General features: G+C 30.6%; 6 protein-coding genes across 9 annotated transcripts; 4 read left to right on the top strand and 2 right to left on the bottom strand.

Annotated features, from left to right (window-relative positions):
* The first annotated feature begins 4,361 nt into the window (after positions 1 to 4,361).
* LOC130797920 (pachytene checkpoint protein 2 homolog) lies at positions 4,362 to 10,840 on the top strand. Of its 3 annotated transcripts, XM_057660711.1 has the most exons (15): positions 4,362 to 4,744; positions 4,855 to 4,918; positions 5,615 to 5,680; positions 6,235 to 6,341; positions 6,445 to 6,512; positions 6,621 to 6,724; positions 6,797 to 6,901; positions 8,380 to 8,469; positions 8,577 to 8,652; positions 8,932 to 9,001; positions 9,097 to 9,167; positions 9,285 to 9,375; positions 10,050 to 10,177; positions 10,301 to 10,426; positions 10,524 to 10,840. In XM_057660711.1, exons 4-15 carry the CDS (start codon positions 6,236 to 6,238, stop codon positions 10,662 to 10,664), a joined length of 1,176 nt encoding a protein of 391 aa, XP_057516694.1. In that variant the 5' UTR covers positions 4,362 to 4,744; positions 4,855 to 4,918; positions 5,615 to 5,680; position 6,235; the 3' UTR covers positions 10,665 to 10,840. The 3 variants fall into 3 exon arrangements, with proteins under 3 accessions (XP_057516694.1, XP_057516692.1, XP_057516693.1); XM_057660709.1 differs by lacking the exon at positions 5,615 to 5,680 and having other exon boundaries at positions 10,301 to 10,417; XM_057660710.1 differs by lacking the exon at positions 5,615 to 5,680.
* Positions 10,841 to 11,078: 238 nt separating this feature from the next.
* On the bottom strand, positions 11,079 to 13,185 carry LOC130797919 (pentatricopeptide repeat-containing protein At3g48250, chloroplastic). Its single transcript, XM_057660708.1, has one exon. It carries the CDS (start codon positions 13,058 to 13,060, stop codon positions 11,174 to 11,176), a length of 1,887 nt encoding a protein of 628 aa, XP_057516691.1. The 5' UTR covers positions 13,061 to 13,185; the 3' UTR covers positions 11,079 to 11,173.
* Positions 13,186 to 26,294: 13,109 nt separating this feature from the next.
* Positions 26,295 to 28,661, top strand: LOC130797943 (F-box protein CPR1-like). The gene has a single exon (XM_057660742.1). The coding sequence runs from the start codon at positions 26,487 to 26,489 to the stop codon at positions 28,044 to 28,046; it is 1,560 nt and encodes a 519-aa protein (XP_057516725.1). The 5' UTR covers positions 26,295 to 26,486; the 3' UTR covers positions 28,047 to 28,661.
* Positions 28,662 to 31,335: 2,674 nt separating this feature from the next.
* Positions 31,336 to 35,788, top strand: LOC130798206 (protein MAINTENANCE OF MERISTEMS-like). Its single transcript, XM_057661096.1, has 5 exons — positions 31,336 to 31,420; positions 33,795 to 33,899; positions 34,752 to 34,864; positions 34,943 to 35,365; positions 35,446 to 35,788. The coding sequence occupies exons 1-5, from the start codon at positions 31,336 to 31,338 to the stop codon at positions 35,605 to 35,607; spliced, it is 888 nt and encodes a 295-aa protein (XP_057517079.1). The 3' UTR covers positions 35,608 to 35,788.
* Positions 35,655 to 37,220, bottom strand: LOC130798205 (uncharacterized). The gene is made up of 2 exons (XM_057661095.1): positions 36,593 to 37,220; positions 35,655 to 36,513 (listed from the first exon to the last, which is right to left on the bottom strand). Exons 1-2 carry the CDS (start codon positions 37,218 to 37,220, stop codon positions 35,837 to 35,839), a joined length of 1,305 nt encoding a protein of 434 aa, XP_057517078.1. The 3' UTR covers positions 35,655 to 35,836.
* Positions 37,221 to 43,431: 6,211 nt separating this feature from the next.
* Positions 43,432 to 47,356, top strand: LOC130798614 (protein DEHYDRATION-INDUCED 19 homolog 5-like). Of its 2 annotated transcripts, XR_009039080.1 has the most exons (7): positions 43,480 to 43,620; positions 43,737 to 43,814; positions 44,381 to 44,523; positions 45,428 to 45,505; positions 45,591 to 45,811; positions 46,180 to 46,303; positions 47,006 to 47,356. XR_009039080.1 is itself a non-coding variant. In XM_057661671.1 (6 exons), exons 2-6 carry the CDS (start codon positions 43,748 to 43,750, stop codon positions 47,109 to 47,111), a joined length of 615 nt encoding a protein of 204 aa, XP_057517654.1. In that variant the 5' UTR covers positions 43,432 to 43,620; positions 43,737 to 43,747; the 3' UTR covers positions 47,112 to 47,356. The 2 variants fall into 2 exon arrangements, 1 of the variants encoding a protein (XP_057517654.1); XM_057661671.1 differs by lacking the exon at positions 46,180 to 46,303 and having other exon boundaries at positions 43,432 to 43,620.
* Positions 47,357 to 50,780: the final 3,424 nt, after the last annotated feature.

Raw genomic sequence — 50,780 nt, 5'->3', positions numbered from 1 at the left:
ACCAATCAATGCAAGTTGTAAAACACTTTACAGTCTACTCTATTGGTTAGCTTTACTTTTACCAAGTTGATTGGGCAATGGTCATGCGTTACTTTTAAATAATGTTTTTACCAAAAAAAAAATATTTTCGCTCTTTTAAGTTCTTCTACTTTGGGTTTTTCACACATATTAAGAAAAAGAGAATCTTTGGTTATAGTGAGTATTATTTTAATTAAATAGTAATATGAAGTAATGATTGTATTGAAAGTATGAGAGAAAAAATAATTATAAATAAAAGAAAATGGGTACATTAAAAGAAAAGGGGAGTTTTAAGGGGTAAAAGTGGGATAAAAACTTTTTAAAAATAGAAAGTATTATAAAGTGAAAAAACTTATAAAACTACCCGTTATAGTAAGGTGGAAGAACTTAAAAGAACGGATGGAGTATCTTTTATGGATATGGAATATATAGATTTGAATAAAATTATGCTCTATCATGTGAAATTGTACTTTTTTCACCTTATGGACTACAATAAAGAGCATTGGATGCACAACTTTTTTTCACCTTATCACCAATCTAGAATAATTTTAATATGCTCCTTTTCTAACCTTATAAAACCCTTAGTTTTAAGTCTATTAATCATACAAAAATTACAATTTCCAACATATATACATATATATAGAATGGCCTTTCATCAATATTTTTACAAACAACCCTCTAATGTAATTAGGGACACCTCCTTTAGAGGTGATTCTTACACCAACCTTTCCCGATCAAACTTTGAAGATGTACAAAGTCACCCAAGTATTCATTTCCCTATTACCCATAGAAACGTCGGGTTTGGTTGCGAGGACGAGGACGAGGACGATGGAATGTTATTAATTCATATTGAGCATCACAACCACAATGTTCTCCATGATCCTCACCACCGTCACCACCAACCAAGGACTCGTTTTGTGGAGCCCCCTGTTGAAGAGAAAAAGTCTATCATCAAATCAAGGGAGGTAAGAGCCAATAAAAGCATTGACGATGAGGCAGATGGTTTCATAAACGAGAAACATAGGAACTTTGAACTTAACCGGTGGAACACTTATAGGATATAACCATTATAATCTTGTTCATGTATGCGACTTATATATATATATATATATATATATATATATATATATATATATATATATATATATATATATATATATATTATATTCTATAATGGAACATTAGCATATGCTTTATGTATTAGTAACTATACGGACATTCTGTTTCAATAAGTTTGCTATCGACATAATATTTTCTTTAATGATATATGTTTCGATAGTAATTTTTTTTTAGACAAAATATTATATACGACTTGTTCAACACATGCAAAACATTATGGTCAGCTTCGGTAAGAAAAACGTATCATGAAGACAAAATATTATATACGACTTGTTCAACACATACAAAACATTATGGTCAACTTCGGTAAGAAAAACGTATTGGATATATGATAGCAAGTAGCTAGCAATCCAACTAAATAAAATATTTTAGTTATTATATGTCTTTATAATTTTAACCTTTTAGGTGTAATGTTACATTGAATATTGTGTATTAGTTTGAATCAATTGATTTACTCCTATCTCATCATCATTCATATCACTTCATACTTATCATTTAACGTTTATAGTACAACATTAGGATAAATGCAAGTATATATATATATATATGTAACATGAGAAATATTTTTTAAATAATCATTTTAAAATCATAATTATGAACTTTAAGTCAGTTATAAATTATAATCGCAGAGTTTAATATTTACAAGTCATACTCATAGCCACTATAAATCATAAATTATAAGCATCGTAACAATCTCAATAGATTTCGGTGAAGATGATCTATTGGAGTTCAAAATGACATTGACTGTTTAAAATTACATTTGATCGAACTAATCACTAACCTATCTTTTTCTCATTACCTGCTACCTTTATTTCTTCTCCGATCTTCAAGCTTCAACGATGTTAAATCAAAATTTACCTTTTCATTTATATTTTTCCTAACCAATGTTCTTCTCATTACTTCCCCTATCCATATTTTTCTCCAAACTAACTTTTAAGCTTCAACCATTTAAAAGTAAATATTCTAGATGTTGGGTTAAGTTGAAACTTAGGTTGAGTTGGAGAAAAAATGTAGATAAAAAAGTGTTGAGAAAAAGATGACTTAGAAAATTAGAGACAAAAAGGTGAAACTTGATTTAATATAATTATTATAACTTTGAACGTTGGAGAAAAAGTGGAGTTAAGAAAGTGATAGGAAGATAGATTAGATTATAGTTTGGCTAAAATTAATTTTGGAAAGTCAAAAGATTATTTTAAACTATAATAGTAATAGATCATCTTCATCAAAAATCTAATAAGATGACAATGACTTCAACTCATAAGTATTAAATTTTACACATATAATTTTTAAATAATCAAATTTCAAGACTATAATTTACAAATAATTATTTTTTAAATAACCTCACTTCACTAATTCACTAAACATAAAAAATTTAATAGAATATAATATGAAAAATCTAGAATAAAGTAGACTAAATTGAGCCTAAAAACAAGACAATGATAGAAAAATCTTGAAGAGTAAATATATAAAAATACTCTAGAAAAATATAAGTTTGTGTAATAAACTTCGCAAACTTCCTACACTTTAGTATAAATAGATTGTTTGGCTTACTAGGGTGGGTATCCACCAATGATATACACAAAAGATGTACACCTTATAATAAAAGGTGTGAGAGATTAAGTGAGACATAAATTCACATGAAAACATAAATGAAGAGTACATAGGTGTGGAATAAGTGTGCCACCAAAAATATTCTTATATAAATTATATAATAAAATATTTATATTCACTTAATAAAATATAACATTTATTTAGGTCCAACTACAAATTACGCGTGCTTCAAAAACTTTTATCAAAATTCACCAGCATGAACTTGTAAATTGTAAGGGAAATTTGCAAAGAATCACCTTTTAAAACCCCTTTTTTGTAAAGAAACACCTTTTATAATTTTTTTTGTAAAAAAACACCTTTTAAGAGACTTTTTTAAAAAAAAACACCTTAAATCAGTTTCCGGTGACTTTTGTCAACTTTCCGACGTTGACTATGCCAGTCAACGCCGGAAAGTTGACAAAAGTCACCGGAAACTGATTTAAGGTGTTTTTTTTTTAAAAAAAGTCTCTTAAAAGGTGTTTTTTTACAAAAAAAATTATAAAAGGTGTTTCTTTACAAAATAAAATTTTTAAAAAAATTATTATTTTTTTTATTTTGTTTTTATTATTATTATTATTATTATTATTATTATTATTATTATTATTATTGTTAATTTTTTTTAAAATTTTTTTAAAATTTTTTTTATATAATAATAAAAATAAAATTTTTTTAAAAAAATAATGTTGATAATAAAAATAAAAATAAAAATAAAAACAAAAATTTTAAAAATAGTTAAAAAAAACTAAAAAAAAATTAATAATAATAAAAAAAATAAAAAGTATAAAAAAATATAAAATAACAATAATAATAATTAAAAAAAAAAAATAATAATAATAAAATTAAAAATAAATATAAAATTTAAAAAATAATTTTTTTTAAAAAAAAGAATAATAATATTTATTATTATTATTATTATTATTTATTATTATTATTATTATTATTATTATTATTATTATTATTATTATTATTATTATTATTATTCTTTTTTTTAAAAATTTTTTTTTTTAATTTTATTTTTATTTTTAATTTTATTATTATTATTATTTTTTTAATTATTATTATTGTTATTTTATATTTTTTTATACTTTTTATTTTTTCTTTATTATTATTAATTTTTTTTAAATTTTTTTTAGCTTTTAAAAAAATTTTTGTTTTTATTTTTATTTTTATTTTTATTATTAATATTATTTTTTGAAAAAAATTTTTATTTTTATTATTATATAAAAAAAATTTTTTTAAAAAAATTAATAATAATAATAATAATAATAAAAATAAAAATAAAAAAAATAATAATTGAAATTTGCAAAGAAACACCTTTAAAAACCCCTTTTTTGTAAAGAAACACCTTTTATAATTTTTTTTGTAAAAAAACACCTTTTAAGAGACTTTTTTAAAAAAAAAAACACCTTAAATCAGTTTCCGGTGGTCAACGCCGGAAAGTTGACAAAAGTCACCGGAAACTGATTTAAGGTGTTTTTTTTAAAAAAAGTCTCTTAAAAGGTGTTTTTTTACAAAAAAAAATTATAAAAGGTGTTTCTTTACAAAAAAAGGGTTTTAAAAGGTGTTTCCTTGCAAATTTCCCAAATTGTAATATATAGTACATACACTCAAGCTAACAAATTCCCGCTCAATTTCAAACCCCAAAACCCCTTCGAAACTCTTTTAGGGTTTTCTTCCCCAAATTCCTAAATTCAATCTATGTGAATCCTCGTTCTCATGCCATTTCACTCCTTCATCTCTCTCCGATACGCTGCATAATCACGTAGATTTCAATTTCGTCATTTTCATCATCAAAGAAAATCATCATTTTCTTCTTGTAAAAACTCTTTATCCAAGAAAATGAGCATTCCAATGGAGATTTCAGTTTCAGAAGCTCAGTCAACAACTCAACAGGGATTAATTGATAACTCTAAAGAGCAAAACGGTTTAGATTTAGCGTCTGCAGTTCCTTCGACGATTGTTCAAGAACAAGTATCAGCTTCTCCTGTTATTGCCGATGATAAATTCCTAGTTTCAGGTTCCTTTACTTTCTCTACTTTGTAGTTGTTAATTATAGGTTTTGTTTAGCTAAAATATGATTTCTTGAGATTTTGATTTTTTCCCCCCATATTTTGCCCTAATTTTCAGTTGAAGTGTGCTTGAAACCCTCAAGTACTGCTCGCTTGGATGAAGTTCGCAAATCCGTTGAAAGGTTAAATAATTATTTTCTCAATCATTTGCGATTTTTTTGACTGGGTTATTCAATAAAGTTTTAATGGTTTTCATTTGTCCAATTCACTACCAATTTAATGCTCATTAATTTAAAACATGTAATTTAGTTGCTGTAGCCTCTAAGCTAGAAAGCTCTGTAACATCATACATGAACCAGGATGGTATGAAATTCTCAACATATGGAATGTTGTTAACCTGAGCCCATGTATCTCAAATCTGAAAGCTCAAGAGTCAAGACCCAAACCACTTGCAACAAGGATCTCAGGCAAACAAGTCAAGAATACATAATGTACTTGAGTGCTTGAAGATATGTGTGGTGGAGAGAGAAAACACTAAAGAGAGTATGAGAGTTAAGAGAGTGTTTCTAATCTATTAGCTTGAGGCAAACACATTGTATGTATGATGGTTTGTATTTAAGATTGTAATTGTTGAATTACATATAAGCTAATAAGAGATACATATCTTTTTATTGGTTGAGAAAGTGTATTGAAGATAACCATTATACTCGTAATATGTTGTGTTGTTGTTCTTGTTGCTCTTGACATTTTGTTACACTTGATTGTTCTTGTAGGTTCCTTTCAGACTATAGTTTGTTTCTCCCTATATTTCACAACAAAATACATTTAATATTTGTACTTAGTTGTTATGTTTAACGACATTGTTATTTGATGGCAAGGTACTTCGTGATGCGTAAATGAGTCAAAGGGAGAGTTGGTAGTAATTTTTAGTTTTCTACTAGTCGGTAAGAACTTTGCTTATGAATACTCCTGCTTTTATTGCTGGTTTCAAGTCCAAATAAAAGCAAAGGATTGTAGTGAATTAGTGACATTGACAACTAACATAATATCTCGTCACATCTTATGTCATGAACTGACCCATATTGTTGGAATTAAGGTTTTGATTTTTTTGTTAAGTACTAGCTTGTGAGAATGTTGGATTGAGATGGATATGACTTTGTAGGGAACTTGTTTGTTGTGATTGACTCGTGATCTACTATCTTTTAGAAAAGCTTTGGATTTTCATTTACATTTATTGATCGAGATCGGCACCTAAAGCCTTTGGCTTCTTGTTGTCTATTGACAAACCTGGATCAATGATGGGTGGCTATGTCATTTGGTATCATAGCATGGAACTCATCATCAAGACTCCTTCCATGAAGTTTTGCTTCTTGACGTCTTGTGGTTGAATTCCAAACAAGGCCATGGAAAAAATTGTACTGAACGGATTATAGTTTTCAACATGAATTTTTATACGGATGTTTAGTGATTGTCCCTCATAGTTATTTGTTCACGGCAGTATGCTAGAAAAGAGAAGCCTGAGTTACACAAATGGTTCTGTTCCTGTCCCTAATGATGAGCAATATTTAATAGACAATGTGCAGAGGATTTGTATTTGTGACACAGGTAAGCATTTTAGTTCTTTTTTGGTTTAAAATGTTTTATAACCATCATGTTGGTACTTCGTGTTTGGTATTGATACTCTAAAATATTTCACAACTGTTTTTAGATGAATGGGTGAAGAGTGGCGAGGTTCTTTTATTCTGGCAGGTCAAACCACTTGTGCATGTGTATCAGGTATTTCTATTATAGCCAACATGGCCTAGTCTTTTTGCTTGCTTTTAATGGTTTCTTTTACATTGGAACACTGTTTTGATATGGTTTTGTGTATTTCTTTAAAACCAGCTTAGTGAGGAAGGACCTTGTGAGGAGTTAGGAGGAGACGGTCAAAGTTCTAGCTTTAATGAATGGACTCTTCCAGCCAAGGAATTCGATGGAATGTGGGAAAGGTGAGTATGTGTCCTTCCACCTCTTTTAAAGAATTTAATTGTATTGTAACATTATGAATGTTCCATCTGCAGCTTGATTTTTGAATCTGGGCTGAAGGAAAGATTGCTGCGCTATGCAGCAAGTGCGTTGCTTTTTAGTGAAAAGGGTGTTAATTCGTTCTTGGTGTCCTGGAACCGGTAATGGAGAACCCATCTCACCATTATATTCTTATAATATTACTTTGTTTATGCTTTCTACAATCTACTAGCCCTTATGCTTTCTGTTCCACTTTACTGCCAGATTTTTTAAAATTAATTAGTTTGTTAGTATTATCATTATATTGCATGATTTCATTTGATGAGAGCTTGATCCTCAGATACGTGTTCATTTCATCGTTTATGTTCAGCTGCATATCAATATATTCCTACCATGTTTCTCTTGATCAAGGCTTAAATTTTTTCCTTGTGGGTACTAAGTGGTATTTTACTATTGCTTTTTATTCTTGAAACCAACATATTCATTTTCAGAACCTGTTACTCATTCTCTGTCTAAATTGAAATAAATGTCTCTTTACAAAGAAAAGATGAAAAGCTCTCTAATTTACAGTTCCTTTCTAGGATCAGATGCCCTTCAGAACTGACAATTGTTAACCACAATTTGCGTATTTATCTTTTGTTACTTGTCAGTCTTATCATTAGCTTGGACACACATAGGTAAAATGATGCTAGGCTTCTTTCTTTACAGGTCTCTCATACGTGCAACGGCACTTTATTTTCTTTTTGTTTTCAAGAATAAAATTTTAGCCTTTTCCCATTCTCCTCTCATCCCGTGGGCCCCTCTTTTCAACTCTCTACTTTGAGTAGAAGGAATGAGTGAAGTTTCTACTCTCTTGTATTTTAGATATTTTATACATTAACAAACATATGATTGGCACTGGATACAGAGGATACTGGCTCAATGTTACAAGTTCGCTAATTGCGATAGGTGAGCTGATTAGCAAGTGTTCTTTTTATAGAATATGGAGTATGGTGTCCATCACCAGACACGATGGTTGGTTATGATCACAGCTCTAAGTTGGAATGTGTATAGGTCACCGGGTAGCAAATGAACGGACTGTTGATTGCGTGCGTATTTTACAACATGACATGTTATAAGCTAGCTTGTGACCAGATTTCACAAATTGAATTTGCAGTAGAGCCTTCGGTGAATGTGGACTTTAATCTTACTGTGTATAACTTTTGTATTTAGATATTTAGAGAAGGGGGTGTAATCTTAAGCTTTGGAAGGAAGGCTGGACAACATGCTACTTATGCTCCCGATATTTCTAGTGTAACAAAACCATTGAGACTGTCTGTCTATGTTCACTACTACATTATATTTTTTAATGACATTTATCTCTGAATTAGAAATAAATATCTGTAATATGCTTTGAAAATGACAGTTTGGCAGTCTATTGTTACTAATTTTGCTACCTGTTCAAATACTGATTTGGTTTGAGGTCACTTTGTGGTTGGTTCTTGGATATTATTCAATTCAATAAATCAAGCAATTTATCTGGATTTCTTTTTGTTCTGGAATCTGAATTAGTCCACTGAGTTTTCTCTATGAAAGAACTCCTATTTGGTCCTTTTCTTACTGTTTTTCCTTTTATTTTCTTGAACTAAATGTATGGCAGAATCATTCTCCTGCATGGACCTCCAGGTACAGGAAAAACATCATTATGTAAGGCATTGGCTCAGAAACTATCAATACGGTTCAGCTCCAGGTTTGTTAATTTTCTTTTAATTTGAATTTCCTAACTTCAGAAATTGTATTTATTGAATATGCGACTAACTTATTTACTGACGTGATGTGTTTTTCTTACAAAATTAGATATCCACAGTCCCTGTTGATCGAAGTTAATGCCCATTCTTTGTTCAGCAAATGGTTTTCAGAAAGTGGCAAGTTGGTAAGTACTTCTCAGCGGACTTGATGGTAGTCTAGTCAGGCATTTCTGTTTAACTTTTATAGCAAAAATTTGAAATATTTGAAGGTAGTGTCTCATAGCTTAGCAATACAATATGTGCGGATTTGTTCCTTCCTACTTTTGTCGACAAGTGATGTTTTAGATTCAGTTACTGCAACTATTTTTACTGGCTTCTCATTTTCTATTTTCACTACGGTTGACTTTTAAACTATGCATAGTTTATCTTCAAATCTTCACTGAGTGGGATCCCTGTTATGTTAGGTTGCGAAACTTTTTCAAAATATTCAAGAAATGGTTGAGGATGAAAACAACCTGGTGTTTGTCTTGATTGGTGAGTTGTACTTTTTCAAAGGAAAGGAAGTACAAAAAACATTTTTTACTTTGATCTCAAATCTTTCGATTAATGAATTGGGTATGATCTTGCAGATGAAGTTGAAAGTCTTGCAGCTGCTAGAAAAGCTGCCTTGTCTGGTTCCGAGCCCTCTGATTCTATTAGGGTATCTAGCATCTGTTGCTCAATATTAGTTTCCTTAAAGTATACAGAATGTCATTATGGAATGTATTAAATGTCTTATTCTGTCCTGAAGTGCTACTAATTATGTCTGGCTTTTCAGGTAGTGAATGCGCTACTCACTCAGTTGGACAAATTGAAAGCTTCATCAAATGTGATAATCATGACGACCTCCAATATTACTGCGGCTATAGGTATGTGTTTACTGTTGTTCCAGATCCTGTACATTTTTTAGGGATGGTTCCCAACTTCCAGGTCTTGTATCTTAGATTTCAGAATATTGTAGGTATAGCATCACAGCATCTGGCGGCTTGATTAGAAGTTTTTTGGTCAAACTTCAAAAAAGAACCAAGCATATAAGAACTCAACTCCCTCTTTGGGTTGCCTCTGTTATACCAGTGGTGCTATACAAGCTATTAGAAATTTAGAATACTGAAAAAATCACTTCTAAAACATACAACCTATTTTTACAAGGTCATAATAGACGTAATGACAATGGCTTGTGTAAATGTTGAAAACTAATATGAATCTGATCTGATTTCAGTAAGGTCTATTTTCTGTGCTGATTTCATTTTAAAGATAGTAGATAAAATCAATGAAAAGATAGGAGAATGGGAGATACATTGCCATGGCACTCAGCCACTTGTACATAATCTCATGAACAGTCCCTCATTCATGACTTTATACTAAACAAAAACGCTTAGGCTGTAGGAGTCTCATGGGGATTTTTATGAATCTGTAAGTTTTGGCAGCCATTACTGGAGCTAATTATTTGTTTGTTCAACTGTGTATATTAGCAAATTGTGCCCTTCACCTCATTAAGGTATTTGAACATCCAGTTCAATGTACTTGCTCTTTTGCTTTGTAGACATTGCATTTGTTGATAGGGCAGATATTAAAGCATATGTGGGTCCTCCACCCTTGCAAGCACGTTATGAAATACTTCGATCCTGCGTGCAAGAGCTTCTAAGAACCAGAATATTGAATATTCTCGAGGTCAGATGTTCTCTCTGTCTGGTACTGCCATCCGGTTTCCTAGTGCTTTCCATCTCCTTTGCTCGGTGATAGTTCGGATAAATTAGCTTTGTAATTTGTATACTGACTATTTAGGCGATGTAGGATAATCCCGTTGATGTCCTGACTTTTCCCAGTCTCAAGGAAAAGTTGCTGCCATCTGAAATGCTAGAAACTCAGGCTTCATTGACATTGTCTAGAAAACTGCTTGAAGTTGCAGAAGTATGTGAGGTTAGAAGCATTAGTATTAGTATTTCTGCGGGTATCTCATGCTTTATAATGTGACGTATTAGTCAATAAAGCATAATATAATCTTCTCCCGTTGCAGGGTTTGAGCGGAAGATCGCTACGAAAGCTTCCATTTTTGACGCACGCAGCTGTAGCTCACTCCTTTAACTATGATCCTGTCAAATTTTTGTGCACAATGATTGATACAGCAAAAAGAGAGCGTTCTGAGCTACCCGACTAAATTTTGGTGTATTATTTGTAGTGGAATCTTTTGTTGTACAAGGTGAAATTTTAGGAATATACGTAGGGTTCTGTTTTATCTATTAAATATCACATTCATTGTAGTTTCACCGTTCTCTATGTGAATGAGTTTATGATTATCTATAATAGATTCTTTAAATCAAAGACGGTTGAAACTCCGATTTATGTGGTGCTAATAAGTTATTTTTGTAATTTTCACGACCGAGAATTTTTGGATTTGTGAGTAGGGTAGAGAATCTTTATAGACAAGGTGAAAAAAAATTAAATACTAATCCTTCACGTAGGTGGTTAGAATCAAACGAATCTTAAAAAAAGAAAAAAGAAGAGCTGAAAATTGAACAATCTTTCCAAGGTTAACCAGGCATTGTAAGTTTGTAACTTTGTTGCTAGCCTGTTACCAATCAAATCTAAAAATATGACCATTAAATTGAATAAGGGGACGAGAACATTTGTTCCACACACAAAACAACTAGCATCATTCTAGCTGCCTCAGCTAGGATGAATTTTCGGAGCGACACCAAACATTTCTTGAATCGTCTTTTGATTGCGCACTTGACTAGGGCTATCATAAAGCAGATCCTTGGCCTCAGAATGTCGACCTGCTTCAAAGAAAGACGAGATTATCTTTACATAAGCCGCGGTGGATGGGGAACCTTGCTTTGGCAAGGCTCCTAATAGATGCTTAGCATCTTGTATAGTTCCAGATTTGGAAATATATTCAACGAATGGCTCGGGATAAGGTGGATAGTTCTGTTGCTTCATCATACTCAGAAGGTCGAAAGCTTCTTCGAGTTTTCCATCACGCAGTAGCATCTCAATCATTGTTTTGTACGTAGCTTGCCAAGGTTTTAGATGAGCCTTGTGGACTGTCTCAACAAGAAATTTATATGCATCGAGTGTCTTACCACACAAGATGAAACCCTTTATTAAGACATCCAATGTATCACCATCGGGTTCATGGTTTTCTTCGAGCATCTGTTCAAACCACGACAATGCCTGATCCACTTGACCCGCAGCACAAAACCCTTGGAGTAATATAGTCCAAGTTTTTAAATCAGGAACACATCCTTCATCTACCATTTGTTTGAACAATGCACAGGCATCGTCAAATCTTTTTAGTTTACAAAGGCCGAACACTTCTTGGCTGTAAGTAATGTTATCAGGCTTATATCCCGCATTCCTCATGTCCTCCACGATCTTCTTCGCTTCATCAAATATTCCAAGTTTGCACAAACATCTATTTATTATATCATATGTTGCTTTCGTATGGTTATTTCCCGCCTCCAAGTACTTGTTAACAACCCGCATAACCAAAACCATATCTGGCTCAAAATCATGAGAAAGCTTTTTCAAAAGCATAACACATTCGTGTTCTAACAACTTGTATGGACCATCCATCATAAACTCGAACAACTTAACAGCATCTTCATTGCCGACACATCTCATCAATGCTACATACGACTCAATCTCAAATCCCTCGCTTCTCATTCGCGTCAATAGCTCCCAAAACTCACTCATGAATCCACGACGAGCTAAGACTCTAGCCATTCCACTATAAGTTATACTATTATGCTCAAACTTCCGGGAACTCGAAAGCCATTCAAAGAATTTCAAAGCTCTCAATGGTTCATTCTTCAATTTCCATATAACCTTAAACAAGAAATCATCATTTAATGGAAACTTAATATTCTCCAACTTCCTCTTCACTTCTGTACTCCAATCACACTCTAAAATCAATTTGACTATATCCTTAACAACATCATCTTCACCATTACCTACCTTCATTGATTGGAGAAATTCATTCCATTTTCCCACAATATCATCCAATTTTTCATTTTTAAGAGCCTTAATTATACCACCAGAGACCAGTAAATCAATTTTGAATCCTTTCTCTTTCATTTCAGAAGCAAGTTTCCAGAATTCTTCCATGAATTCTCTACAAGCTAAAGTCCTAAGCAACAAGTGAAAAGGAAGATAACTAGGCTCAAATTCTTTTTTATCACGTACCCAATTGAAAAAACCTAAAGATTTTTGTGGGTTTGTATTCAATTTCCTCAATACATAAACTACAGATTCATGGGTAAGTTTAGGGTTTAATACTTCTAATTCTTTCTCTACATTTTCTGACCAATCATTGGAAGACAATATTAATTCAATAACAGATTCCACCTTTGAAGAAAAGTATAAATTTTGATGAATTGTGATGGAAGTACAGTAAGAAGGCGAGCATTTGGAATGGAAAAATGGAAAAGATTGAATGAAGGAAGATAAGTGAGTCACCTGAGTAAATCTAAGCGAGTGAAAACCTGGTTGCCGAGTCGAGGAAAGCGAGTTGGCGAGTCTAGTAGATAAACGAAGAAGCTTGATTCTGTTCATGGCTATAGTTAAAAGCTGTAAAGAACTGTAAATTTGGGGTTTTGTTAGGGTTTATGAGTTCCAAATCGGAAATGTATAGTACACGATGATCATAATTCAAAATTAGACCCGTTTAGTTACAAAATCAACCGTGAGTCTGTATACGGGCTAAAAACCCGACTTATTCAAAATGCTCCTTTGTCCCTCTTTTAATACTAGCAAAGAGAAATATAATAGTGTTAAAAGAAAAAGGTGGATATTTAATAGTTAAAATTAAAAGAGTGTTAAATGTATGAATGAGATTAAAACAAGAAATTATTATTTAAAAATAAAAATAATGCAAAATGAAAAAGATATCTTAAAATGAAAAATAATGCAAAACGACTGGGATATGGGGAGCACTACATATTTAAATCAAAATTTTATTTTCTTATTTAGCATATTTATATCAAATGTCTCATTTTATATCAATAAACTTTTTTCCTTACTTAAACAAATCTCATGAGAATCAACTATTTACACAATTATCATTGAATGGATCATATTATTTAGACAATTATCATTATATATAATTTTTTTTCTTACTCACTCCTCTTATATAGTCTCTCCTCTTTTACTTAAAATTAGTGTATTATTCAATAAAATATTTAATTAAATAAGGATTAAACTATGATCAAGTCTAAAGGGATGCCAAAATAGCCTCACCTATTCACAAAATTTACCATGGATTTAGCTACATATAAATTGAGCCTATGACTTTTAACTTTAACTGAGAAATTTGTATGCAGACTTAATTGTATAAACGATTGTATGTATCAACTTTATCATCAACTTTAATGAATTATAAAAAGCCCGGTCAATTTATAAAATTTATAGATTTAGATATATATATTTTATTGAGTCTACCTTTTACTAAAAATTTCTTGTGTACCTTTTACTGAAAATTTCTTGTGTAGATTTAATAATAATATTAAATATTATATGAATCAACTTTAATTTGTTAATTGACTAGTGATGATAACTGAGAAAGGAGTGTGATTTAGTGAAGTAAAAGGTAAGAAATGTGTGAGATTGAAGAGTGATAAATAACGTAATTAATTAATATTTTAATAATTTTTAAAGATTTTACAATTATATTAAATTATTTCTGAATTAGTTTTAATAAATTTCTTTCATATACAAATTTAAATATATATATATATATATATATATATATATATATATATATATATATATTTTATAAATATAGTTACAATTTCTTAAATAAAGAGGTTCGAATCAAAATGATTATTTTATTATAAAGTGTGTGAGCCCTCGAAGGTGAGTCTTTTAGTCGGGTCTCGCAAGAAAATGAATTGAGATAAAAGTAAATAAATAAATAAACATAATGATAATAATAATAATAATAATAAGGATAGTAATAACAATAAGGATAAAAAGTCATAAAATCCTAAAGTTTCAAGCATAGCCGTCATTCTCAATCCCTACTCTTCCCTCTCCTCTTCTCTCAATCCCTTCTTCCTCACGCCTCCTTTCCTCATCAACTGCCGCCTATGTGACCACCAGCAAGTAGCCTTCAGGCTTCAGCCCTCCTCGCAACCAGCAGCAGGGACTGCGATTTTTCCCCCCAAACAGCAGCTAGCGCCACCCCCTGCTGTGCGTCTGCTGGAACCACGATCCTCGTTAGAGTTGATTTGAGAAGTCGACGATGATTCATTTCGTCGTGACATATTTTTAAAAGGCATTAAAGGCCTTAGATTAGTTTAGTTATGTTATCCATTTATATATCCTTGTTACATCTTCAGTTTTTAGCAGAGATGCTGCCAAAATTTTCACTTACCCACTTTTTCAACAGATCTTTAGCGTTATTTAAATTATTTTTCATAAAATTAATGTGTGGCTACTGGCTAAGCCACCAAGTCTATATAAGACTGAATAGTTTAGGCCTTAGGCTTGGTTTTTAAACATAGTTTTAGTTCATTTACTATAAATAAATGAAGTTTAGTTTAGTTCGCTCTAATGAAAGAGGATTTGAACTGAACTTATTAGTACGCTACAATTCACTTTGTAATTTAGATATTCAATTTGTATATGAAAATAAGTGTGTATAAATCAAATGAATTATAAGTTTTAAAAGTGGAGATATAGGAAATCTGTATAATCGACTTTTCAAGTTTGCGCTCAATGAAAGCGCTTAATAAATTTATAATTTGTTGTATGAGACGTACTTATTGTTATTTGACACGCTTCATGTATAAATTAAATAACCCAATTAATATAAACTATAAATAAATAAACTTTTAATTTTAAGACATTTTATTGAGAGACTTTTAAAAAATATATAGATTTAAACATATTTTTATGTCAAAAGAGATAAATCAATTACCTAATAAAAAACTAATAAAAAATAATGCGGTTTATAAGTTCATTTGATCTTGGTGGCAAACGTATTATCTCAATGTTTAATTTGCACCAACTTTAACCAACAATTGTGATAATCTCTTCTCTATTACGTCTAATAAATGAACTCTGGCCCATTTGACGATGAGTCAAGTTTTACTATGATTATGAATTTATGATTTACTCAAAAGTCATAATGACTTTCAAACTTTAGCTAATTGTCGTCAAATGAAGGCGTCATATGCTTATTATTTCCTATAGTTGACAAAAAGTCTTTTAGTAGATACTCTTTTTTATTTTGATTAAATGTCCAATTTAATCTGGCACCAATTATTTTTTTTTTTTAGAAAAAAGATCACAAAATAGTGAGTAAGTAAAAGAAGTGATAGCTTAATAATAAGTACTTCCTCCGTTTCATTATACTTGCTACATTTGACTTTTTACGCAATTCAATGTGTTATTTTGTTCATTTTTTATGTTGACTTATGCACTTCTAAAAATAATAAAAAGTTAATATTATGAAAGTATACGATTAGACAATTCGAACAAGATCCCACTTGATTATATTTTTACTTACATATTAGCTACAATATACAAAATAAGCTTGAATGATGAATAATGCCCAAAACGAAACGTAGCAAGTATTTCAGAACGGAGGAAATATGTAAATAGTTGAATCACATATTTAGAAGAATTCTAGTGCAAATAGAGAAGTTGCAAAACCCCTTGGAAGGGTTGCTCAACGCCTAACTCCTATCACTTGGTGCAACAAACTGCTGTCTCGCTTTGTGATGCTCCCACCTCAATCAAGGCAGCTTTTAGCCCTCAAATTCATGCTTTCCAATGCTCTAATATCCAATTTTTAGGGTAATAGAGACCTTCCAACATCTTCCACCAAAAAACCTTTATATTCATCCGCATGCAAAGAAATTTCACTTTTTTCAATGGGAAAAGAGAATTACAAATTTATTTGAAAGGGATGCATGTATATAGTGGAGAGGCCTATTCTTTTCCTTCTTGTTTAAAGGATGGTGCCCCAAAGCTGAAACTTTTAAAGATAAAGGGACTTTTTTGCAATTGGGTTTATATATAATCTTAGATTCTTGTATCCCTTTGCTTTTGGTCGGTTGATGGTTGTTAAAAAATTGTTCTACTTTTCCATGTTATGTTAATTTTGCTTAGCTTGGACCATTTTTTGTGTTTTCTATATATATGTCAATTAATTAAAATATGTTTAATTTGAGTTCGGGCATGAGCTTGAACAACATAAATAATATATTTGATGAGTATATTTGTGAAATATGTAAAATAGTATTGGTTTATATAATTGTATTTAGTGTAAATGTGTAATAATGACAATTCAAGATACTCTAGTAATATATTGTGCTTCGAAGAGAAAATAAAGTATTTTTACAAAAAAAAATAATATTTGTTAATAAATAAAGAGAGAAATAAAAAAAAAAAGTTAAAATGTATGGATAAAATTAAAAGCTAATAGTGGGTTATTTTCAAATATAGAAATAATACAAAATAAATAAGACGATCCAAAATAAAAAAAATAAGGCAAATTAAAGGAATAATCTAGCAAATTGGAAATCCACTTGCTATTGAAAGTGTTAATGCAAGAGTCAAACTACCCATATTTGAAGATGACTTCAATCACTCATTGGGAGACTCACCAGCGTGCCTTGATGAAGGATGTGTAGGGAATGCAAGGGAGGATATAAAGATTGAAGAAGAAGCTTCAGAGATTTTAGGTAAAAGAATAAAAAAAATCAAATTATATACTAATTGAAAGTAGGCTAGTTTAATCATAGGATTATATCTTAATCAAATAGCATATTGCATCAATTTTACATATAAAAAATTAATTCACAATAAAGAGTTAATTTGATCATCTATACTTCATGTCATCCTTAGAACTGACTCTGACCTTAATCACGAGCCTAATTTGTAGAATATTTATTATTACAAACAAGCAGCTAAGATAACATGTTTTGGAATTAATGTGATCAAAAACTTAAGTCTATGACTGAAATCCTAAAATGTGTTATACTCTCAGTCTCCCACCATTCATCGTAATGTCTTATTTTTTATTCTATATCGTTTCACTCATTTTGACTAATTTTTTTATTTGAAATCTTATGATAAACGTAAATGTAAAAGTTTCCTCTTGAAAATTTTAAATCTAAACATGCGTGTTCCACAATATGTATATTGCATGCTTAAGACAAACCCTACATTTCTTTTCTCCTAACATGTCATTTTGTGTGTATATAAATACCCAAACATATGCACCATTCTATTCCACATTTGCATCCATTCAATTCATTTGAACTTTCACATTCTTTTACCCAACTCTTTTTTATTCCAATTTTGTTTTGTGATAAAATGGTTGATTTTAATTATCCTAATTATTACCACATAATTGAAACAAATAATCCCATGTTTGTCATGCATGTTACTCCTCAAACAAAGCATTCTTATTTTGAGAGATTATTGATCATGATCAAGGTTCTTTCATGATACATTCCAAGTCATGAAGATCGATCGATGATGCTATATGCAAGGGGAATTAAGCACTCTTGGTCCGTAATCCAATCCGAATCTAATTGGTTACCACTAGCTAATTTGATAGAATATATAACATATTTAAGGTTTCAGCCAAAAATTTAAACCAATGGTTGAAATTAGAGGATATGTTATATTATATACTATCATATTTAGTAATAATTACTCATCTTTTTGTTTTTATAATTTTTTGATTTAATTGGATTCGTGGGTTTGGATTTAATATATAGTTGAGGTTTTGATTACCCTCTTTTCATGGTGAGGTACAATGTGAGATATTTGGAGTTCATAACTATGTAAATAATGGAATGGCGTTGAAAATTTAGCCCAGCTAACTTTAGCTAGGTTATATTTTTACTATAACTATGGAAATAAGTCTCATTTAATTTTTGAAATATGATTAAAGATTTAATGACAGACTAGACCACAAAGTACATTATTATTATATTTGAATATTGTTTTGCCTTACTGAAATAAACATAACATAAAATTAAATATTTATGTTAGAATAATTAATAGGAGTAGTAATTTCAAAATACAAAAATACAACTCTTATTATTACCTTTATTATTTTAATTGAGTTAATTAGTTAAATGTAAATTATTATTTGCTAAATTTCCTCTTCTTATTTGATAGTAATTAGTTGGAGACTAAATATATTAAGGAAAGTATATTTTTTTCTCAATAGTGTAAGTTTTTAAAAGAGTCATAGTAATAGGTTATTGTTTTTTCTTTGTGAAATCCTATGAATTAGGATGTTATATGTTTCCTTTAAAAAAAAGTTATGTGTTGCTCTTACTCATATTTGCATACCTAAATTTCAGAGAGCGCCTTGTGTGATTAGTGAGAGTTTTCATTTAAGATAGAGGAAGAATTTAAGAGTTCTCAAACAGAGTCTTGTATTATTCTTCGTTGATACTTAATAATAATGTAATGGTGAAATAGTTCTTTCACTAAAAGGTAAATGAAAGTAACATGTTGAATATGAGGAAGTAAATCTGCGTTTGCGTGCTATCTTGTTGTGGGTATTCCAATTAAAGTATTTGTTTTTCCTAACAATTCAAGATATTGAAGAATTAAAAAAGTAATGACAAACATATTAATAATTCAACTCCAAATTAGTACGAGGTCTTTTGGGAAGATGTCTATAACAAATTCATGCGAACTCGACCCAAAATAAAATGAATAATATCATACTAATATGGATCATTCACGGCTAATGTGTCCAACCATTAGGACCCATGAAACAACACTCTTTGGAAAAATATACGTTGACGTATTTGGTTGAAGATACCACTTTGTGTAGGTGTGCGTAAGAATTTGATTCTCATTTTTCATAAATTCTATCTTTTCTGCCCTTCTGTCTATATGGATTATTAATTATTAATCAAAATAGTTCCACATTACTTTAGGTTTTGTTTGAAAATGAATAACTTATTTTAAATATTAAATTTTAATTATAAAAAAAATAAAGAATCGAAGAATGACAACTTTTAGAAAGTCATTTTAAAATTCTTAACTTTAACTTTTTAAAAAAAGTGGTGAAATTAACTCAAATTTAAATTTATTTATTTTATTTGTCAAACGCTAAATTTAATTTGGCAAAATAACTTATTGGGTAATTTTAATTTATTTTGAAACAAATAAAGTGTTGGTGTTCAAACCAATCAATACTAATGTTTGGTAAACCAGCTGGTTGAAACAACTTATTGTTATGAATAAGTTGTTTTTGAACAAATGGCTCATAGCAGCGGGTTCAAAATTAACTGGTCAAACCAGTTAATAAAATCAACTGGTCAAATCAATTATTATAATGAGCTATTAGCGATTTGTCAAAAATCTAATGGTGATTAGTTGTCTTACTTACTAATTGGATTTGGAAGTGATGTTTGCTTATTTGTGACACACTAGTCCGTTTTTTAAGATCATATCAGGAAGGTATTATTACAAACAAAACATAGTTAGGTGTAAGAATCTTACTTTTCTTTCTCCTTTTACCTTTTGGATTGGTTGCTTTAGACAAACATTTACATCTACTAATGGCTAAGTAGCTACATATTGCGCTATGGGCCCAGGAAATTTAGATTGAACTATAAGTTTAATTATGCTAATTAGTTGACCTCTGGATTTTCTGCTGCAATGAAATCATGACATGTGCTTCTTTGAATAGCAAAATATTTGAGATTTTAATTTGGGTTACAGCATTTGGGATTGGGATAGACTCAACTAATCAAGCCAATCAAAAGGTTAAGTTATTGTTTGAGCATCGAATTTTTATTATGTATTCTATACCTCCTTTACATTGCACTAGAGCTCTTTGAAATAAAAACTTGTATGTAAATTTCACTTGATTTGAACTTGTGATCTAAATTTCTGATATTATGTCAAAATCCCAACTAAATGAAAGCTTAAGCTAATGGTTGATGTCTAATATTATAAATACTCTATTACAAAAGCACAAATTGTTGTGAGAGATGGTCTCTTTGAGAGACGTATTAGATATATGAGCTAAATAACCCAATTGAGACAAATTAAAGAGAAAATCAAAATGTGGACTTCTAGTTTTGAGGCCGTCTCTTAGAGAGACAGTCTCTCACAAGAGTAGTTGTTTGTGTCAATTGAAAGCCAAATATTATTTTTTTTGAGATAAAATATTAATTAAATTCAATCTTTCACGGTTAACTCTGTAATTAAAAAAAAAAAACTAGTCTTTTGAGAGACCGTCTCTTTGAGAGACGTATCTCAGACCCAACCCATTACAGATTAATGTCTACTTACCGTATTCTTAATGCCTACTTATATTATCCTTAATACTTATTTGTCATATCCTTAATGCCTACTTACAATATTTTAAAAAATATACAATGGGTCGGTTCAATTAGAGATTGTCTCTCAAAGAGACCGTCTCTCACGAGAATTTGTGAAACAAAAAAACGGTTTAAGAACTAAGGAATATTGGCGTCGGCCCATTCATACTACTGCCCAGTGCACCTTGTGGCTGGCCTGCTTAATAAATCCTGCTCGTAAGCAAAGTCAGGTTTTCGATTACCAATACATCTACTGATACTACATTGCTTCTCTTTTCATTTTTTCTTCAGCGTTTTATCAATCATTTTCCCAAAAATTCTTAGGCTCGTTTCATTGTTGGTACTAAAAATTCTTACGAAGTGTATCATAGCATTTTCTTGGTAATAAAACTTTGATTATTATTTATAATTTTCAATTACCACGGTATACCTAATACTATATTTTCATATGATAATGCATTAAAATAAATTTTATAAAAGAAAATTAGATGATTGAAGTAGAACAAGTATGAATTGATAAAAAAACTTGATTGAGAAATTTTAGCTAATTTAATACCTACAAGCATGCTTTTGAGTCGATTGGAACAATTTATAATGTAAATAAGCTAATTTTTAACAGGCTAAGAAAAATAGCCTAGTTTTCTAATTCAGCAGATTTATCAATTTAAACGAAAACATTACCTTCATTTATATTTCTCTCATTTTCGTTTCTCATTTGCATTGTGTCAATATATGTCTCATACCTATCAACTTTAAGGTGCTAGTTTTATTAATGAATTTAATTGGTCGAATTAGTTGGTCAAATAAGCTATCAACTGTTAGCCATTAGTCAAACAACCAATAATTATTACATTAAAGTATTGTTATATGCCACTATAGACTATAATAACAATTACATATGCCACTAAAGACCCAATAAAGTGTCACTAAATCACTTTATGGTGGAACTTTAAATAAAAACCAATAATTATTACATTAAAAATGTGAATTAGTGATATTTTTTAAATATCACTAAATTTAATGTCACAAAAAGTTAAATTTGTTGTAGTGTTAATTAATCTAATTAGACATTTTGAGAATAGGCAAAGAAAGCAAGCAAGAGAAGGATATGAGTTCATTCTCGATTGGAGTAGTTGATATTCGTTCGAGCAGGACTGCTTGATAAAAGCACGCTTTGCTTGATCGAGCACAAGAGCGTGTTAATTCGGTTGGAGTAGTTTTCATATTTGATCGTTTTCTATGTTCTATAGAAAATTGATCAACTTGTTGGTCAAAATGTAAAATCATTTTCCATTATACATAATAAGTTTTTATATTCAATTATCATTTTAATTCAATTAATTATGATGAGTTTTTAACAACCTTATACATAATTTATCTAGTATTTTTGGTATACCAATACATAGAGATAAAATAACGCAATTTCGTATGCTCATTATTATTTAATCTGAGTTTTAGAAATTTTGGAAAAAATGTACAAAGCAAATTAAAACGGATGAAATATTGATTAAAAATGCGTAAAAATGCCTTTGTAATTTGATCTATTGCTTGGATTAGAATTCAAAATTCGTTACTTAAGAATTTTTTATCAATAATAAAAATTATTAGTAATTCGTGAATTAGTCATGGATAATAATATATACATATTTTAAGAAAAAATATGTAAATATCAAAAAACAAATTCAAAATCATAAGCATATATATATTTTTTTTGAAGATAATTAAAAGCATATAAAACTATAACTATAATAATATTGTATCAATAATATAAATAACTAAATAAGATAAGCACAATCGAATGCCAATACATGAAACTGAAATGCACTTTACTTCTTCCTCATTATTATCTTCTTTGTTAAGAAAATTGTTTCATGACTTAGGAAAAGGCAATGAAAAGGTAGTCTTGTTGGAGACACTTACTTCCTAGTAATAAAAGCTATAAAGAATTCCGTACCAAGCATATAATTTCACAAGAATTTTCTTTTTAGATGTAATTAGAGATAAGAAATTAAGATCAACAATATAAATTAAATATAAATTAAATGACAGTATGTAACCTGTGGATTTAAGATTTTTAAATTAAGATAAAACATAGAAAAGTGAAATGTCATAATAATAAATTATTATAAAAGTTTAAAAAAATTGTTAAAATTACAACATTTTATTAAAATAAAAGTTATATAAATTATTACAATTGTTATTTTCTTGTTCTCACTTATTAAAAATATTCTTCACCTATATACAACGCTTCTATACATTCAACCATTGATCCCTTATACTATTGTGCATATTATTTTGATGTCCCTTAGATTAGGTTGATTTAGGCTAGTTTTGCTGTCGCTTATGTATAGCTTATTGTTTTATTTTTGGAGTTTCTCTTATATGTACATAAAAAATGTGGGTAGGAAAACCCTTCCTAGAAAATGTGGCTTACTCCTATGCTGATGCAAATTAAGAGTTATGGGTTTTGTTCTGGATTAATGAAACAATTTCATTTTCCAAAAAAAAAAACACTTAGTTTTAATAAGCTAATAAATTTATATTATAATTTCATTAATCTTTATCTTTCATAATTTCACATGTTTATATTTTTGCTATCTTAATTTTAATAATGGTTTTTTGGAAACTTATTAGATAAATATATGGAGTCAAAAACACTTAGTTTTTCCAAAAGGGGTAATTATAGGGAAGCTTTAACTCCATTTGTTACAAATAATTTTCAATATGTTCAAGTTCATTTCAATATTATTTCAAAAAAAAAATCATTTCAATATATATGTTTTTAAAATTTTCATAGTTTAACTAATTTTTATATAATAAATAATTTACTAGTGTATCGACAATTTGGCTCCCCTTAACTCAAAATCCTGTCTTCGCCCCTGATGACGTAAATTTATAAACCTATATATTTGCAAATCCATTCTTATCTATAGTTTTTCTTGAAGACAAACCTTAAATAAGTAGTCTCAACTTTAGAAATTTGTAACACTTATTTGTCCTCTTTGAATTGCATCAAAGAGAATTGTGTAAGTTTTAAAAAAATGGTCTTAAATGAAGAGAGAATGAATTGTGTGAATGAAATTAAAAGATAGATAAAATGTATGGATGAAAATAAAATTAAGTGTAGGCCATTAGCCAAAAATAGAAATAATGCAAATTAAGTGAGATGAATCAAAATGTATGAATGAGAATAAAAGTTAAAGTAATTTAAAAAGATTACCCTAAATATTTTTTTTTCTTATTTACATTGATTAGTATAATTAAACTATCACTATGTCTAAGAGTATAATTAACATAAGACTCTTAAATAAAGTTGCTTAAATGAGATAATTATTTATCTTAACCTATGTATTATGGCATAGGTTAGACAAACACCGCTCAGAGTATATAATATATTATGGGCCTTTAATTATAAATTTAAGTGTTTAGTTGAGTAGATTTTTTGACATAGTATCAGAAGTCAGTATGATAAGAGGTTACTGACTCGAAACTCAAACACCACTCATTTAAAATGAAATATTCAGCATCAGGTATAAAAAGAGCTTATGTTGCATTTAACTCAATAACATATCATGATACCTCCATTATAAACTTGACTTTTAATTGAATTGTCATTATAGTACTTGCTATAATTGACTTTTCATATAATTTAATGTGCTATTTTGATTATTTATATATTAAATCATGTTTAACTAAAATTTATAAAAATTAATAATATAAAAATATGAGATTACAAGATTCAAATAAAATCCTATTTAACTACATTTTTTACATATTAGCAGTAATATATAAAATAAAATAAATATTATTAATAATCATAATATTTGCAACAGAATTAGTAATAAATTTACATTCATTGAAAAAACGCGTCTTCTTTAACTTAGGTCTTGGGAGATGTGAGATCAGAGTTTATGTCTTAGGAGATGTAAGATCTTTTACATTATAGGCGAGAGGATGAAATACTCTCTCTTATTAATAGAGAATGAAATATTTGAGTTTTGCATTAAAATTAAAAAAAATGGAAAACATTTTTCATAAAGGTATTGATATTTATGTGTTATTATTGTTGTAGTAAGGGAAAAAGGTGAAAAAAATGACAAAAATAGAAATGAGACATTTTTAATGAATTGACTCAATAAAAAATATCTCATTCTCTATAAATAGAAGGGATTATTAATCTTCCGCAATAAAAATCACAAAAATGAAGGAGTATTAATCTTCCGCAATAAAAATCACAAAAATGAATGAGTATTAATCTTCCGCAATAAGAATCACAAAAATAAAAAAAAATAAAAAATCAACCACTAAATCAATATATAATTCTCAAAATCACATACATTATATATAATTATATATTTTGCCGTTTTATTATACTAGTTTTATTTTTTATGCAATTTAATGCATAATTTTGATTATTTATATCGTAAACTAGGTATGGCTAAAAATTATAAAAAATTAATATTATAAAAATATACGATTAATTAGACGATTTAAATAAGATCTCACTTGACTATATTTTTCTTACATATTATTCGTAAACTCGTATTATATAAAATAAACTTGAAAAATAAATACTACCCATAAGACTAATATAACATGTAATTCAGAACATAAGAAGTATTATTACCCTATTAGAAAAAAGATATACACAGCCCTTAGGGCTGTATATGAGAAGTAATCTTATATTTTATTTTTTTAATTTAATATTATTTTTACTTTGAAAACATAAAAATTTAATTATACTTAATAATATAAAAAATAAAAAATGTTACATAATTTTTAAATTAAATTTTCTTAAAAAATTAAAATTATTAAAAATATAAAGAACTTCTTAATTTTTATATAAAACCCTAAGAGTCGTGTATATATATATATATATATATATATATATATATATATATATATATATATATATATATATATTAACCATAATATTATTTCTTGCTTTTGAAGGAGTTTATATTACGTCAACGACTAATGCCGCCAAAGTGGTATTTTAATTCCCAATTAGATACCTACTAGAAGTAACCATTAATTCACCACCATACATTATCCTCCATTATCAACGACTAAGTAAACAACTTAATCTCTAAATAAAAAAAAATAACTTATATCAAAAAAATACTCCATCGTATTCATCTTAGGTGACTTATCTACTTTTGGGACATTATTCATTTATTACTCTTAAATTATATTTTATTTTTAATTTATAAGTTAAAATATAGTCATGTAAAATCTTATTTAATTAGTTTTAATGTAAAATTTATTTATATCAACTTTTTATTATTTTTAATTATACATAATTAAGTATATTAAAGATTAAACAATTGTATTAGACAGAGTGTATAAAATAAAAAAGACACTTAAAATGAATGAGATCGAGTATAATTCTAAATGAACATAGTCAAATATGACGTCTATTTTTGACATTTTACTTTCCCAATCAAAAATCATTACTTACCTCTTTAATCCAAGATTTGCCATAGTTACATTCCACTAGTCTGATCACTTCCATTCCCTTTGCTTCTTTTGATTCCCCATAAATCCAAACCTTCTACCCTTCTGATCAGATCATCATATTCAGTATATCCCGCTTGTAAAAATCTTTCATTCTCTCATCATCCTTCATTCCAAAACAAAAAAAGTCTTTGCTTATTCTTTCAAAGATCATGAATAATCCAAGAAATGTTGAAGATGTTATCAATGATTTTAAAGCTAGAAGATTAGGAATAATCAAAGCTTTAACCAAAGATTTTGAAGAACTCTACCAATTATGTGATCCTAATCAACCAAATTTATGTTTATATGGGTTCCCTAATCAACAATGGGAAGTCAACTTACCTCCACCATCGGACCTACCCGAACCAAGATTAGGCATCAATTTTGTACGTGATACCATGTCCAAACAAGATTGGTTGGCCATGGTAGCGTTACATAGTGATGCATGGTTGTACTCCCTAGCGTTATATTTTTGTACTAAGTTTAATTTCGATAAGACTGATAAAAAACGTCTTTTTAGTAAATTGAGCGATTTTAACTCGATAACTAAGATTATAGATGGATCATCGAGGAAAAGGGGGAAATCCGAAGATGGTGGATTACCTCAAGAAATACTTTTTGATGAAATACTCGTAAGGCTTCCTGTTCGAGATCTTCTCAAGTATAGAAGTGTTTGTAAGACATGGAGGTCTTTAATTGATGGTCTAGAGTTTGTTTATGCCCATCTAAAGAATTATAAGAACAATTATAAAGGAAATCATTTGTTGGTCATTTCTGGTCCTAAGAGTATGTGGTATATGCCTAGGGACCAAATTATGGTACGTCGAGGTGATACGTTTAGAAAGGTAATGGAACTTGATTTTTTGGTTGCTCTTGATGGAACTTATGATTTGAGTTATGTTAATGGGTTAATTTTGGTTAAGAAGAGAAATTATAGGGGTTTTACTGGTATTAGTTTGTGGAATCCATCCATAAAAAGGTATTTATGTGTCCCTAATTTTAATTCTATGGTTGATACTATGAATGATGCAACTTATTTTGAACTTGGTTTAGGGTTTTATTCTAATTCTTGTCTAAAAGATTATAAGATTATTGTTATTGTTTATCCTAGTGCCGAGGTTAAGTATAATTTTGGTCAGCGTTATCGTGCTACAGTTCCTGGTGTAGTACATGTTTATACATTAAGTAGCAATTCTTGGTGTAGTATCCTTGGAGTTGGTCCTCCTTATTGGAGTGTTGGGAAGCAAGTTTTATACGACGGCGCGATACATTGGATTAATTTCGGACCAAATATCGTAGAGGATGATTTATGGTATAAGGAAAAAGATTCATACATAGTATCTTTTGATGTTGAAAACGAAGTTTTCAAATATTTTGAGCTGCCTAGTGGTATGAAAGATGGCGATGAGCCTAAAAAAAAGTTTCCAACCATTTTGAGAGGATCACTTGCGATATTTTGTGCTTATTCGAATTATCGAAACGACATATGGGTGATGAAAGAGTATGGTGTACCGGGTTCATGGAGTAAATGTTACTCGTTTAAGCTTGTTTTGGATGATCTCTTGCATTTCAACAATAACGGAGAGTTGTTCTTTGTGGTGGATAGGAAGGGAATAAAATCATATGATGTGAAGAGTGATAAGGTGAGAGATCTTGCAAAAACTTATTCTAGGTCTTGCACCTATACTGTTTTTACTTATGTGGAAAGCTTAGTTTTTTTTAAGAATTAAATATAATTTATAATCACATATGAGCCCTCTAATCAAGGATTATTATTATTATTATTATTATTATTATTATTATTTTATCTTTTGAAATGTATTTTTTTTTCTTGATTTAAAAAAAAAATAATGGATCATTTCATAGCATATAAACTTATAAAGTACTACTTCTATAAGTATATGATAATTTTGCTTGTTTGACCAAGAATAATTTATGAATATTTTGTATGATAGTTTATTAGAGCAATATTGGTGATCAATTGTTGCAATCATTTAGAGCATGTTAGAATATTCATTGTAATTTTAATAATATAATGGGATAAAATAAGTATTAAAATTTAATGTTTTAAGTTGTCAAAACATAAAAGTAAGAACGAAATGAAGCAAAACATGACCAAAACAAGTTGTACTCGTACAAACACGTTTGTTTGCGTTGTTGTTTCACTTTTAACTGATCTTTTCGTCAGTTATTAGGAATGAAATCAAGAATAAAGTTTATAAATATATACACGAGGATTAAAACACACTTACATACTTAGAAATTCTGAATTCTTGTATATTTTTCTCCATTACTTAATCGTATAAAGTATTTAATTAACTCTTCATATTGTTTCTGATTTTATCAAATTCCTAATTAAACACATAGTTATTTAGCTAGATTACTCACTTTGTACCGGGTACTTAATGTGATTAATTATTTCTCATTATAAATTTGTATATTATAATCTAAGTACTTTTGTAGGGGTAGTATCATAAAAGAAATTTTAGCAATCGCCTTCAATTAATTATCAGAAATTCCATATGACTTAAGGGTTGCAAAACAATCCTCAAATTTTGTCCAATTGATGTTCATCAAGCAAGGAGTCCTTTGTCATACACAAAATATAAGCTTGTACATTGTAGTATACTTATTTGCATTATTATTTCTAATATTTTTTACTTTCAAATTAATCAAAAAAATCTTATATTACCCACACTATGATAAAATGACTTAGTAAATAATATTTATTTTATTTTTTTAAATTGTTGGTGATATTTGCTATCAAAACAGTGTTAATTGAAAATAATCACTAATAAGAATATGGTTTCGTATATCCCTACCCTTCAAAGCTTGTCAAGGTAGGAGTCATTTAATTATAGAAATATTAGAGTAATCAATGGAATGTTTGCAAATGTCACAATGTATAAGTATCAAGATTAGGGATGGTTATGGGTCCAAGATCATGTTGGATCTGTCTCGGACTCGTCTTTTTTTAAGGGTCTGGGTCTTATTTTTTGAGACCCATAGGATCCGAGTCGGATCTAGATCCAGAAAATATTTATGGCAAGACCCACCATGACCATCCCTAATCAAGATGGAGGATAAGTTTATGGCAAAAGTAGCTAGGCAAGCGCACTTTTAAGTTTTAAGCTTAGGGCATGCACATGAGATTTTTATTGTGGTGCTTTGAAAATTGTGTCTTATTTTAATTGGAATAAATATTATTTTTTGTGTAAGATTATGAATTTGATCCTTACTAAACTCTCTAAAAAAAATATGCAAAGTTTCTCCAAAGTCTTGGACCTAACTTATGTAACAAAATCATTTAAAAAGAAAAAAACTTATATAACAAAATTGTTGTATATAGGTTATCATTGTATGATATTGTAATATTCGTATCCAAGTTATAGAGAGTGATGAACTAGAGTGGCTTGAAATTGAAATTAAAAGTAAGAGTAGTTATGTTTAGAAATTTAATTAAATTACAATTGGCTTGAATCTTAGTATTTAAGAATAATTTATTTTTGAAAATAAAAAATACTTGTCTGATGAGGTTGAAATTTGTATATCAACTAAAAAGAATTATTCTTGTGAAATATTTACATATAGATTAGTATAACTTATTATGAATTAAACACATATTAAACATATGTAAATAAAAATATAAAATTGAGTCAGATCACACTATACTAAGTAGGGTAAATTAAATTAATATTTTAAAATTTATCAATCCTTCTTTAGCCGAATAATGTTATTATAGAAATAATATTGATGAGATAAATACTACTATGACCAAGACCATGGAGTAGATAATAGTCAAAGATAGCATCTAAGTTTATTAGAGTTGTTTGGCCAATTAAATTGAATTGCTTGTAGCACAACAACCACTTCCAAAAAATAAAATTAAATAAAATGCACAACAACAATATTTAACTCGTCAAACAAAAATGAGCTACGATTTAAATCTCTTGTAACACTATTTAATTTGAGCTGAGTTTAATTCATTTTGAAGATTAGAAATAGGGATTAATTTTAGTTACTATCTAACGTTTACAGAAATAATTTTATAAAATTGTGTATTTTTTTTACTAATAATAATATTTAGAAGACTCATATGAATGTAATTTAATTTGCTTTATGATATTTAATTATGAATAATAATATTTACAACTCAAAGGGTTGTATACTTGTATATAAAGATCAACAAAATCTCTTTATTATCAAAGTTTTTAGTTTTTTAAGAGAATCTAACATGAAAATTAGAAATAATTAATGTTTTATGTAATTATTTAAAATTTTAAAAAAATAACATTAAATTAATAAAATATAATAGAATATATAACACGTATGAGAGTTTTAAATATAAATTTAATCTTTTAGTTGAAATTCCAAAACATATCATATTATTATATATTCTAGCATGCAACACAAACTTATTTAAAATTAAAACTAGATAAAATTTAAATTTATAATTTTCTACTATTATATTAACTTTTATGGCCTTGTCAGACAACCAAGTATATTAAATCAAAGGATGAGGGAAAGGTGAAGTCCAAAGTTGTATACTCTAACGAGGCTTTGGAATTTGGATGCTTGCAATGGCTAGTTGGCCTCCAATTTCCTATTATTTTAGTGTTTTTTAGATGTAGTCTTTCCTTTTATTACGTTGTTGGCCACACTATAGTTGATTTTTTAATTACATTTTTTATTCACAAATCCTTGAAAATTGACCTAATATACAGTTACAATAATAAAGTTAACTTACAGTTTAAAATAAACATACAATTTAAAGTGATAACTTTTGCAATAAAAGTAATTATTTAAAATAATTATTTAAAATTTTAAAGTGTGTAATTTTAACTGATTATTTTTTATCATCTTAAATCCATTATTTATAAATTATAACCTAAAATAATTACTTACTAATTTTAAAGTAATTAACTGTAAAAATAAGTTAATTGTATAAACTCGTCTCATGATGAAATGGTCATCATTATCATCTAACCCATTATTTCCCGCTCATAGAAAAAAAAAACTATGGACATGGTCTGGGAGGAAAGGGCGGCAGCAACTCATACCCTTAAAGGAGAGCGCGGCCAAATGAGCCCCCGACTCGAAAAAGGTACGTAGACATAGTTACACGGAAAAGATAAAAGACCTATAAATAAAAATAAGTAGACCCAGTCACCCACCTACAAAATAAAATAAAAAGGGACAAAAAAAAATTAAAAAGAAAAAGAAAGAGGTAATCTACCAAATGGTCTATACTTATTATTTGTTTCCTTGTTACTTGTGTCCAATAATATTATTTGTTTAAATCAACGACCAAACTTTCAGTTATAAAATAAGTTAAATTTTGACTATTAAATACCTTGCTTTTTGTCTGTCTTAAAGGGCAGATGAGTTATAGCCATGATTAATATAATAAGCGTTTGGTTTAAACAATATAAAATTTTAAATCTTGCTATCTGACGCCTTGCGACATTCGTTTATAAAATAAAATTAAATCTATATAATAAACTAAAATATATTAAAAAATTTCAATTATACTAGTATTTATTTATAATATTATTTAATATAGAAAAATTTAAAATCTTAAATATATTATTCTAACTGTTAAGAAAACTCTTGATGTTCATTAGCTATTGCCCAAAATTTATTTACATCTTTTCATCATTAAAGTTAGTAATTAAATTAATCATTAATTTAAGGCTCATTCGTTATTATTTTTGTTTTTAGTTTAAAATTTTTTAAAAACATCAAAAACCAAAATCCCTTCAAAAAAATTACTTTCACTTTTTAATTGTTAGTTTTCAAAATCATCATGTACATAATAATTTGACTATTTTTTTATTTATCATAGGAGACTTATAATATGATTTTAAAATAAAAAAACATAAAAAAAAACGAGTAATACCAAATGCGCCCTTAATAATTAGATTAATTGTACATCACTTCCAAAAAAAAGTGTATATGATGGACCGTGTAAATATGTAATAATACATGTTAGAGGTTTTAGCCATCAATTTGGGTAATTTTTTTTTTTAGTGGACAACTTGGGTACTTAAGATATCCTTGACATAAATTAAGCTCATGTGCTTAAATGTTTTTTTTTTCTTCCAAAAAAATTGGTCAGTCATTATTTTTTCATCACATGTTAATATAGGCATAAAAATGATTAGAGTCAGATATAAACATAGAAAAAATTAGAATTAGGTGAAAATTGAATTCAAAATCTTTCTAAAAAAACTAATAATATACCAGTCTTTTTGTATGATTAATTAACTTTGCTTGAATTTATATTAATTAAAGGGAATTACTCCTATACGCTTCAAACATGGTGTTAATTTATTATTGACCATTTGAAAATAATTAATTAATAAATACTGCTACTTGCTTTATGAGAAAGTGATGAGTCAGCAGTTGGGGGATTGAAATACCCAATCCTTATAATTCGCCACCCTTTTCATTTTTTCGCCACCCCCCCACCTAGTAAATTACCATATTGCCCTTGGTTTTTGAAAAAATTACAATTATGCCATTAAAGATAAAATTTTCTATATAAACCACAATCACACTAAAAATACTCTCACTACAACTAAAAACCAACATACAAAAGCAAAATTTGGGAGCAAAAATTAAGTTCAATCCGGAATTTATCAATCGAGGTAAGTTATTTGTAATTAAATTTAATCACGAAAAAAAAAAATAAAAAAAAAATTATAGGAGTCGCCCAGATCTGGGCGACTGGACCCCGGTTCAGTCGACTAATTTTAGGCGACTGAACCGGGGTCGAGCCGCCCAGATCTGGGCGACTCCTATAATTTTTTTTTTTTTTATTTTTTCCGTATGTATTTTATTAATTTTATTATTATTAATTTAATTATTATTATTATTGTATTGTTATTTTTGTTAATATTAAATATATGTTAATGTTATTATTATTAATATTATTATTATTATTGTGATTGTTAATTTTGTATTATTAAATATATGTTAATGTTGTTATTATTAATTTTATTATTATTATTGTTATTGTTATTTTTATTTATTATTAAATATATGTTTATGTTTTGTATATATTTTTTTTAATTAAATGTTAATAATTTTTTGTTTTTTTTTTGATATTTTTTTCCATATTTTATTTATGATTATTATGTATTTAGAAATATTATTATTTATAATATTGAATGAAACCGTAAAAAATTGTAGAAAATGGCTGGTAATCAAGGAAAAGGAAAGGGTTTTTTTAGGCAATTGTTGAGAGGTAATAGTTCTAGGCCTACCTTACTCAGAGGGGACCCGCATGAGAGAGGGGTCACGGGTTCTGCTAGGAGGGCTAGGCAGGAAGAGGCGGCCAGACACAGTGAGGCCCAAAGGTCGAGTACGCTGAACCAAGTGCGTACTCATTTTGATGACCAGGCTGATAGCCTCCAGAGTAGTTGGGGGGGTTTATAGTGATGATGATAATGATGCTGATGATGTTCAGTTCCAAGGTCCTGAGCCTGCCCCATTGGACTGGACTATAGTTCGTGGCCCCGAAGGCAGATTTGCCCGTGGCGGCCCTAGTTCTTCCGCCGCATCTGAGCGTGCAGGAGGAAGTTTTGTCGATAATGAGCCGCCACGGGGCAGGCCCTCACAGTCCACTAACACAGACTGGTTAGTGACATCACCCCAGCCCGGGGGGCCAACAGATACGCGACTGATCCCTAGCTATGGCGGGCACATAGCTAAACTTATTTATGACGGCTCCGAGCGTACGCCTCCGATTCTGGAGTGCCGTATTAGGAAGAGACCGGTGGAGTCCATCATCGGATTGAGGGATTTGTCCGTTGAGCTAGTCGATTTTCTACCTTCCACTTCCCTCGGTCGACTACCGGTCATTATGCACCAGCACATCGACTCTGCTTTGATATCGGCGTTCGTCCAGAGGTGGCAGCCGGATACGAACACCTTTCACATGCCCTGGGGAGAGATGACGATTATGTTGCACGACGTGCAACGCATATTGGGCATTTCTATTGATGGTTCTCTGCCGGTTGAGCCTTCGGAGGCGGAGTGGGAGGTTGGTATCACCAATCTGGTCGGCGAGCCTCTGTCTGAGCTTCGACGTAAAGGTTCATTCACCAGCGGATGCATAAGCGTTGCTGAACTGATGCGGCTGTGTCATAGGTCGCATGCCTTGGATACCCAGACCACAGCGTACTACATGGCTGTCATCGGCTCTACCTTGTTGGCGGATAAGACCAGGACTGGCATGCGACCTCACCCGATAGTTGTCGTCAACGACGATGAACAGGACGTGGCTTGGGGTGCGGTGACTTTGGCGTTCTTGTACAGGCAGCTCGGAATGGCATCTAGGGCTGGTTGCAAGACCATTGCTGGATGCCTCACATTGCTCCAGACATGGATCTATGAGTACTTCCCCGCTTTCCGCCCTCATCCTCGCCGAGATGATGTGCCAAACACGACTAGGGCGGAGATGTGGATGCCAAAGAAAGTAGGTCGTGAGCTGGACAGGTTGATATCATTCCGCAAGGTTCTGGACTCAATGACAGAGACTCAGGTATTTTACATTACATTTTGTCATGCATGTTGTTTTTTATCTGTAGGAAATTTGTTTTTTAACTTGGTCTGTAAGCAGGTTGAATGGACTCCCTACAATTGTGGAGCTACTGCGTTGCTGCATGAGCACCCACGCACCACAGTCATCGGGGGTATCACCTGCTTTGATGTTGTGGAGGTGTATTTGCCGGAGCGGGCATTGCGACAGATTGGGTTCGTGCAGTCTATTCCTCCAGCTCCTATGAGACCAGCCAAGGCTCTTCGACCGGCACACGGAACCTACTCCGTGACCTTTCCTTCTTCTGCTGCTGCATTTGTGGAGGCGTGGAGTAGGTTCCCCTACAGTGGCCGCCTTGTTGAGCAGGGACTTCGACGGGCTACTGTTCCTTCAGAGACTGAACCTAATTACGTTGAATGGTTCAGAGTTTGCTCGCACCCGTACATATCCCGAGACGAATTGCTGGCTTCCGGTCCTGGTCCTGGTCAGAGCAGATGTGATTACGTGAGTTTTATTATAAATTTTTTTTCAAGTTTCTTTTATTTAATGATTTAATAACGCACATTGTACTGTTGTGTTTTCAGTTCGCGAAAGAATGGGCCAGTCGATTCTCTCCAGTGGCAAGACTACCTACGCGGCTTGCGGATTTGAACTCCCGTCAACGACATGCGTTAGAAATATACCTTAATGATTGTAGAGAATTATATGATCAATGGCAAACTGATCAAGGGCAAGGCCCTGAATAGTCTGTACTGAAACTATTTTACATTATTTATTGCATTTAATTTCGTCAATGATTGCATTTAATTTACATAAATATACACACTAACCCACATCACACAAATACATGTATATTTGTCTACCAGCATTATAAATTCCTCCTATTAATCAAAGAAATAAATAAATTGTTAACAGCACACACTGTAGTATAATTATGGATTATATACAACTTTTAATGAATGTCGTGTATAAATTCTATGGAGTATCTAAATTTACAGCATCGTCAGCGGTGTTATTTGTTGGTGGGGGTGCCCCGCGTAGATTATTCCACAGCATAATCCTCGTAGTGAAATTTGTGTCAAGATCTTTCGCGAAATTGTCAGCTGCTTGTTTCCAACGTGGGTGGATCGGCGGCAGAGGGGATGAATCGTCGTTCATAAAAAGTTGAACAAAATGATTTCGATTAACCCAAAGTATATGTATTAGTTTATTTACACTTCTCGCGGCCTGTGATTTTCTTAAAGGAAGAATCAAACAGTTGTTTAATGAATCACCGTTAGCAGAACCATAAAAAGCAATGGCAATGTTAAGAAACGTTGCTGCAGAGTAGAAAGCCATCGGTGCATCGAACCAGTGCATGAAAGGAGCAGGTCCATCGGTGTGTGAACCTACTCTGAATATTGACTCGTCTAGTGACTCATGAGATAGATACAAAGTTAGGTATTGCGCTCTGTTCATTTGCATTTCCATACTCATAGCACGTCTTAAAATAGGCCATGCTTCCTCGCCTCCCAGCTCTGTGACGGCAATTGCTCTAAATCCACAGTTACCATCACCTAACACATCAATCCAGTCGAACAAATAAGGAGGAAGCATGAATGGGATGTAATCAGGCCATGGAAACTGTGAGAAATCACGACCTCCTGGATCATCTACAATAAATGTAAATTAAGTTAATATAACCACAATAACAAATAATTAATGAAAAAAACTAAAAATTAATTCAATTACCGGATAAGTTGAAACTGAACTTAATTCCTACTGAAGATTGCGTCTCTCGGCCACTAGATCTGCCACTTGATCTCCCGCGGGAAGAAGATCTAGACCCTCGACCACGAGAAGATGATCGGCTATATTCAAATGAACTTTTTCTCCTTCTCATGGTTTTACTAGTGCTTGGTCTTCCCTTTCTCGGTGGACTAGCGTAAGGCTCAGGTATATCCGCACCATCTGGGTGTAATTCATATTCAAGTACCTCAGCCATTCGGCGAACAAAAGCGGGATCAGATTTAAGGACTTCATCGACCAGAGATTGAAAGTACTCTTTGTCATTGGCGTTCGCGTTTCGTACTTCTTCATTGGGTTCGTCTCCTACCTCTGTGTACCTCAAAGTACTCCAGAATTCATGAATGTCATCCAAGTACAAAGCACCATGTGATCCAATTTTTATTTGTAAATAACATGCACACGGCAATCCATGGGTTTTTAGAAGTACACAACCGCATTTGTTCAATGCAAAATCACCCAGTTCTAACATGCGGTTAAACTCATTCTGGATCTGCTCCAAGGCATAGAGAGACACGTGGCGATATAGAGGTCTAATGAAATACTGTCGTAGCATTCTTGGTACAGAAGTCATGGATTCCTGTAGCGATTGTCGGATTTTAGCTTGTTGATTTGTGATCTGTGCATGCGCCCTTTTGAAAAGGGTATCGAATGAGCTATTACCGCTTCCAAGGTAATACTTAAAAGACGAGTGTTGGCTTTCCACTCTGCTGGTAGTATGGTTACCAAAGTGTAAACCATCATTCGTCCACGCACGCACAAATTTCTCTCTAAGTGGAATCCATGTTCCAGTCAAATACCGAACGACCCTTCGGTTCCTAACCGACCACGTACTGACGATCCCTTCCCATCTCTTTTCATATTCCCGGATTGTAGCACTTTCAACCAAGGGGTTCCATCTACTTTTCCTAAATAACTGCCCTTGTTGATTTTTCTTGCCGCCGCACAACTTGTCCACCATGTTCTCAACATCGTTGCCAATATGCCAGGTGCATAAAAAATGACGTACATCTACATTAAACAAAACAGTGAACGTAATTAAGACATTATCAATAGATATAACCACAATAATGAACTCACAAAGCGTTTTTACCTGGGAAGACGTCACGAATAGCTGCAGATAAACCTTCGTCACGATCGGTTACAATGACGCTAGGAGTCTGAGCACTGCCGAAAATATCTCTCAATCCCTGCAGCACCCACGAGTACGACACAGCCGCCTCATCTCGCATCAAACAAAACGCAACCAAGAAGTTGTGATTTGTTGGCGTCATTCCGATGACTTCACATAGTGGCCACTTTGATTTGTTCGTTTTGTACGTTGTATCTATCAGCACAACATACGGCCACGTACGTATCATTTGGATTGAAGTAGGATTTGCAATTAAAAGTCTGCTCAAGTGCCCGTCATTATCCAACTCTGTCCAGACCACATAATTATGTTCTGTGGCCATATGAAGACAGTGTTGAAGGGGAGTCCTGCCCTCCATTTCATCTCTCCTTATTGATTGCCTAATATTATATATCTGATTCATACTAGCATAAAAACCAGGAAAATTATCTCTAATAGAATTCATAATAAAGGCCGGTTGCATTCCGGTTGCACTAAGCTGTCGTATGCGCTCCCGAATATCTACATTAATCCTCGCCCTTACATGACCATCTCTGTACACCAAGAACGGGTGGTTATGTTTTCCCTTTTCACCAGGACACACCCTTACCGTCCAAGGTCTTTCTCCTGGTTTACGACTACTTCCTACAATCATAAATTTACACCCACAACTCCTACTTTTAGAACCAGGTCGGGCAGCATTATCTACATTATCTACATCACCCCTAAGTTTACCATAGCGGTGACATCTTAAATAACAACTAACTCTGGAACGTCCTTCTTTCTTTTTATAAGAAGCACGTGTAAATAGAAAACCGATTGTAATTGCTATCGCATCGGCCCAACTATGTAACTCATCTATGGAGATAAATTCCCTATCCGTAACAAAGCGACCGGAGTAGTCTACGTTGTCTCCAAAATTTTCAAACTCCTGCACATTTGAAATGATATAAATTAAGTACATTAATGACTACAATAATAATATTTGGATTAATAATAACAACAACAACAATAATAATAATAATAATAATAATAATAATATTTATAATAATAATAATATTAATAAATAAATAGATAACGATAAATCAAATTAATAATGACAATAACAATAATAATTTTAATAATAATAAAAACATTACGTTAACAAAAAAAATTTAAAAACATTTAAAATAAATAAATAATGACAAGAAAAATAATAACAATAATAATAATAGTTATAACAATAATAAATAAATAAATAATTATAACAATAATAAATAAATAAATAAATAATAGTTATAACAATAATAATAATAACAATAATAATAATAATAATAACAACAAATACAACAATAATAATAATAATTATAACAATAATAAATAAATAAATTACGTAAATTAAAATATTAAAAAATTTAAAAAATAAAAATATCAACAATAAAAATTAAAATAATGACAACAACAATAATAATACTAACAATAATTATAATAATAATTTAAAAATACATTAATACGTAAATTTAAAAAAAAAAAAAAAAAAAAAAAAAAAAATAGCAGTCGCACAGATCTGGGCGACTGAACCATGGTCCAGTCGCACAAAACTGGGCTACTGAACCATGGTTCAGTCGCCCAGTTTTGTGCGACTGGACCATGGTTCAGTCGCCCAGATTTGTGCGACTTGACCATGGTTCAGTCGCCCAGATTTGTGCGACTTGTTTTTTTTTTTTTTTTTTTTCTTCGAACGGCAATTTTACGTACCGCATCCGACTCATAGTCGCTTTCGTTAGCCATATTCAACCAACTACGCCTTACAACTTCTTTAACACTTTTTAGAGAGATAGTACCAGTTTTTAGTGAGATAGTACCGTGTTTCAATTCGTATTTCAAACGCATCTCAGAGTTCGATATATATAGACAAATCATCCTCATTAAATTCTTAATAGTGTTATTAAGCGTGATTTACATTTATTAAGCGTGATTTACATTTATTAATTATTTTTTAACTCCAATGGCATTTTTGTAATTCTTTTAAATCCAGGGGCAATTAAGTAATTTTGGAGGGGGGTGGCGAAAAAATGAAAAGGGGTGGCGAAAAATAGCAACACCCTTTTGTAAAACAGGCAAAGACAAAGAAGACAACTTAGAACTGTTGGATGTTGCATGCATGTCATTTTGTGATCAAAGGAGGGGAATATTTTATGATTGATTAACTATGATTGATTAAGATTTATGTGTAGGTTAACACTAATTAAGTAATGAATGAATAAACTATTGAATTAGTGAAATTCTATCTTTGTCTTTGACAAGCTAAAAAGGTCCCAATTCAACTGATATAATCTCAGAATATACACCATGTTCAACTGTATTTAATTTTAAAAAAAAGTTTCAAATATTAAAAACATAGAATTATATTCAAGTGATTTGAAATGTGTACAACATACATTATATAGTACCGAATTATATGAAATAATAGGTTATGATTTATGAGCTCAATAGACACAGATGTGAATCTTTATTACTAGTGTAAGTTGGGCCGAACAATTATTTTATAAACGAATCAAACTGATAACTCATGTGTCATTTTTTTATTTATGAGTTATACAATTCAATATTAATATATTTTTTTTATCAAATGACTCAAGTTTGAATCGTCGTGACCAAGACAGACTCAGATTTAAATTCTCTACTAAATACATATTAATAAGTTTTTAAAATCTTACAAAATTATAAAAATATTTTTTTATTTTTGTTTAGTGTCTGATTGAAATCTATTGTTATTGTCTAATTTGATTAACAAAACGGTTGATTCAATTCTAAAACAATTCTTAACATGGCAATATAAAAAAACGTTTGGTGGTGGAAAACAAAATCAAACAAAGACTAGTACTTCATCTTGGTCCTTCCAATTAAAGTGTATGGCGGTGAATCATAAAAGCCACTATTACTCTATTAGATCTTAGCAAAAAGAAAAAAAAATATGATAACAAAATTATAATATTGTTTTTGAGCTTTTGAGAAATGAATTTATTATAGTATTAGAATAAAATAAAAATAAAGTCAAGCATAGTTGACCAAAACTAGAGGGGAGGATATGGTAATATTTGTATCTTTATTGACTTAAAAATTGTTAATTTGTTATGTCAATATATAAGTATAATGCGCGATTGTACGATATATAGTGATAGTTGCGTATTTCTTAATTCATAACTTTTCTCTTTAATTGATAATTCGGTTTAATATTGACTACAGAATAAAAACGCTTCATATATCGAATGGATTTTTGTTTTTATTATTGTGAAGTTTTGTTAGTGTGGTTCTTTTGTCGTCACAATAATAAATGAGGTATTTTTTTTATTACCTTGCACTTGTTAGGAAGATGAAGAGCAAACAAAATCAATGAATGTAAGCATTCACACATCACACGTGGATGATAAACCCTATTCAAGCGAACTTTATTGTCGCTATAACAAAGAAGATTTTTTTGTCGTTACAACAATAAAGGAATTAAATATTCGTCAATAAAATTGCATTTGTCTAAAAGGATGAAAACAAACAACCAAACTATGAACATTATTCACAATCATGTTACATACCAACAATGGAAAAATTTGTCATAAAGTGCAATAAAAGAAAACATTTGTCGTGATCGATAACTAAAGAGATGTTCGTTAGTAACAGGCTTCAACTTTCATTGAGATAAACGAAAACAAACAATTCTGATACATTTATAAGTTCAATATTCACAAATCACATATTAATAATGCGCGTAAACTTTTTACTATTAAATAAATTAAATTAAAAATTAATGCATAAAATCCAACTTTTTGGGAGACAAAGTCATTAATCTTCCAAAAATGCTAACAAATTGTTAACCAACTCAATCCTTAAGGAACAAAAATGAATTAAAATTGAGTAGAAGAAGTTAGGAAAAGTGTGAGGGAAGATTGAAAGAAACGTGACAAAAGGCTAAATAGTGTGACATGAACTTGATCTTAAGTTTCCGATTGGACACCTACAGACACCAATGACCTAAGATTACACCTTTTTCTTTATATTATTTAATTCTGTCATTATTTAACAAATTAATTAAATAATTCACGTGGCAGCAATAGCTTTTGGGTAAAATTGTTATTTTCCATAGAAAGAAATAGCCTTTCCACATATTCATGCACTGTACTGTACTTGCTAATTTTATTATTGCTATGATTTTTGTATTTTAATATTCATTTGCTAATTTATCCCAAATTTAATTTTCTGTGATTAAGACTTTTAATTGTTGTTGATTTATTTGCATATTTAATTTATATATATTTTTTTATCATATATGGTGTATATATTTATTCAAATTTCTCATAAAGTACATTTTTTTGGATCTTTAAAAATATTCTAATTACACTTGTTGTAAAGTTTATGGGTAAAGAGTACTTTTCTGTTCTTTCTAATTTAATTTGCAGTATTATAGGTGGAGACATATTTTTCTGTAGAGTACTTTCTCTGTCTCACTGAAATTATATCATTTGACTCAATTAGGAATGACAACGGGTCGGATTTAGATCGGGTCCAGGTGGATCCGGTTTCAGATCCGTTTTCATGATCAAGACCTAGATCTGGACCCAGATCCGCGGGTTTAGATATTTAGATCCAGATTTAAAACGGGTTTGACTTAATTTTTTGCATTTAAGGTGATTTTAGATCGTATTGAAATTGCGAAAAAGCTTTATTAATTGAATGATGATAATAATATATAAAATTTCACAATCGATCGTTCAAATAGACATTATACAATTTAAATTATCTTGAAAACACCCAACTAAACACCCTTATCATTTTGATTATCAATTGCACAACAATACGCTGTCATAAAAATTAAATAGATTTAAGGTGATCTTAGTGTTTGGCAAGGGAAACAGAATGCAATATATTAGAGAAGGAAAGGAAGGGTACGATTTTACGTGGGGCTGGGACAACACAGTAGCTAGGCTTTGGCTTTTGGGTATTAAATAGCCCACTAATTTAGGGGTTATAAAAAGAAACCGGATCCTATGGATCTGCGGGCCGGGTATTTTCTTGAGATCCATATTCGGACACATGAAATACAAACGAATTTGGACCCGACCTGGATCCGATAGGTCTAATTTTTTTGGACCAACACCCTTAAAAATGGATACAGATTCGGGTCGGGTCCAATACCTATTGCCATCCCTAGACTCAATTATGTAAGAGCTTTTGGAGTCAAATGATGATATTTAAATGGGACAAATAAAATATAAGTCTGGTTTATTGTAAATGAAGTTGTATTAGTAGTCTATACGACTATAAGTTTAATGGGATATTATAAGCGGGTCATATTCAAAAAAAAATATATTTTCTCTATCTATAAGAAATTACCACACTTACTATTTAATTCGTCATTTTACTATGTAATATTCCCTCTAATTTATAGAAAATAAGATATTTACTTTTGACACTATTCACTTATTATTCTTGATTTGTATTTTATTTATAATCTATAAATTAAAACATAGTCAAGTGAAATCTTATTTGATTCGTCTCAATGCAAAGATGTTTAGCATTGAATAAGTGCATTGGATAGTATGAAAAAGTAAATATCCTATTTTCTATAAATTGGAGGGAGTATTTCAATTATAAATAGCGTCGTATTTATGCTAATTAATTAATTATAGTATTGCAAACTCTTAATTAGTGTAACAAAATAGATAGTAGACTAGTAGTACGAGTATTTGTTTGCAATTTATATACCCCACATTCGAGTAACAAAAGGAAAATGAGAGCAATTGAAAAGGAAAAGCAAGAGTGAGTGACTCAGAACCCCAGAAGCAGCAGCAAAAGAAGAGCATCACCAAAAGTCTACCAAAAAAACCAGGTTTTTCCTTTTTTTTCATGGGTTTTTCTAATTTTTATTCCATCAAATTCTGGTTATTTTCTCTTAATAATTCTTTGTTTTCTCTTAAATGTTGACACATTTTCCTGTTGAAGCAGAATCAGAAGTAATGGATGCAGATTTTTGGCCACCAAAAACTCAGTCTACTAGACATCTTCCTGCTCATCTTAGCTCAGGTTCTCTTTTTGGTTACCTTAAATTTAGCAACTTTTTGACGTTTTTTTGTTTTTAATTATCTGGGTATCTAAAATTTTGTAACTTTTAAGTATATAATTATTGGGTTTTAGAAAATATATTGAGATAATTTGATTCAATATCTCAGTTTTGATTTTTGTAAATTGGGTAAAATTGGAATATTTCATTCATTGACCATGTTCATAATATGTTTATTTTACTTAAATTAATGAGTTATAAGTTTTATTTCCTTGATTTTACTGATGATTGTTTGATTATGTTAAATCCTAGATTTTATAAAGTGGGAATTGAGTGAAATTGAGTTTTGATAGTTAATGTTTGATTAAGTAAAGTGATTATTGTTATGTTTTAAAGTAAAGTAACAATCTTTAAGGTATTAACAACATATGGGTAAGATATTAAGATTAATTAGAGGGAAGAGGGGATTAGATGTTCAAAGAAAGAAACTTTTTAGCCTTTTAAGTGCTTTTGGTGGTCCTACAATTACAAGTAAAGTTTGTGAAAAAGAGATAACAAATTCATTCATTGTGTTTCTAATAATTGACAGGAAATAGATTTGTATTGGATGATTCACAAGTAAATGATGATGTAAAGAGTTTTACTGCTTGCCCATTTTGCTATGTCGATATCGAATTGTGTAAGCTTTGTGATCACCTTGAAGGAGAACACTGCTTCGATGTCACGAATTCGGTATGTTTTGAGCTGTCTATTATCCTTGTTACAATGGAATAAAGTTTTAGTGGATTCAGATGTCCTTGTTCCGGGATTTCTTTTTGAACTGTTGTGATTTTATTACGAATCATCATTAATGTGCTTTTGAAATGTTTTGCTAAGTGCCTTTTGACAACCTTTTTTGTGTCTCGTTGTACAACTATTTCTTGTTAGAGTATAACATATCCTGATGGTTGAGTTGGTTCTTTAATATCCCGGGGCCTCAACCATCAGCTTAAGTTTTTGGTTGAGTTGGTTCTTTGATGATGGTTGAGGCTCCAAGATATGTTATATACTCTAATATTTTCAGGTTGAAATGATGTTCTTGTTTGTCATGAATTTATGGTATGAAGTTACTTAAGTACTATGATCAGGGTTGGTTAGGCCTGGGGAGAATGTATGACACCATACCCTTATTTAAAGAGATAAGGACGTTGAAAGTTAGTTACGTACTATGTAGAGTCTTATGTTTACTTAACTGCTTCTGATAGATCAAAGATGAGCGTAATGTTGATAAATAGGATTAGTGGCTCGCTGAAACCAGTGAAACATAATTCGCTAGTTGGTTCGCCTTTTTTTTATTCGCGATTTGCTCAAAATGGTTCGAAAACAGCCTAAAATCGACCAAAATTCTCTTTTTTCAATTCACGATTGTAAGGCGATTAGCGAATCATGTGACACTGGTTGAAACGAACTCTTCTGATGCCTCTAGTTTCTCGTTCTCTGACCATTTCGGAGTGCTTAAGCGAAATTCCGAAATTCTTTACTTTCTAGGCTAAAGTAATCTACCACGGGCACTTACTCATGACTCTATACTTACGTGAGTTAGTCAATCGTATTGCGTCTTCACTATGAATCATATCCCACGTCTACGATTTTACAGGTTTGTCCTCATTGTGCACAAAATTTGGGTAGAGATGTTCCCGGACATTTTTGGACTTATCATCCGTGTTCAATCAAGGTATTTAAACAGCATTTGATACATGTTATTGATCATATATCTTCAACACTGGTTCTGTTACCTAATACATTCTAGTGATTTGCAGACTCACAGAAGAGGTCAGAAGTCTGGATTTTGGAATTTTTATGCTGGACGAATGATGGGGAACTCGAGTGTAAAAACTAACGCCGAAAATCTGAATGCTTTAGCTCCTGATCCCCTTTTGTCTTCATTTTTCTTCAGCAAACCAAATCCGGAGACTAAAAATGATCATTCTGAAAATTCGTGTTCCTTCGATGATCTCTCATCCATCTCAGAGACAAAAAGGTATTCCCAAACTAATTGATTAGTTATTTGACTAACCATGGGGCCTGAATGTTTGTTTCTTTTTTCACTTTCTTGATTAATATGTCGCCATTTTCTCATTCTTGCATAACATGAGAATAGCTGAGCTAAGAAAAGACATGTGCTTGAGTGAAAGCGAAAATAAAATGTTGGATCTTTATATATATGTAGTCCCACATTTGATGTCTCATATGTTGGTTTTTTAGTTGTACTGTATTTGCTCGTGTTCCAACGAGAGTGATGTTTTTTTCATCAATTATTTACTATTTCTGTCGTCCTTCTGTATTTGCTCATGTTCAAAAGCAAGGGATGACTCATTAAATCACATGCATTTTTTCATTTATGTGAAGATGTAGATGGTGTTTGTTATCCAGAGTCAATCAGAAGCAACCTCTTTATTTTCAGTAGTATGGTTGTATACATCCGACCTCCAAACCTCATCTAGGTGGAACCACTTAATGATTTACCATTGAGGTAACGTAAACTTCCGATTCCCTAATCCGTCTAGGTTCTTGCACTTGCTAGATGCTAGTAAGTAAATATACTAGAGCCAAAAGAAAAGAAAAGTATTCGCTTTGCAAAAGAATAAGGAGATGCAAAGAAATAAACAAAACAGAAGAATAATGTTTGCTTTCGTACACAAATATATTTAACACTAATTGCTTATCACCTAAAGTAGGATTAAAAACATACGTTTGATAGAGTATATAACATATCTAGGGGCTTTGATGGTTGCAGCCTCAAGATATGTTCTACACTATCTGTGGCTAGTAACTTTTTTTAACATAATATTTTCCCTTACTCGATAGACCTAGTTGTTATAACGAGCCCATCTATCAAGTTCAGCTCATTTTGGGATTAGGTTTAGCTCATAGTCAACGAGTTCATGTCATAGTATTAGAGTTCAACAGTATTCCGGCCTTTGTAGTTCAAATGGTGATGAATCACTCAGTTCGGGCCATATTAGGGCTACATAGTACTCAATTTTTCTAATTCCAGATCACTAATTAACATTTTCCTTATAAGTATTCTCTAGTCTAATTTGAGTTGTGTAATTGCTTATAAACTTTGCGTTTGATTCAAGTAATAATCAGATAAGGGTTGGTTTTGCTACGTTTTGACTCATTTTATTAGAAATAATTTCCCTTTGATTAATGTTTATGTTCGTGTTTGCAGCTCAAAATCATCAACATTCGCTCCAAGACAAACAAAGGAAGACTCAGAAGAGTTGAGGCAAAGAGCTGAATTCTGTCGACAGTTGTTTTTTTCGACCATAGTCTGAAATTCTCTAATTTTACTTCTATCCAGGCGTCGCGAGAGATGGTTGCATAAGTTTCGGGTAGTTCGGTACAGAAATTTCGAGTATGTATTTCGTTAATGTCGTTAAAAGAATAGGATAGTTATGTATGGAAGAAAATCATCTAAAGTAATAGTCTGTTTAGTGTAGCAAAGTTGAGCTTCATTGTAGGAAAACAATATTCTTACCCTATTAAAGATATTATATATTTATATAAATTAATTAGATTATTTACGCTTTTTATTTACGTGATATTGTAAATGACTTTTGCAATCGATAATCAATGGAACACGGGCAATGGAAATAACTTGTATAGTTGAATTGATTTGTCGAGCCAGTCTAGAATTCAATGGAAATTGGGAAATGTTGTTGACGCAGAAGGGTCGGGAGCGGGGTTGGGTGTTACTTGCACAATCAAATAGTTTCCTTAAGTTGCAAAAAGTTTTCCGATCTACATGTATAGTGAGTTTAAATGTTTAATAGCGTATATCATAGATCTGGACTCAGTTAACAAATTCCAGTTTTGGGGGGCATACTAAAATTTAATGATGTAATTATGCTTAATCTTTTTATTACTTTCTTAGAAAGCCATGAAGCTAAAATAAATTAAATTATCCCTTATTTTATGAAAATGTTCTTAAGGGTTGTTTGGATTAATGGCAAATATTTGAAGGGGTAAATAAAAGTCAAACTAGAAAAACAAAGTTAATTAGATAGATGATTAAAGAAATTTGATTGTTAGAAACGTCAAACAATTGATTAGAAGGTAATGAAAAATGGAGAAAAATAGCAATAAGTTTTCTTATTTTGGATATAAATTTACCCTAGGGGAGGTGGGGGAATTCTTTACCTCCAAATGAGGGAAATCAACATTTTCTTTTTATTCAACTTTTTTAATTTACTCATATTCTACCTCTATCATAATTATTTCAATAACTACATTTGCATCTCCCATTATCTTTGTTACATTAATTTGACTTTTTTTACCCCTTAATATTTACTCTCATTCCAAGTGACTTCAGTATGGAACATTTTAGATATATCCCACTTCTCCAAATAAGCTACAATATTCATGAAAGATTAAAGGAAATTATGATTCCGAACTCTGGGGACTTAAAAAGAGGGCAGACTTGAAGACACCATGGAGGATAGGAATGGAAAGAAATTTATAGAATTTTTGACTTAATATTAATATTTGGTTCATATATATAGTTGACTTTCATCTTTTGGACTTAAACTTTGACATTATTTATGTGACAATATGATGGAAGACTATCTTCTCAAATTTGCAGCATTCTTGCTGTACTATCAGTAACTACAAATAAAATCCAGATTTTTTAATAGAAAATTTTATAATTTTTAAATTTAACGAAAATATAAATTAAACTTATCAATTGGTAACCCAAAATTTTCTGATCAAGGCTTAAAATTGTTGTTGTACTTGTGTGTTGAAATTTTCAATAAACCCAAATTGGGAGTAAAAAACTGCAAAAATCTTGTATTGTAATTGTACATATATATATATATATATATATGTATGAGTATGACAAAACACATTTAATTACAAAAGAAACAAAATTATCGTAATTTTAAAAAATATTTCTAAAAGAGACCTTCTCTCTTTGAGATAACCTCAAATAAAGCGCCCATAATCTCATAATCTCACGATAAGACTAACTGATACAACAATTAGTGAAATATCCGAACTTATTATTGAGTCACCAATTCATCTTTAACCAGTCTTAGACTCGGTTCGAGTCACAAAATCCCAACAATACATTTAAAGACTAGTTACTTGAGTCATGGCGAGAACACTAACAATTGCAGCACAAATAACAGTAAGAAACTGTCTTTCCTGAACCATAACTTTGATCATCTGCATTGCAACATCAGTTGTAATCATCCTCCCATCATGCACCAAAACCCTTCGTCGTTTCCCGGAGAAGGCTAACAGAACGAGGACCGTGGTCCAAGCCACCATTGTAGTCCGAGCCACAATGATCAAGCATATCGACACAAGGAAGAAGCCTGCTACGACGAGTAGGACTGTCTGCAGTGCACATGATTTAGACTCATTGTGGGATGAGAGTATATATGATACTACTAGGAAAAGGGAAACAACAAAGGATAGTGATATTGTTGTTGTACTTGATGTTCTTGTTGTTGATCTGATCATTTGGATTTTATATGTGTTGTAAAATGGTTTGCGGGTTCAGCTTTACTTATTCTCTTTTATTGTAGGAATCTCTCTGTCTTGGCATCTTTCTTGAGTCGGAAGAGTCTTGGTCGCATCCTTCTTTATGGGTATGAACTGCCGTCTTCCATCTCTTTTCAGAACCTTATTATAATTTCTATGAGCGGAATACACTAGCCATGATGATGATGAGGAGGACGAATGTAGATGTGATTAGCAGAATATCAAGTTAAAAAAGTTATACCCTTGTGAAAAATCTAGGTATAAACAATACGAAATTGAAATTTGGCTGGATGTGTAATAGTGTAGTTTCGTATCTGGTTGTGGTTGCAATAATAGTTACACAATCACCTTAATGTTTAATATGGATGGCTGGTTGTCACATGAGCTTATATTACAATTACGCAAACTTTATATACAATAGAGTCATAATACGGTGATGGATGAAAAATGTATAATTGTGGAAGTTTATGTAAAATCTAAGGTGATTAGAGGAAGAAAGAGATTAGGGGAAGAATAAAGTGTATGAGAATTTGAGTTTGGTTTGAGGATTTGGAAAGATTAATGGGTATTAAGAGGAGAGAATTTGATAATCATGTGATGCACATGGGCAGGTTGGAAAATAGGGGTTGCCACCTTATTTGTAAGAGCAAATGTCGGCTTTAAAATCATTTCATGTTGATTAACCACCCTTATGGACAATTACATGCACACGTTTTCCGAAATATCTAAGATATTTGATCATATCAATTTCATTGTACTTACGACTGATAATAACATGTTTCCACATAGTATGTCACGATCAAATGCGAGTATTTTAGAACATAAAAAATATATAATATTGATAGATAAGGTTGAAGAAATGGTAGCGTTTGGAAAAAGGTAATGATCAATGAGAATCTAATCTAGTACCTTACATGAAAAAAGTGATATATATTTTGACTGAGATAAAACTCAACTTTCTAACATAAGTTAATTTTGGTTTAATTAATTTCTTTATAGTTTTAGATATTAAATTTAAAATGTAAAATAAAGAAAACCTAAAAACTTATTAATTAATGTATAATATATTTCCCTGTCCGAACAATCACATAATCAATTAATTTATCATCATACATTAACACATTGGTAAAGAATTAAAATTAAATAGAGATATTCACTTTTCTTTTATTTGATTGGATTTTTTTAGTGATATGTTTGGCTGGAAGTTTAATATATAGTTGGTATTGGATGATACAAAATGCAACTACAAAATCAAATAGATAAAATATAAGCCTTACTATAACCATATTTATAAAATATGTAATTTATAAAATATAAGCTATGTCTGATAAAATAATATGACAAAAATAAGCCTTACTATAACCATATTTGCATATAATCAATGTTGTGTTACATTAAATTCTGTGGTTTTATATTAATATATAAGAATAAATATACTTGAGTAAGCTTTTGATTAG

Source organism: Amaranthus tricolor, chromosome 13 (genome assembly GCF_026212465.1).
Source record: "Amaranthus tricolor cultivar Red isolate AtriRed21 chromosome 13, ASM2621246v1, whole genome shotgun sequence".
In the NCBI taxonomy this organism is placed as follows: Eukaryota; Viridiplantae; Streptophyta; class Magnoliopsida; order Caryophyllales; family Amaranthaceae; genus Amaranthus; species Amaranthus tricolor.
Note: the sequence above shows the minus strand (reverse complement) of the source record. Positions and strands in the feature narration are given on the sequence as shown.

Excerpts from the sequence above, each read along its gene's own strand:
- LOC130798206 (XM_057661096.1), top strand. The coding sequence starts at position 31,336 with ATGGACATGGTCTGGGAGGAAAGGGCGGCAGCAACTCATACCCTTAAA. Across the intron at positions 31,421-33,794 it reads GAGCCCCCGACTCGAAAAAG|GTCCTGAGCCTGCCCCATTG; the intron begins GTACGTAGACAT and ends TTCAGTTCCAAG. Across the intron at positions 35,366-35,445 it reads GTCAGAGCAGATGTGATTAC|TTCGCGAAAGAATGGGCCAG; the intron begins GTGAGTTTTATT and ends TTGTGTTTTCAG.
- LOC130797919 (XM_057660708.1), bottom strand. The coding sequence starts at position 13,060 with ATGAACAGAATCAAGCTTCTTCGTTTATCTACTAGACTCGCCAACTCG.
- LOC130798205 (XM_057661095.1), bottom strand. The coding sequence starts at position 37,220 with ATGACTTCTGTACCAAGAATGCTACGACAGTATTTCATTAGACCTCTA. Across the intron at positions 36,514-36,592 it reads GTTCAGTTTCAACTTATCCG|ATGATCCAGGAGGTCGTGAT; the intron begins GTAATTGAATTA and ends CATTTATTGTAG.
- LOC130797943 (XM_057660742.1), top strand. The coding sequence starts at position 26,487 with ATGAATAATCCAAGAAATGTTGAAGATGTTATCAATGATTTTAAAGCT.
- LOC130798614 (XM_057661671.1), top strand. The coding sequence starts at position 43,748 with ATGGATGCAGATTTTTGGCCACCAAAAACTCAGTCTACTAGACATCTT. Across the intron at positions 43,815-44,380 it reads TCCTGCTCATCTTAGCTCAG|GAAATAGATTTGTATTGGAT; the intron begins GTTCTCTTTTTG and ends AATAATTGACAG. Across the intron at positions 45,812-47,005 it reads TCCATCTCAGAGACAAAAAG|CTCAAAATCATCAACATTCG; the intron begins GTATTCCCAAAC and ends TCGTGTTTGCAG.
- LOC130797920 (XM_057660710.1), top strand. The coding sequence starts at position 4,567 with ATGAGCATTCCAATGGAGATTTCAGTTTCAGAAGCTCAGTCAACAACT. Across the intron at positions 6,725-6,796 it reads TTCGATGGAATGTGGGAAAG|CTTGATTTTTGAATCTGGGC; the intron begins GTGAGTATGTGT and ends TTCCATCTGCAG. Across the intron at positions 8,470-8,576 it reads TCAATACGGTTCAGCTCCAG|ATATCCACAGTCCCTGTTGA; the intron begins GTTTGTTAATTT and ends TTACAAAATTAG.